Here is a 72,089-nt window from a genome sequence, read left to right as displayed (position 1 = left end):
CCTTGGATAGCCACTTCTCGGAAGTCTTGGTTTTCAAATCAAATTAAAATCATGTTTTAAATTGAAATCCATTTTACTTTCAATATTTTTATTTTGTTTTAAATAGGTTTATATTCTCTTAGGACCAATAATGTGTTGGTATTGTGTTGTCATTGATGTCAACCGATATAGGATGGCAACCGGTATGGGAGATTGATGAGCAATGTTGTCATTGATGCATACCTGAAATGGTGTCTTTGATGTCAACTAGCATAGCAGGTCACCGGTAAGGAAGAGAATGTCATCCCGCATTTTGTTCAGTGGAGTCACTGGTACACAAGCTAGTATTGGCTTGTGTTAAAGGCATAATGAATAGAGACCGATATGGTATAACCACTGGTGAAGTGAAATGTTGATGGTTGAACAAGGCATAGTGATGCAAACAGGTAATGTATGAATCCAGTATGAAAATATGGCATCAGAATTGATGAAGATGCAAAATAATGACATCTGTAAGAGAGCAAAATGTTGGGATGTTGATTGTGATGAAGAGACAAAATGTTACAAAAATCACATTAACGTCGGAGGTGAAGTATGTGCATGACACCAATATGTTGTTGGATGCCAATCTGCAGGACTCCCACCAGCAAGTGGAGCTTATCTCCTATTATGCATGGAATGCATCATAGTCCTCCGAGATAAGACAAAAGAGTAGACGGCAGGTGATTGAAGGCTCACACTAGATCAACTAGTGAAACACTAAGTTGCCTTAGGTGCATGAGATCAGGGATTTGTACCAGATCTGTAAGGGCAAACATGATGAGTTGCCGGTACAGAGAAGGAAGGATTTATTTGTCACTTTGACAAACTAGTTGATAGGTGAACCAGTCAAAAAATGAAGAAGGCAAGGTTGAGCAAGTTGCAGAGAGAATGCAACCGGATTGAAGTTGGAGGTTGTTGAAGATTGATGACATGGTGTCATCAAGGTGGCTACTAGTAAGTATGTCCACTGGTAATGCTGATAAGGTGCATAAGTGAAAGGCTCCCATCTATTGAAGGTGTGCATGAGGTAGGTTGGCAAGTGTGTTGACTGGTTTAGGTGTTCCATCAGAAGAGAAGCAAAGTGCAAGGGTGAAGACAGACCGGTTAGGGTATAACCGACAGGGTTTATGAATCGACAGATGAATCCGATTGTGTGCCTTTGGTCGGTGACCAAGTCAGATCGACATAGTGAGCCAAGGTGGATGTCGACAAAGGTGCCACGTGAAGGTGAAGTGGCATGCATGCACAGGTCGGTGTGGTGTGTCGGTGAGGTTGTTGGCGGTTGGTCCAACATTTAAAGAGGACTACAAAGCTCGAGGAATGATGGCAGAGGATTGCAGCTCGAGATCAAGGAAATGATAGAGATCCAATACAGATTGAGCTTGCAGATCAAAGTGGGTGAAGGAAACCGCATCACGCACGTGGTTGACCAGACACAAGGCCGAAAATCATGCTACAAACGACTAAAGATAGAAGACGTGCGTTGAAAGGTAAATAGTATGGCGATGTTGATTGATGAGTTGTATGTTATCAATCAAGGACATGAGATCTGATCGGATATGATGTGCCACGATGTTCAAAGATTAGATTGGATGCAGATTCAGTGCATGGCAGAAAACCTATCACACAAATGTTTGAACTCACGTTTAGGCGAGAAAGTCTGGCAATAAGAATGTGAATCAAAGATGTAAATGGTGTTGTTGCATGAGAGAGAAAAAATAGTAAGCTAACCAGTCAAGTGCTCAATGACCATCAGAGAAGAGACTGAGTGTGTGATAGAGAACCGGTTTGAAGAGTTCAACCAACGAGAGTGAGGGAATTGACAGTCTGTCATTAAGTCTGACAAATGAGTGCACCGATAGTGATTGAAACGACAGAGAAGATTGCAGAGAAGAGAAGAGTAGAGTCAGAATCTATGAAGAACCAGTAAGCTAAGAAGCAATAGTGATCAGATTGTAGACAACTGACAAAGTGAAGAAGATCAATGGTGGTTAGCAGCAGTGTGACATAAGAGAACCGACAAAGAGAAGTGTATCGACAAAGAAGAAGCAGAGGCTAGACCGATAAGGTTGCAATAGGAGATAAGGTTGCAACAGTGAGAAGGTGAGCAGAGAACTGATAGTGAATTGGATAAAGGAGAACCGGTGAAGAGAATTGCATGAGAGTTACAAAGTTCTTTTGTAACAAGGAGATTAATTTAGTATTTGATATATGATTTTGTAATCACTAAATTGGAGCTTAGTGCAAGGGTTGGTGCTTCTTGGGTTGGTGCCCTAAAATTAGGGGTTGGTGCTCCTTGGGTTGGTGCCCTAAAGCAAGAGTGGTACTCCTTGGGTTGGTGCCCTAAATGTTGTAACCGAAGTTTTTCATTGTGAGGTTGGATTGGAGCAGTAGTCTCCAGTAGCATTTCTCACCGAGGTTTCTCCCTTCTTGGGTTTTCCTCGTACATCTGGTGTTATGAGATGTCCCTTTTATGTGTTGTTGCATTTGTGTTATACTCCCATCTAACCGGTATGCCTACTTTATGTTAGATCTGTTAATTGGTATATATACATAGGATAGAAAAGAGAAAAGATTTGGAAACCACTGATTCACCCCCCTCTCAATGGCATCTTGTGTTTAACATAATGAATATATCCAAGGATTGAGCGACAATTCTTAAATGAATTGCAAAGTCTTGGTCTAAATGAATGAGATCATTTTTTGTAGCAATATCTTATTTATCAAAGTGAAGTATAGTTTTGAATATTATTTAGAATCACCCTCCTTAAGAATCCAATTTTATATTCTTTCATGTTCGTTGGTCATTACCGTGAGACCCTTAAACATAAGAAATTGGCAAAGCTTTAAAAAGGAATTCAAGTAAACAGTTGAAGGAACCAACATGCTCGACGACAACTTCCATTATAGAAACTCTACCATCATTACCTTTAACTTAATAACGAAGTGGGGTAATTATATCTGTCTATGCTGGAAAGAGCCGCCAAAAACCCACACAAACAAATTACAAAACAAACTAGACAATAACAAAACTAGATCAAGACAAAATCAACACTGGAAGATATATCAAACTTGCATCTAATTTATATGTATATATTCAAAGTTGCAAGTATAAACAAAATACACTCCACATCATTTCCTTATTTGTTATTATTTTAACATCTGGACCAGATTTTCTTATCCTTCATAACCAACGTTGGTTGTCCACTGAAACAACACTTTATTTAGAATAAGTAGGCTGTGAAGGCAGAATCCTAATTTTGTTATGTTTCAGCAGCGCACCACTCTTCCATCAGTGAGATGGAGAGAGCAGTTGCGAGCATGGGGCATGGCTACTTTAAGAAGACAGCAATTGCAGTATGGTTTCAGCTCTTTCTCTCCCCAACACTTGCAGCTCGTGTACGAGACATCTAGGCAGTACAATGGGCAGTACACTTTACCTGCATAAACAAAAACGAATCTCAATCTATTGCAAAGGCATAAATATAAATAATAACAAGCAAAGCTTAAATCTTACCTGTGTCTGCAGTTGCAGCCCATGGCAAATAAACCAATCCAAGCACAACCATCATTCCTGCCCACATAGATATGCCCTTTCTTAATTTCTCTTTTCTAATCTAAGCTGTCAAATGTTAGAACGACATTGAAAATTTCCTTCGTTTTATACCTGAAATACCTAAAATTGCCATGAAATTGTTTCCATTGCGTGCCATCTCTGCTCCTCTTAAAACAAAAGAAAAGCAATTATGTTATATGTAGAGACTGAGAATTGCAAGGACATTATATAGGGGAGGGATAGAGGTGTATGGTTATCCATGGTTATCCAACGCCACAAAAGTTAAAAACTCATTCATGATTTGTATTGACAATTTAAAAAACTGAGATCAGTGATTGTAGTCATGCATTCACACATAAGAAAATGTAAGTCAAACAATAGAGAAGTCTAAAGTCAGATTAGAAATACCGAAAGAGTATCAGTTGGGCTGAGTCAAAGTCAGATTAGAAATACTGAAATAGTATCAGTGGATTGAGTGAAGGTATGATGGAAGTAATCTTGTCCAAGGTATTATAAATCCAGTTCAGACTACATTAACGGATCTGGTCTAACACCTTGTAAAACAAAATGATTATCTATGTGCCTTATAAAACAAGAGATATGCATGCTGCATTCTCTCGAGAAAGATTAACATTAAAGAATTGTTTATGGAGAAGTCAAAAATTAAATAATTATCTATCTCCCTTTCAAAATAAGAGATCATGATTACAAAGATATCTCACGAAAGACAAAAGATATTTGTATCAATTTATGTATTTCAAAACAAGGGATCATGATTATAAAAATAAGAAAACAAAAGATATGTATATTGTACTTTTTTCTAATTATCTATATGTATTCAAAACAAGGGATCATGATTATAAAAACAAGAGATGCAAAGCGTCAAGTTCTTGCCATTAGTAGGTAAAGATATAGTGATAGTGAGAGTTGAAATAGAGAGGGAAAGGTAGAGGGAGAGATAGAGAGAGAGAGATAAAAAGATAGATAAGTATATAGGGAGATAGAAGAATAGATATGGAGGGATAGAGATGTAAAGAAAACTAGAGCAAGGAAAATAGAGGTAGAAAGGAAGATAGAGTGAGAGACGAAGAGGGAGACAACTATATGTTAAGGGAGAGATTAAGAGGAAAAAATAAAGATCAACGAAGAGGGAGAGCTTGAGAGAGCTATACAAAGAGAGGGAGAGGGAGAGGGAGGGATGGAGATAGAAAGAGACAAACAAAAAGAAGTGGAGGTAGAAAAACAAAGATGGAGAGAGGAAGATAAAATATGGGAGATATGGATAGAGAAATAGGGAGAGATAGAGATATATGGGATAAAAAAAGAGAGATGGATAGAGATATTTGGGAAGAGAAAGGAAGAGATACATAGAGATAGAGAGATAGATATGGGGATAAGGAGGAATCAAGAGGGTGAGAGATAAAGACAATAGAGATAGATAAGAGGAGAGAGAAGGAGAGAAATAGGTAGAGTGGAGAGAGAGGTGGGGGAGAAGTAGAGGGAGAAAGGGAGAGATAAAATAGATGGTGATATTAATATATAAAGAGATAAGAATAGAAACATAGAGATAAAGGTAAAAAGGGATATGGATAGAGGGAGATAGAGTGAGGAGAGGGATAAATATAGAGGAGGGGAGATAGAGAGAAATGGAGATAAAGATATAGAGTAGGAGAGATGAAGGGAGAGGAGTGAATGAGAGAGAGGTGGAGATATAAAGGGATAAAGAGGTATAGGAAGAGAGATAAAAAGAATAGGGATAAAAAGGATATGAAAAAAAAGAGATAGAGAGAGGAGTGAAAGGGAGATATATAGATAGATAGATAGATAGATATAGAGCATGAGAGATGGAACTAAAAGAAAGGTATAGATAATGAGATATAAATAGAGACGGGGAAGGAGAAAGAGAGATATTGGGATAAGGATAGAGGGGGCAAGAGTCAGAGAGAAAGGTGATAGAGAGAACTAATATAGAGAGAACTAATATAGAGAGGTAGGGAGAAACTAGGACAAATAGAGGGATAGATGGAGTGAATACGAGGGAGATATATAAAGATAATGAGATACCTGTAGAGTGGAAAAGGGAGGGACATGAAGATATAGATATAGAGAGAAAGAGCAAGAGATTGATAAAGACAAGTAATAGAGGGAGAGAGGGGGAGAGATAGAGATAGGAAGGTAGAAATAGGGAGTTTGTGTGAGAGAGAGATTTAGAGATAGATGTGGGGACATATAAGTAGGGAGAGCATGTGTGAGTGAGAGAGAGAGAGAGATCTAAGAATATAGAGAGAGATGAGAAGAGATTAAGAGAGGTCTTTATATGTTTGTCACGTCAATCTCTATGTTTTAAAATGGATGCAAATTGAGTGCAAGGAGTAGACTTTGAGAATAAATATTTGAATGCTCTTGATTTGTATTCTTTTATATATTTGTACTCCAAAAATAATCTCATTTTTATTTTTCATTTTCACTTATGTTTTAAAAAAAGATTTCACTATTTTTATTACTATTTTAAAATTGAATTGATTGAAGATTTCATAACCTTAAAACGATAATTCTCAAATTCCGTTTGATTAGTAAACTAAAATTTTTATTTTTTTTTTATTTATTTAAATAATTGTTAAAATTTCTTGTATTTATTTAAATAATATTATATATAATATCTATATTACAAAATTTAAATACATAAAATATATAATAAATCTAATAATATAATATATTATGTATATAAATAAAATTAAGTAACAAATATATTGAAATATATAATCTTGTTATCTTATATTAAAATGTATTTAATATTTACATTATATAGTAAAATAAAATAAAATATCTAATAATAGATATAAATATAATATAAAGTTTATGTAAATATAATTTCACTTAAAATTGTAAATTAAATTTAATATTTTTAAGTACATAAAATATTACAATGTATAACTTTAACATTTTGATTTCAGTAATTTGTAATACAAAATATAACAATTATTTATATTTATAGCTTTTTCACTTTAGTTTACTTATGTAAAATGTTTACATAATTTTAAGCTTTTCTTATAGATTTAAAAGCTTTTAAATCAATATTTCATTGATAGGTACGAAAGGGAATGAAGATAAAGTGTTTTTCATTGTCGAGTTTCAATAAAAGATTAAATGAGAGCGAAGAATATATGAATTTGAACTACGTTTTAATTACCGGACTTTGAAACAAGCATCTAGGTAATGCTCCTTGGTCGAATCTCACCAAATTCGGAAGAGCAAAATTGTTTTGTTCGTAAGTTGCAATTAAATGATGTATAGGTAAACACGTGGGCGGAAGTGTATGAGTTTTACTTGTTTTTGATAATGACGTAAGTTGCATTTACATATATTAAATGATGTACATATAGTATTAAATGATGTACTTGAACACGAAATGAAAAAAAAAAAAAAAAATTGTTTTGAAAAATTTAATTTTTTACCCACAAAAATTAATATTGACCAATCACATAACAAATAAATATTTTTTACATAACTTTTGTTAAAAAATTTGCATGTTGACCTTTGAAAAGATAAAAAATTATTTCAATTTGAATTTTTTTAAAACTTGATTGGGTGGTAAGTACAATAATTAATAACTATTTAACCTATTTAAGAACATAATGGATGCATAAGTATCCTGTCATGGCAAGGACTAATAAGAAAACAATAGATGTGCATATTCCCTCAAGAAAGTTAAAAGAAAATTTTGATTTGTGATAATAATTTTTTATTGAAAATTAATATGAATGAGAGATCATTGAACCCCTAGGAAATGTTGACATGTGCCTAAAATTGTGATTTTCATACCTTCTTGTTTGACATTTGATCTTAATTTTTTGAGACCAAAAAATAGATAGAAAGAAAAAAAAGAGGTTTTAGGAATATTAAGATACTCCTTACATCCATCTGTATCCCTACCTCCTTCTCTCTCTCTCTTATTCTCTCTCCCATCTCTATCGATTCTCTTGATCACTACCTCTCCCTACCACCCTCTCTTATCTCGTCTCTAGGTCTCTCCCTCCCTCCCTTTTTATAACTCTGTCTCTCCCTCCCTATCTCATTACTCACCTCTCCTCCCCCCTCTATCTCTCTCACATTTATCTCTTCCCTAGGTCTCTCATCCCTCTCCCCTGGCTCTAGGTCTCCAACCTCTTTATCTCTCCCCTCTATAGTTCTTTCCCTCGTCACCTCTCTCCTTGCCTCCTTCCCCTCTTCCCACTCCCCCTCACCTCTCTACCTCTCCTCTCTCTAGGTCTCTCTATCTCTCCCTATCTACATCTCCCTCCCTCCCTCCTTAGCACTTTCTTTCTCCATGTTCTTCTCTGTCTCCTCCTCTCTCTCCCTCCCCTCTTTAGGTCATCACCTCTACCTCCCTTGTAAAAGGTTTAGGTAATAGGGTGTAGTATATGGGGTTTAGGATACAAGATTGATGGTAAGGGGTTTAGGATACATAGGGTTGAGGGTATTGCCGATATTGATGTACTACTCTCTATCCCTCTATATCCCCCTCTCTCTCTTCTCTGTCTCACCTCTTTCTCCTCTCTATAGGCCTCTCCCTCCCTTTCCTCCTCTCTCCCTCTCTATCTCCCCTTCCCACCTTATCCCCATATCTATCTCCCTCCCCCACTCTCTCTTATTATCTCTCCTTAGCTCTTATTCTCTTTTTCTATTATGTAGGTCATCACCCATGTCATCACCTCTCTCTCTCTCTCTCTCTCTCTCTCTAGGTTTCTCCACTCCTTCGTCTCCACCTCTCTACCTCTCCATCCATGTCTCATTACCCATATCTCTCTATCACCCTCTATCTATCTCACTCCTCTCTTCCCATATAGGTCTCTCACCCGTCCCCCCTTACACCTCTCTCTGTATGAACTCTCTCTATTTATTCTCTCTACCCTCACTTCTCTATCTCCTCCTTCTCTAGGTCCCTCACATCCTCCATTTTTACATCTCCCTCCATCCCTTATTACTCATCTCTCTCTTGCTCTATTCTTTTGTCTCTCCTATTCTCCCTCCATCCCTTATTACTCATCTCTCTCTTGCTCTATTCTTTTGTCTCTCCTATTCTCCCTCCCTACTCTCTCTAGGTTGTTACGTCTATCTCAACTTTATATGGTATATGGTTTAGGGTATATAAAATATTTCGGGTATAGGTTTTAGGGAATAGGGTGGAGGGAGTGAGAGACATAGGGAAGGAGGAGATAGAGACGCGAGGGGAGAGATAGAAAAGAATGAGAGAATCCATAAAGAAAGAGTGGTAATGTGGGATGGAGAGAGATAGGTGGAGATGGAGGGAGAGAACTAGAGAGGGGAAAGATAAAGAGATGAGAGACCTAGAGGGGGACAAAGAGATGAGATATCTAGAGAGAGAGAGAGAGAGAGAGAGAGAGAGAGAGAGAGAGAGAGAGAGAGAGAGAGAGAGAGAGAGAGAGAGAGAGAGAGAGAGAGAGAGAGAGAGTGGGGGGGGAGACATATAGAGGTGAGGGACCTAGAGTGTGGGGAGAGAGAGGTGAGAGACCTAGAGGATGGGGGATAAATGTGAGAGAGATAGAGGTGGGTAATGAGATAGGGATGAAGAGGTAAACAATTAAATAGGGGGGCATGGAGAGACCTAGAGAGAGGGGAGATAGATAGGGTAGGGGGAGAAGTAGTGATCGAGAGAATGGAGATAGAGGGGTATAGGGATAGAGATTGGGGTAAGGAGTAAATGTAAGGTATAGAGGGAGAGACCTGGAGAGGGGAGAGAGAAGTGAGAGAGATAATAGAGGGAGAGATAAAGGGAAGTATCAATATAGAGGGAAGGAGGCAGGGAGGGAGTGAAAGGTAAAACCTTAACTATCCATCATGAATCATAAAATGTCAATTGTAAGCATTAATCAAAGTGGGAAAAAGACATAAAAAGAAAGAGAATTGATCCAATGCAAACAATTTAATGTGCTAGCATTATGTCAGTACATTTTCATAACTCTATACAAACCTAAACCCTAAACCTTATTATCTAAAACCTATACTCTAAATCTTGTATCCTACACACTATATCCTATACTTATATGGGGAGAGAGAGAGGGGTGAGATAGATAAAGGGGGATATAGAGAGGTGGGTGATGAGACATGGATGGAGAGGTGGAGATGGAGGGAAGAAGAATCCTAGATAGACTAGAGAGAGAGAGAGAGAGAGAGGTTATGACGTAGGGAAATGGAGAGAGAAAAAGAGTGAGTGAGGAAGGGAGAGAGATTGGGGTAAGGAGGAGGGGGAGATAGAGAGAAAGAGAGGAAGAAAGGGAGGGAGATAGAGAGAAAGAGGGGAAGAAAGGGAGGGGGAGAGGAGAGGAGAGACAAAAGAATAAAGAGATAGAGGAGTAATAAGGGATGTAGGGAGAGGTAGACATGGAGTGAGTGAGAGAGCTAGGCAAGGAGGAGATTGAGAGGTGAGGGGAGAGAGAGAGGAGAAGGAGAGAGTTCATAAATGGATAGGGTTAATGAGGGAGGGAGAGAGAGGTGGAGGGGAGGAAGGTAACTAGAGAGGGGACATATACACAAGTGATATACCTAGAGGTGGAAAGAGAGTTGAGAAACATAAATAAAGAGAGAGAGGGGTGAGATAGATAGAGGGGGATAAAGAGAGGTGGGTAAAGAGAGGTGGGTGGAGAGGTAGAGAGGTGGAGAGAGAGGGAAGGAGAAACTTAGAGAGGGGGAAGAGAGAGGGTGGGAGGGAAAGGTGATGATCTAAACAACGGAGAGAGAGAATAAGAGTGAGTGGGGAAGGGAGAGAGAGAGAGAGAGATTATGGTAAGGAGGGAGGGGGAGATAGAGAGGGAGAAGGGAAGAAAGGGATGGAGAATAAGAGAGACAAAAGAACAAAGAGAGAGAGAGGATTAAGAAGGTATGGAGGGAGATTTAGACATTGGGAGAGTGAGAGAACTAAGGAAGAAGGAGATATAGAGGTTAAGGGAGAGAGACAAGAGGAGATGTTTCATAAAGGGATAGGGATAAGGGGGAGGGAGAGAGAGGTGGAGAGGAAGGGAGAGAACTAGAGATGGGACAAATAGATAGGCGAGATGCCGAAAGGGGAAAAGTGAGGTGAGAGACCTAAATGGGGAGAGAGAGGGGTGAGATAGATAAAGGTGGGTAATGAAACATGCAAACGTACAGATGTGGAAAGGGGGGAGGGAAAACATAGAGTGGAGAGAGAGGGAGGGTGGGAAGGAGAGGTGACGACCCAGACAATGGAGAGAGAATAAGAGAGGGAGAGAAAAAAAGATAGCAGGGGAGGGAGATAGATGGGGGTAAGGAGGGAGGGGCAATAGAGAGGGAGAGAGGAATATAGGGAGGGAAAGACCTAGAGAGGGGAGAGAGAGGTGAGAGAGAGAGAAGAGAAGGAGAAGGAGAGGGAGATAGAGAGAAGTATTGATATAAGCAATACCCTCAAACCTATATACCCTAAACCCTATACCATCAATCTTGTACCCTAAACCTTATACAGATACCCTCAACCCTAAACCCAATACCCTCAACCATATACAATAAAACTGATGTCCCATACCATATTCCCTAAAACATATACCCTAGACCCTATACCATATAAAGAAGAGGGAGAGGTAACACCCTAGAGAGGAGAGGGAGGGAGAAGAGGAGATACAAAAGAACAAAGAGAGAGAGAGAGAGAGAGAGAGAGAGAGAGAGAGAGAGAGAGAGAGAGAGAGAGAGAGAGAGAGAGAGAGAGAGAGAGAGAGAGAGAGAGAGAGAGAGAGAGAGAGAGAGAGAGAGAGAGAGAGAGTAGTAAGAAGGGATGGAGGGAGAGGTAGACATGGAGGGAGTTACCTAGGGAAGGAGGAGATAGAGAGGCGAGGGGAGAGAGAATAAAAGAAGAGAGTTCATAAAGGGATAGGGGTAAGGGGGAGGAAGATAACTAGAGAGAGGACAAATATACATGTGATATAACTAGAGGGGGAAAGAGAGGCAGGACACCTAGATGGGGAGAGAGGGGTGAGATAGATAAAGAGGTATAAAGAGAGGTGGGTAATGAGACATGGGTGCAGAGATAGAGAGGGAGAGAGGGAGAAACCTAGAAAGGGGACATAGAGGGTGGGAGGGAGAGGTGAGGACCTAGAAAATGGAGAGAGAGAATAAGAGAGGGAGAGAGAATAAGAGAGAGTGGGGGGAGATAGATATGGGGTAAAGGAGGGAGGGGGAATTAGAGAGGGAGAGAGGAATAAATGGAGGGAGAGACCTGGAGAGGGGAGAGAGATAGAAGAGAGAGAGGGAGAGGGATCAATAGAGGGAAGTATTAATACATGCAACACCCTCAACCCTATGTTACCTAGACCCTATACCATTACTCTCAACCCTAAACCCTAGATACCCTCAACCTTATATACTACACCATGTTCCTCAAAGCATATACAGGGGAGGGAGGGAGAAAATGAGAGATATGAACATAGAAAAAGAGAGGGATAAAGAGGGAGGTAGGGGGAGGTAGAGAGAGTGATTGAGAGACTTGGAGAGGTAAGAGGTAGAGATGTGAGGGGGAGAGAGAGGTTCACAAAAATAAAAGATAGGGGTAAGCAGGTAGGGAGCAAGGAGAAGTGGGAGGGAAAGAACTAGAGAGGGGAGAGATATATAGGCGAGAGACCTAAAACCTGAGGATAGAGGGGTGAGAGACCTAGGAGAAATATAAAGGCGAGAGAGATAAGGGGGAGAGAGAGGTGGATAATGAGACAGGGAGGAAGAGGTAGAGAGGTAAAGAGGGAGAGAGGGAGTGACCTATAGATGGGGAGAGTGAGGATGTGAGGGAGAGGTAGTGATTGAGAGAATGGAGAGAGGGAGGGGAGAGACACAATAAGATAGGAAGAGAGAAGACGAGAGAGGAAGGGAGGCAAGGATAGAGATGGAGATAAGCATGTAAGGTGAGATAGAGAGGGATAGAGGGTTGGAGAGACCTAGAGAGGGGAGAGAGATGTGAGAGAGAGAAGAGAGGGAGAGAGATATGTCTATAATTTGGGGGAGATAAAGAGACTGAAATAGAGAGCGAGATAATGTTGATTACTAAATTTTGGCTATTTGAAAATTTATATGATTTTCTAAAACCTAGAATCTACATTATAACTCCTAGAGATTTAAAATGGCTCACAAACATCTTGCCAATATATACACGTAATATAACTTAAAGTATAAGAAAGCTAAAAGACACATTGAAACATTCTAATACTTAAATGTTATATTTGATGTATATATTCTTGATCAAAATTGAGTCTGACTTGAAGATAAAGATGGGGAGTTAGAAAATGCATTTTCATTTGGCAAGCGCCAAACCAAATTTGTTGCTCACCAAATGTTCTACATTGGAAAATTCCAATTTTTTGGGTTGGATTTACCTTGGGCATCCAACCCTAAGGGTTGGACAACTATTTCATGCCAAAGACATTTTTTTGAAAAGGTAAAAAAAAGTTCACACATTTTTTGTCATGCTCTCCATCAAGTTTGCACATGTTTTAATGCAAATTTTAAACAATACCACAATGAAGTTAAGCTCTCTCTTAGCTATCTAACCATATATTTTTTCATGTTTTTATTATATTAAGGTTTTCATTTTTAATATCTTTTGTTAGTGTGTTTATTTTTTGTCAAAAACCAACATGTGGTATTTTGGGTATAATATTTTACTCATTCATAAAAGTTTGAAACAAATTACATCTTTAGAAACTAGACTCCATTCTAGACACATTGAAAAAAAAGGATTTTCATTTAGTTTTCAAATTTTTTTGGGGGGAGCACACTCAATTTTTTAATTTTGTAGGATGTGTCCACTTCAAAAATGAGTAAAAATCATTTATTCATTAAACAATTAGTTGAAAAATACGGCAAAAACTACATGGTGTTAGCTATTTTCTCACCAGAGAAATTTTTGAAATTCTGAAAAAGGTTATTTTAGGGCTCCCAAAATAGACACTATGTTATGTTTTTATAATAGAAACAAGACCACTTTGTGTGGCCCCCCTTTTTGAAACCTTTAATCTCCATCATTCAAAAATAAATAGTAGTTTAAAAAGTAGATTTGGAGCACTACAACTCTTGTTCTTGTTGCATCTTCAACTACTAAGCACAACTATCTTTAATTTCTTGTCAAAGTTTAGATTTTGTTGATTTTAGAAAACAAGTGCTATCTTAAAACCCCCTTTTGGTACCACACCTTGATGCACTTACCCAAAATATGGTACAATATTTATGCTATGAAGAAAAATGTTGTACCTTATAAGGGTAAATTTTGAGGTAGACACTATTCACTAGGATTACAAGGTTCTCTCTTAAAATTTGGGATTTTTTTTTACTTGTTGTTTATGATGGCACATGGCCTATTCCACATATAATTAGAATCTGAGTGTCTACCTAGAGGGCCTTCCATGAGTTTGCAAGGGAAACCTTCTTTTCAAACTATCTTTCACTAATTTTTGGTGTTCATTGATGTTTTATTTCACCCTTTCTCTCTCTCTTTTTGAGCCTTAGAAGTTTATCCACCATGTTTATGAAAGCATCATAATTTTCTAACTCTTTTTTTGAGAAGTTTTTGTTGGAGTAAATAATTTATATATTAATTATTCACTTAATTGCATTAATTCACTAAATAATCAATGCCTTAGCTAGTTAGTAATTAATTATTGGCATTTATTAATTTGTTAATTAATTAATATTTATCTCCATGCATAATGCAAACTAGGAAAATCAAACTATGTTTAGATTTTTGAGAGTTTCATGCATTAATTAGTCTATTATGCTTTTTGTGCATGCATGACTGATTCATGCATTCTTTTTTAACTCTCAGTCTATCTTGTAGACTCCACCATTTAGGGTTTCTATCTTTAGAATTAGATTTCTTTATAAGGATATCATATCCTTCATTATAATCAAGCAATTTCAAAGCAATACATTCAATTATTGTTAATTGTCTTCAATACTCTTTGTTGGTCAATTCTCTCTTTATGTGTGATAGGTATTCTTGCAGAAGACAACTAGGCTTGTGGGATTTGCATTTCACGAATACTAACATGGTATCAGAGCTCCAGATCTGAAGATTCATGTTCGCATTTTTGGAGATTATTTGCATTTACACAACAAATGTTCACCTCGGGTTAATTTGGAGCTCACCATCAGTTCCAGAAGGCTCGAGAAAGTTAGGATCGCCTTTTGTTTCGCTAAAATCCGGTATACAGAGTCCTTTTTGCAACGGTTTGAAGTTCGAGAGTTTTCTCTGTTCCAGAGAGTACCTGAAAATTTAGAGCTTTTTGGGCCCAAAAGGACTTCACGGTTGGATTCAAAAGGCCGATTCCATGATTTTTGATATATAATTCGACCTATTTGGGCATCAGGGGCATTTAGGGCATGATTTTTTATTGGCACACTTTTCGAGACACAAAAATCCGTACGGCCGTACTTGCACCTGCATCAGAAATATTTTCCAAAAAAAATCAATGTTTGGTGAATTTTTTTTTTCATTACTCGGTTTTTAATTTAAAAAAATAAAAAATAAAAAAATCAAATCAAGTGGGTGCATGCTATTTCAAAAAGATTAATTTTTTAATCAATTAAAATAAAGGAAGTCAAAGTGCCTTTAGTAGCTTTTCCAACCGTTGATGTAAGCACGACACCATGCTGACATCAGCGGTACAAACCCACTAAATTTGGAGCTCTTCTAAATTTAGTTGATTTTCTCTATTTTTAGCCCTTCAAAGTTCAAAAAAGCAGCAGTTGGTTTTTTGCTCAGAACTTGAGCATACGGAGGCTTTTTTTGGCAAACCATATACTATTGGAAAGATATTTCCGAGCCCGGTCCAGATATGGAGGTATATTTTTTTTTTTATCTTTTGATTTCACAAGTTTTTTTGCCAGTTGAAGTCAAAAGTTGTACTATGCACTCCCGCAAGCATATCTTGTGCATCCAGACTCCATTTTTCGCAAACAAGATATTGCCGGAAAGGTGATTTAGAGATCTATCTAGATCTCAGGTCCATTTTTGCAGATAGATTTACAACCCACAGTCTCTTCCTTCTGAAGTCATCAATGACTTTCTGGCCCTATTCTGCCCTCCTGTGATCCGAGCTCCATCTTTCTTGTCACATATCTCTATTTTTTTAGCATCATGGAGAATAACATTCAGATTCTCAGTACCTGTCATACCTCTCCCTTGTCAGCATTATGGGGGTTGGGGGGGGGTGGTTTACTATTGGTGTTAATGCTTGCTTGGTTTCGTGTTGGAGTTAGCTATGTATTCAGTACTTGTTCCTATGTACTAGGAGATGCAACACGACCATTTACCCATGCATTTCGTGAGATGGAACACTTACCATATCGACACTCTTGCATTCCTATTTCTGTAGGTTAGATTTTTAGCATCATAACAGTCTTACTACGACAACGTTTGCAACTTCTTCATGCTTCATGTTTCTTCATGCTTGTCTTTTGTTTCTCTTTTGGAGAGGAGCTTTGTTCCCATTCAAGGTTTTCTCCTTTGCTCCATTTTTGAGAAACTTCCATGTTTGTTCATGGGTACCTCATCATGCTTTAGGCCGAGATCCATCGTGCATTCATCTTTGCATGCTTTTTCCCACATCTTTGCCTATCTCCCAGTTGTGCAATCAGGGGGGGTGTTGGAGTAAATAATTTATATATTAATTATTCACTTAATTGCATTAATTCACTAAATAATCGATACCTTAGTTAGTGTAAAGCGGAAAAATTGAACCCTAGTTGTTCCCCCACTCCATGGAGAGAGAAGGGAGGTCACTAGGGTTGACGGTTTTCACTTAGGAGAGACTTTACATTCAAAAGAGGGGTTGAAACCCACAAGATCCAATCTCACACAATGCAAGACTAGATTCTAAATGAGTTTCAAGGGTTAAGACATCAAGGATACCCTCTTTTGTAAAGAATGTAGATAGAATGATTGAACTAGGAATGCATGTAAAGTAGGAAAGATTCGCTTATAAACGGAGATAGAGACACAGGATGAAGCTACGGACCTGAAATTAGCAGTAAAATGTCGAGACGATGCTATTCTGCAAATTTGAGCGAAAGTTGACGGGACGATGGTGCCCGGGGTGCACACGGTCCTCTGAAAAATCCGCGAAACAAAGGGGGATCTGTTCGTCTCTGCACAAGGATTCCAGATCTTCAATTACAGCCGCGTACCTGCAACCTACACATAGAAAAGAGAGGACGATTGGGGGGTTAGGGATTAGGGGTTTGCCTTTAGGTCAAACCCCGGTTTTGGAATTAACCAAGAAATGAGAATGCTATAAATGTAAATGTTTGTAATGTAAACAAGTACTGATACCTTGTTGTAAGAATGTTTGTATTCTTACATGCGAAGGTGTAATGATGTTTGTATGTTATATGTTGTAAGTGATCTCCTCTTCAATGGTTGAATCCTTGTCTTGAATGCAACACCTAGCCTTGAATGGAGACTTAGAATACTCAATTGCTTGAAGGAATGCTTGAATGCTTGAATGTTTGAATGTTTGAATATCGCTTCTGCGTCTTGCCCTTGCTTACTTTTTTCCTTCCTCCCTTTCTAGGAGAGGAAAAGTAGTTTATATACTTGTCAATTAGGCTTGAGAGACTGATTTTTCCGACCTTAGGCCGACCTCAGAACATCATTTTCCAAATTGCAAACTTAAAGACCCGATGCCCAACAAGAGACCGGGCCCAAAATAGGGCCAGGGACCAGGGCGCTGGTCACCATGGTCCCACCTCCCGAGACAGCAGGGTGCAAGGAGGATCAGGCCAAGGTGTAGAAAAATGCAGTTTTTGATGTCGTAAATAGGTTTCGGGGTCTCCATTCAGGTTCAACGTTGCGCCGCCATCGTGAAGACCCAAATGCAGTCGAAATTGCAAGTGTCGCAATTTTAGGACGCTACAGTTAGTAATTAATTATTGGCATTTATTAGTTAGTTAATTAATTAATTAATATTTATCTCCATTCATAATGCAAACTAGGAAAAACAAACTATGTTTATATTTTTGAGAGTTTCATGCATTAATTAGTCTATTATATTTTTTGTGCATACATGACTGATTCATGCATTCTTTTTTAACTCTCAGTCTATCTTGTAGACTCCACCATTTAGGGTTTCTATCTTTAGAGTTATATTTCTTTATAAGGATTTCATATCCTTCATTGCAATCAAGCAATTTCAAAACAATACATTCAATTATTGTTAATTGTCTTCAATACTCTTTGCTGTTCAATTCTCTCTTTATGTGTGACGTATTCTTGCAGAAGACAACCGGGCTTGTGGGATTCGCATTTCACGAATTCTAACAGTTTTGAGATATGGAAGTTGCCCTTCTTTCCATACACTATGATATATGAGGAGACTCCAAGTGCCATATTAAATATAATTCTTCTTGCCCAAAGGGATTTCTCTTAGATGAATGCATCATTCTCTTTGATAGTCTAACTTAATATTTTTGATAATTATTATTAGATTTATATTACTCAAATTAGTGAATGAAGTATCTTGTGGGTAATAGTTTGATGATGCTTTTAGGTAGAGACCATGCCCATGGGTGGAATTTGTGATCTTTTTTTCAATAAATTGCTTCATATTATTTATAATGATAGTGTTGGGAACTCCAAATTTATGAATTTCTTCTAAGAAATCAACGTTCACTTTTTTTATTACTTTCTTGAGTACTATAGTTTTTGTTCATCTAGTGAAATAGTCCATGGGAGTTAATCTACATCTTTATCTTACATTAGAAGGGGGGTTATTCATCAACCACCCATGTCCTACACAAGGAGAATTAATTCTCCAAATGAAATCTAACCCTTGCCATAAGAGAAAGTTCATCAATGGTGATTGATTTAGAGAGAGAGGAACATTCATCTTCATGCTAACGTAGAAATGACATTCCCTACAATTGATGTGCATAGATTCTAGTAATAGCTTGAGGAAATAATCCCACACAACTATTACTAGAAGCTATACACATCAACATTATGGATTGTGAAAATCATATGTCTAAAATTCCCTATAATTCTTTACCCACCTTAATACATATGTAAACATAGTTGGCCAATACTTTTGCTCTCACAAATCTTGGTAGCTATTATTTAAGCTAAATAATGCCCTTTAATAATCTTTGATGAAATTCTCTTAGCAATCTTTCAACTTTTCAATAGTCCTTGTTAGTACACCATCATAATTTTCCCTAAAAAGAAAATGACATAACAAAACTGTTATATATTCATTATTTCGTATGGAACTTATTACATCCTAATTCACCCCATTTTGACTTTTTCACTCTTCAGTTATGTCATTTTATATTCTAGTTTAGATTGAAAATACCGAAATGTTGTAAAATGTGATGAACATCAAAACACAAAAACATGAATAAATTGGGAGAAACATGAAATAATTTAAGTAATTGGTGAACTACAAGGTTAGAAAGTCATTGTGTGTGAAAAACCAACCATTTTCATTGAGGGCAAATTATCAAAAATGCTCTTGAGGTGTGCTTTTGATTATACCTCAAAATTTTAGAAAAAAAGGTAAACAAGAAAATTACAAGTCAAAAAGCACGAAAAAAGTCAAATGCACAAATTGTTAGAGAAACACATTTGATACTTTAACACATCAAAATGTTTGACTAGAAAATATGAAATTTAATGTGTGTGCCAATGTCCTTTTTGTCACATTTAAGGTTGGAAAAGAGAAAAACAAAATAAGAGCGTTTTCTTGGATCAATCTCTCTCTAAAAGTTTTATAACACACATCAATGACTTTTTCTCTTTACATGTGATAGATGTTCTGATCGCAAGTGATTTCTAGAGTTGTGGGGTTCACTGTCAACTCCAACATATTTATATCACATTTTATGATCCATCATTAAGAATGAGAAAGCCATTATACTAAAGATTGTAGACATCTTTGAAAAATAAAAATAAATGAGAACTAGTAATTACGCTGAAGGCGTCTCCTTCTATGAAATGGACGAGCTAAAATTTATGCATCGACGGTGGAAACGGTTGGAAATGGGATGCAAGACGATCAAAAGCATCACAATCGTTACATCTTCGTTGTTTTTCATTTGCCGAGGTTGATGGATGGGACCCTTTGCAATGATAATCAAACACGTGACTATATTCCCATGGTGCGTTCTTCGCGGCATTAATTCATGTGGTCCGTCCACTATTAATGATAGTTGTGTACATAGATAACAATGGAGAAGCGTTTTCATCGGTTCCGTAATGGACAACCAGATAATCATTATGTCCAACTTGCCTGCACACGGTACTATTTGACAACTGACATTATTTCGTCATTTCCACTTGACATTTTCCCACAGAACCATCCATTTCTCGTCCAACTTTCCGTCGATTCATGCTTTTCGCATACCGTCCATTTTCCTGTCCATCTTTCCGTCGATTCATGCTTTTCGCATACCGTCCATTTTCCTGTCCATCTTTCCGTCGATTCATGCTTTTCGCATACCGTCCATTTTCCTGTCCATCTTTCCGTCGATTCATGCTTCCCATGTATATCGGCCTTCCCGCGTATGTCGGATGTTCGCATTGTTTTGTTTCCGCTACACCTGCGCTTAGTTTCATGTGCAAAATGACATAAATTTGAGGTGTCTATTTTTTTTATGACTGCCGCAAGGTGGGCATTAACTCTAAGTTCCCCTATACCATCTATATAAAGTACAACTAGTAGAGATAGTTCTTCATTATATATTCTTTTAACTTAAACTTTAAGGGACTTTAAGGTGGGCATTAACTTTTTAAACTTTTGAATTTTTGCCTATAGCATGTATGTTTTTCCCTTAATTAGATGTTCGATTTTTTTTTTTAATTGTTAAATTTTTGTCCTTTTTACTTTATTATAATTATTATATTATAATATATTTATATAAATAAATGAATTTTAATATATATTAAATGAATTTAATTAATATTTTAATTCATATTTAGATAATATGTTTTAAAATATATATATTTATAATTATTTATTAATTTTATACTTTTAGTATTAATTATTAATTTTAAAAATTGTTATTTTATTAATATCTAGGTTTAAATATAATTTAACTTTAAATTTAGTTTTTTTATTTTAATTTTGGTTTAAATTTAAATTTAAATTTAAAATTTGTTTTAATTGTTTATGTTTTTTTATGACAAATAATAATTAAAATTTAATAGAATTCATTTAATCTTTAATTATTTAAATTTTTACTTTAATTTAAATGATATTATTAATATTTATTCTTTTTGTTAGTATTTGAAATTTAATGTATTTTGATTTTGTATTTAATTTATAATTAAGTTTGATTTTTTTTAATGACATATTTTTATGAAATTACAAATAATAATTACAACTTATCATAATTATTTGTCTTATTAAAATATTAATCATTGTATAAATCTCTCTCTCTCTCTCTCTCTCTCTATATATATATATATATATATATATATATATATATATATATATATATATATATATATATTCCTCTCTCTCTCTCTCTCTCTCTATATATATATATATATATATATATATATATATATATATATATATATATATATATATATATATATTCCTCTCTCTATCTCTCCCTCTATTTATCACTTCCTGCATCTTTACCTTTCTACCTCCTCATCTTCCCCTCTCATTGTCCCCCTCTTTTTATCTCCATTCAACTCCCTCTTCATCTTCATCTCTCCTTCCATCTCTTGCTCTTTATATATTTCTCTCTCACACCCCTGTATCTTTCCCAAGTTACATCTCTTTCTATCTCTCCTTTTTATCCCCATCCCCCCCTCTCTCTCTCTCTCTCTCTCTCTCTCTCTCTCTCTCTCTCTCTCTCTCTCTCTCTCTCTCTCTCTCTCTCTCTCTCTCTTCCTATCACTCCTTTTTATATCTATCTACTTATTTTTCCTCCCTCTCTATCTATTCTTATATATTTGTCTTCCTCTCTATCCCTCTCTCCATATCTCTTTAACTTTCCCCTCTCTATCTCTCCCTATATACCTCCCTTCATTACTTATCCTTGTAACGTTGATTCTCTTTGACTCCTGTCGAGCCTCTATCTTTATCTCCCTATATCTCCCTCCCTCTCTTTATCTATATCTAATGATATCTACCTTTCTTATTTTAACTCTCTATTTCTCTCTATCTTCACTCTCTTTCTATCTACATCTCTCTACTTCTATATCACTATCTCCATATCTCTCTTTGTGTTCCTCTATCTATTTGTATCCATATCTCTCTACTTCTATCTCCCTATCTCTCTTTGTGTTCCTCTCTATCTATTTCTATATCGCCCCCTCTCTCTTTTACCTCCAACTCCATCTATATATTCCTCTTTATCTCTACCTCCTTACCACTCTCTCTTCTATCCTATCTCTTACAAACACACACACACTCCATGTTTTTCCCTCCCTAAGTCTATTTCTATATCTCTCTCACTCTCTCTCTCACACACACTTCCTATTTCTCCCTTTCTATTTCTGACTATCTTTCCCCTCTCTATCTCTCTCTTTTCTCTATATATGTCTATGTTTCCCCCTCTCTATCTAACTAATCTATCACACACACACACACACACTTTGTGTTTATCCTTCTCTAATTCTACTTTTATAACTCTTTCTCATTCACACCTGTATTTATTTATTTTCGTATATATGCATCCCACTCTCTTCTCTTTCTCTCTCATCTCTCCCTCTCCTCTCCATGTACCTCTCCTCTCCATGTACCTCTCCATCTTCATCTTTATCTCCATCTCTATTCCTATCCCTATCTATGTCTCTATCTCTATCTCCTTACCCATTTATCTCACACTCTGCCCCCCTATCTCTATGTATTTTCATCCATATATTTCCCCCTTCCATGTTGAAAACATAATATGAAACTCTTTGTAATGGAGCCTTATTATCTTCCCAATTTAGAGGTTTTTTAAAGTCATGTTTGGATCCTTATAAGTGGATTCATAGTTGATTTGAAGCTATCACTTATTCATTGAGACCTATTTTACACAAATGATTTCATTTGGTAAATGGTCTACCATTTCACCTAATGCACTACAAAAATGTATGCAAACAATACGCTATAATCGTCCCTTTCTCTATCAATCCGCATCTCTCATTCTCTCACACCCTTTCCATCTTTATCTATATCTCTTCACCTCTCTATCTCCATATGTCCATACTTCTTTCATCTCTCTCTTTATGTCTATCTTGTTATCTCTCTACCTATCTAAACACCAATATCTATCCCTCTCCCTTCATCTCTCTATATATCAATTTCCATCTCTATCTTTATCTTTCTATCTCCCCCCCTCTATATATGTATCTTTGTCTCCATCTCCATTCCTATCCTCCTCTCAATCTCTATCTCCTTACTCTCACTCACTCACTCTTTCCCCCTCCATCTCCCCCTCTTTCTATTCTCTCTCCCTCTCTCTCACTCCCTCTTGCAAATGTAACATGAGTTTGCTGGCAATGAAGCCTGATTATCTTCCTAATTTAGATGTTTAATTTAAATCATGTTTTGATCCCTCTAAGTGGATACATAGCCGATTTGAAGCTATCACTCTCAATTTAGACCATTGTTACACAAAAATATTTATTTTCCAAAGGACCTACCAATGGATCTCATATATTAGACAAATGTATGCAAAAAATAGACAAAAAAAATTCAAATTGACATTCCACACCTTTTTCAGCGTACCCATTGCACACCAAGGGTCAATTATGAAATATTTTGTTCTATTTTTTGCATGTATTTGTGCAATATGTGAGGTCAATTGGCAGGTCATTTAGAAAATCTTCTATGCACCCACTTGGTGGGATCTAAACACAACTATAATGAAACCTCTAAATGGAGAAGATAATCAAGCTCCATTACCAAAATGCTCATATTATGTTTGTAATAGGGATAGATAAAGGTTATGAGATACAAATAGAGAGGAAGGCAGAGAGAACATTTAAAAAATCTCCTTATATTATAAGTAAATAGCATGGAGAGCACAAAAACATGTAAATTAGGGAGACAAATGACAACAATGTTCAATCTAACATATTGCAAATAGTAATTGTTAATAAGTTTCACAAATAAAATAACTATCCATATAAAGATCATTGATTTATCAATTTGAAATCATTCACATCAAAAAAATAAGATCAAGCCTACCATGTTAACAATTAGTAGGCCCCATATGACCTGTTTATACAACAACAAAAGGCATATGATTTGGTTATTTCACATCTACATGACAATACTTTAAACCCACCATTGAAGATTATTGTTCAAGGAACTCCAGGCACAGGAAAGTCTCACCTGATAACGAGCATAAAGTCTACAATGATGAGATTGGCACCAAATGGACAGCCACCACTACTACTCCTCACACCAACAGGTGTTGCAACATTCAACATACAAGCATCAACAATTCATTTTACCCTTCGAATTCCAATCAAAGAAATGGTCCCCCTCCAAGGACAAACACTTGCAAACTTCCAAGAAAGCATGCAATTCATTCATTATATTCTAATAGATGAAATGAGCTTCATTGGTCGAAGGTTAATACAATGCATTGATACGAGGTTGCGTGAGGCATTCCCTACGCATAACCATATCCCATTTGGAGGACGCTCAATCATCCTATTTGGTGACTTGGGCCAACTACCACCTGTCAAGGACATTCCAATGTATGCTTCAACTTCTTATGGAGGGACACTATGGCGTAGCTTCACAACAATTATAACATTGGATAAAATATTTCCTCAAATTGGAGAGCAACCTGCACAAATTGCTTTTCATGAACTCCTCTCAAATTTATGAAATGTAACACCTACAATTATAGACTGACAACTTCTAATGTCCCGGTCAAGTTCATCACTCACCTCTATAGAACAATCTATTTTCTTACCATCCAAACATCTTTTTGGAACAAATGAAATGGTGTCATTGCATAATAAACACATGTTGTTGTCTTTAGAAAATCCTATTGCCCTAACCACTGCAGAACAAATGAAGGGATTTACATGCTCAAATCCAGATGATGAACAACTACAATCTAAGATCTTCCTATGTATTGGCCAAGAGGTTATGTTGTCTACAAATATATGGGTGGAAACAAGACTTGTCAATGGTGCACTCGGACAAGTCAAAGAAATTGTATACAATGATGGTGAAAACCCACCTCAACTGCCCTTATTTGTTGTTGTTCAATTCCAAAATTACACAGGCCCAACTTGGGATCACAATAACCCAACAAATATACCTATACCACCAATAAGTCATGGTCTTCGACGACAGATACCACTAAAAATGGCATGGGCCTTAACAATACACAAATCACAACGACTCACACTTCAAAGAGCAACAATTGACATTGGCAACATTGACCGCCAAGGGTTGACATTCACAACTATTTCAAGAGTTCGTGATCTACAAGTCTTCGCATTCACCCTGCCTTCACATTTGAAAGGTATGCACGAATGCAACAAAGTCCACATGTCACTCGACGCAAAGAAGAGGAGGCACGATTGAAGACATTATCAGATGCACAATCTACTAACCATCCAAGCATATGAGGTTTGTTCCTTCTATTCTTAGTTCAAAACTAATATTATGCATACCATTCTATCTTACCACATTGCTCAAATTAAACTACTCTATTTGACAAATTTTAGGTGTTTTGTAAATGTCCAAGACATGTTCAGAACAATGCTTCTAATCTTGATCTCTGAAAGGTAAATTATTAAACTCACTCAAGTTATACAAATTCAATTTGACAATTTTTCTTTTGCACATATACTATGATTCAATTACACTACTCTATTTGACAAATTTCAGGTGTTTTCTAAAACTGTGAAACGTGTTCAAAACAATGGTTATGCTTTTCATCTATATATGGTAAATTATTAAACTCATTCAGCTTATACAAATTCAAATTCACAAATCTTGTTTTGCCCACTATTCTTCTATAGAGTATGATATCAACTGTGGAACTATGTATCCTATTACATGGATTGTAATAAAATTCGAGCTAAACCTATAAATGAAGAAGTTATGCAAATGTTTTTTGAAAATCCTCTTTCAACGTTTAAAGTGCATTTTCTTTACAGGTTCCAACTAATTTTCAAATGTAGACCAAATGTTCAATTCCACAATGTTTCTAATTAAATTCTCCACTTTGTAAATATTTGTTCAAAACAAAATTAGTAAATAATGAGATTTTGAGCATACAAAATCTAACATTTCATTATTTTGTTCCTTCACTCCAATTACTTGATTTCAATCTACCTATTTCATAAAGCAACTATTCTCCTAATTACCCTTTCAGATTTTTTCCTATATTTTCCTATTTGGTGTATACATTGCACACCAAGGTGCAATTGCTAGTATAAGCTTTCTCATAATACTTTCCTCACCTTGATTGTGGATCATGATATATTGTACTAAATGTTGATGCAAATGCTGTAACTCCCTCCTATAAAATGTGAAAATATCATAATATTTTTAAAGGAGGTCCAAAGCACTTTTGACACTCCGGAAAGAAGAATAAAAGAGACGGGAGACATTCCACTAAATGGTGGATATAAAACTGTGTGTCCTGTCATTGTAATCACAACAATGAATGAAATTAGGCCTAAAAGACAAACCTTAACAGCGCAGTCTTTGAGGCCCGATTTCATCACTTTTGAGTCTTGGAAGTGCTACAGATCTCAGAGATGAGTTTAACACAAGATACCAAGTAGGCTCTTTTCTCTTTCAGTTATTCTCATTTATAGTTTTAAAAAGGCTAAAATCTAGCAAGTGTTAAACAGGGAGGGTTTGTTCTGTTCAGTTCTGGGATTTCTGGGGTAGGTGTTGATGTAAACCTATGTCAAAAAAGGCCTGTGTTCCCTAAACTTATACGACTGAAATTCCTTTAGTTTTAGTTTCAAGAATGTAAAATCTGTGTTTCTACATTCTTCCAATTTTAACAAGTATATGCGACCCTTGACAAGTGATGAGGGAGCACGCAAGACAGCCAATGAGGAAGATGCAGATGGAGCTTGGTAAAATCAATTGTATTCCGTGGGACAATGTAAATGTCTAAGGTTTTCTAAACACTCCTTGGCCTCTATGGGTTTTTTTGCTGCTTTGGCTCTTTTCAACTTATTTTTAGGCTGGCAACTCGGAAAGTTTTTCATCTTCCCAATGTTATTATGATTTGAGTTCATTGTGGAGTCTTTGTATTCCGTCAAAATGTGCAATACATTAAACCTGAGATTTTCCAATATGTTTTACTTCATATACCTGGTCTATTATTTTTTACTACGTGTTGTTGCTTTGGGCGGAAATTTACTATCAGACACGTATCATGTCAACAAACGGTCTTAGACCTACATCCATGACAATCAATGTTGTAATTTATCTGTTTTGGATATACATAAGTCTGTGGTCTATTAATTTCTATGATTTATCTCTTCATTGGGGTGATGGATCTCCCAAAAAAATGGTGAAAAATAAAATGCACATGGTTTTTCCAGGCTTGCTACTATTTTTTGAAAAAAATTCAGCTTCATTTACTGTTTAGGGCAGTTCTAGGATGTTAGTAACAAAGAACGTTTACTTATTATATAATAGGCCATGTATTTCCGTCCTGCGGGTTAATTTAAAGCAACTTGCCATTTAGCATTTTTGGAGTGTTTCTTAGTATCAATTTCCAGAGCTGGAATGTTTTACCTACTTCATTTACAAACCAAATTATTGGAAAATGAGCCATATTTGAAGTCAAGATGGACTGGTTACAAAGGGGCTTATAATTCAGCAATAGGGCAACCCAATACTAAATGGAAGGTCCTAGGTTTGGTTTCTAGTTGGTCCATAAAAAAATTGACATGGTATCAGAGCAAAGGTCAGAGAGGCCAGGCCAAGCTAGGATGTAAGAGCATCTGCAGTGTGGCTCAACAGGGGTTGTTAAAAAGTGAGCCACACCCAAACTAAATATTGACTGGTCACAAAGCAGACCGGTTGCTAAATGGTAGAGCACCCCAGCAGCAAATGGAAGGATTTAAGTTCAAAGCCTTACTGATCTATAAAAGATTCAACACAAATGTATTGGTATTTGATACAAATGATAGTGCACATCATTTTGGCCTCATCCCGTTGAAAGGAAACTAGATCATATATCTTGATATTTCCGAGTTGTATAATCAGCAAAAGCGCTCCATCAATATTTGGGTCCAAGTTTCATGGTTATCAAGTGGGCATTACTTTTGTTTGGAATTTTTTATCATATATTGATAACTATTCACTACTCTCGAATGACAGCGATTTATGTTGTTTTGTGCCAAGCTATGGATATTATTCATATGACAAATTATTATTGTTCTAATTTCAGAGTGATGGTAAAGCAAAATAAGCATTTAGTTCAGAATTAATCATGGAACATATATTATTTTGTTCAGAATTAATCATGGAACATATATGTCAAACAAAGGGGGTAATGCCTCAATATCCAGGTTGCAGGTTTAGAAAATATTATCGTTCATATCTGAACTTTTATTGTGTTATACTTGCTTTCACATATTTCAGTGATCTTGTTATTAAAGTACCTTGCTGTTAGTTCTGTCTTTTTCTTATTTTGATTTGGGTCCAGGCCTCAGAGTACTGGTCTCTTCCTTCCTATGCTGCTTTGAACATCTTTTCACATCTTAATATCTAGACAAGGTTGAAGTTTCCTGTGGAGAAGACATGTAGTCGCCAAAATGCTGTGTTCAGTCTCATGGGCTTCATGCACATTCGCTCGAGGAAAATATGGTCTTTGTAATTCTAGTCTTAGTGCAGCCTTTTGAAGGTAATGAATGTCTCAGTCAGTAAAAGGATCTGTGTGGTATATCCCCTTAAGACTGTTAAACTTTTCATGGAGCAGCTAGAGTCAAACCCAAGACCTCCCATTCACTGGTGTGGTTCTCTACCACTGAGCTACTGGCACTCTTTGTGACAGGTCCATTTTTCAACATCCCTCTTGAGCCACACTGCAGGTACATGGGGATCCTAGTTTGGCCTGGATCTCCTGACCTGGGTTTTAATACCATGTTAAACAATTAAACTTTACATGGACCAGCTAGGATTTGAACCTAGGACCTCTCATTTGCTGCTGGGGTGCTCTACTAGTGAGCTACTGTCTCTCTTGGTGATCGATCCAGCTTTGGTTTGAGTGTGACTCATTTTCCAACAGACATAGGAGTTCCTGATGAAACTTGGCATGCCAAAGTTGAGTGTTCTTTAGATGCAGAGTTTGAGTCATTCTAGAGAGGAAAAAGGCAGAGGGAACATGCATTAATAATAAACAGTTTATCTACACTCCAAATAGATTACCGAAGTGGCTTAAAATCCTGCCAAAAGTTGCATGTGAGCGGAGGTAGAAGAGCGATGTTTGCAAAATTTTCAGGTTCAGCAGCCAGAAAATTTCCAAGATACATTTGATTCAAGTGTAATAATCGCTACACATCATTTAAATCTAAAATTGAATGTATTTAAATCTGAAGGACATAAAACCAGTGACTATACCCAAAAATAGGGAAGTGGTTTCAGTTTCCCTACAGAATTGACAGGAAGAAGCTGCTAATCATAGCCAGTGCTGCAGAGTTCGATGCCAGATCCTATATCAAGATTGATTGAGAAGATAAGCTTTGATGAAGAATCTGAGCATACAAGATTGCATACTGCCTTAGAAGAAAATAGAGACAACAGTTCCCGTGAATCCACCCTGGTGGAAAAGCTAGATCCTCAGAACAGCAAGGAAGGTAGTGGAGATTAGCAGGTGGAACATTATCTTCTACAATGCCGTTGTGCCTGCCTTCTATAAATATTCTATAGTGTACCACTTCTGATGTAAAACATTGGTTCATATTGACTTATATGAGAACCTGTGCCACAAGACTCTCTGTTAAAGACGGTGTGTCTACATGAAAATATTGTACCAGTATTTAATAAAGAAAAGATGCATCAATATCTTAGTAGGGCTACTCGAATGATGTGTAGAGCAGAACAAACTCCTAATGTCAAAGATTTCACCAGGAACCCAAAAATCAATCAAAATGGCTTTCAAAAAAGGAGTGAAATTCAAATGATTCAACAGAGTTTTTGGAGAGAACTCCAAAAGAATCAAATCCTGATGCATGGTTGGGGCAGTAACACTAAATAGAAAACTAGTAACCAAAAGAAATGGCAAAATTAAAATGCAAATATGCCAGGGAGAAATAGAGAATACTTGCCAGATTAAAAACAAGGACCCTAGGAACTTTGGACAACTAAGGAAAGAAACGTGATCCACTAATTTTCTGAGCCTTAAATTAAGGTGAGACTCTATGTACACATTCCAATATATAACCATAGATCACAGATTTGCACTGCTAGCCACAAAGTTCCCCCATTTCCTGTGCATGTGAGACAAACTCTGGTGCAAAATTTGAAAGCCCAAGGAAATGGTTTAGATAGGCTGAGAATTCAAAGCAAATTTGCCTTGCATTTGATCTTAAAGATTTTGCATGAATTCACAAGTTACCGGTCAGGGTATGATCACCATGGTATTTTAAGTATTCCAATCATAAAAAACATTTGACACCAAGTCAGTAGATGATAGCAATTGTGATGCACACCCTTCCAAATGCTTACAATACCTTGGAAACTGTGGCCAGATACATCAATGCACTTATTTACAATTTCGACAGTGGAAAATAGTTCAAGTAATATTGAATCAACAACTTGAGAAGTGGATTGAAGTTTGGAGTCTGGACAATTGGCTATAATCTAATCACAAAAATTAATACATGCTGCCTTAGAAATCGTATCAAATAATTATACATGATTGTCAGAAAAAAATTATACCATCCAAAAATTGCAAAAGGTGACACTTCACATATTTTAAGTTTTATCCTTCATTTGTATTAGACATGCACATATGCAGGAATCTTGACCAAGCTGGTCAATAGGTTAGTGTTACAAGTGTGGTTGCCGTTGCACCAAAAGATCGACCTATTAATGCCCGATACAAGCACTAGACTTATAAAATCCACAGGAGGCGGTTAAACCATGTCACAAACCCGAGCGTTGTGTTGCACAACACAAGGAGACCAAACGCGCACACTTTTCAACAATCCCCCCAGCGCAAGCGAGGGGTTTGAACCTGTGACCAAGCTCTGATGCCACTTGTTACAAGTGTGGTTGCCGTTGCACCGAAAGATTGACCTATTAATGCCCGATACAACCACTAGACTTATAGAATCCACAGGAGGCGGTTAAACCATGTCACAAACCCGAGCGTTGTGCTGCACAACACAAGGAGACCAAGGGCAAACACCTTGCAACAGTTACACCACATATCCTTTTGGAAAACCAAAAAATAACAAAAAAGTATGTCTAGAAGTATCCCTGGAATCCTAGAAAGGATATAGATCAGAATAGGAATGGGGAACAGGTAAGGACAAGTAATTGATTTTTTCTTGTCAATCAATATATGGTTTGCAATGTCAATCAAACGCTGATTAATTATTTGGCAAGTTAGGAAACTTAGATATGAGAAAGTAGAGAATGCACAAATGCAATAGAGAATAATTTTTGAATAACTAGAATTAGGATTGGCTTATCTCTCCGGAAACTATTCCAAGCTGAATAGGATTCTTGGAACTCGATAAATTAAAGCAGAGTAAAGCTTCTAAAACCAGCCTTAGAACTGCACCTGTTAAGCTACACAACTCTTATCACGTTGCTTCTCTTTCTAAATTCTTGTGATGCTGAGGCATCTGTAGCTTTTTCTGGTTTGCTGGAATATTCCAAAGGATTTTACTGGAGAACCCAGATCATGCAGTGCATTAATTTTTTATGGTTTGATATCCAATAACTGTTTATGTGCTTAATAGTTTAGTTGCTGAGTGTCTCAAATGCTTGATGGAGGTTTAGGGCATATGTATAGCATTTAATTCTCTTTAAAATTGATTTTTCACACAGTTTTTTCATTAGATTAAATTTGATGCAGAAAAGAACTGATACCCAAATTTAGTTATTACTTTTACATCTCCTGAGCCCTGCATGGCTGAACTGTTAAATTCTTCTCCCATGCCCTGGTTTACGCAGAACATGGGTACAATGGTGGTAATATAAAGACTTATTAAGAGCAATACTGGTTTAAAAATCAGAGTTGAAGTCCTTGATTTCTCAATGCTACGATTTTAGTTGAACTAGGCAATGCTACCTTTGGATGTAAGTTCTTCTGTTATTCTATCTAAGTTCTTCTGTTATTCTATCACAATATCCAGTCAAAATAAGGTCCATTGGCACATATAAATTATCATTTAATTTATTAGTTGTGACAAAGAAGAAAGGATTGCACCACTCACGAGTTGAGTGGTTTAAACATCGGGAATAGAATACATTGACTTAGTTGATGTTATTGTAGCTATGGTCGGATTCCTTCAAGCTGACATAGAGAAGATAAATGTCTAAGTGGATGAGCCGACCTTGAAGGAACAATTCATATTAAATATAAAATGAAATTAATGTTTATTCATTAATGCTTGAGTCATGTTCTTAAGGGCCGACCCTTTGTGAAAGGGTACCACTCATGTATATATATATGAGGTGCGACCTCATTCACTCGACCATTCATTTTTCATTTATTGAATTCAAGAGCAGTCCAAATAAATAGCAGAGCAGATCTAATAATAGAAGAGCAGTTTGCATACCAAGACAAGTAGGTCTATACATAGGAAAAGTGCTCGGGGGAGACGATAGCAGGATATTGTCTATGGTTGGGAAGGCAACAGATCTGAGTAGTCGTTGCCTGTGGTTAAACGAGCACCCAATTAACATTTCTGATTGCTTACATCTCTGATCTGAAAAATCAACATGGTATCAGAGTCAGGTTCCGAAATTTGATCAGATTTGTAAGTTTCCTTCACAGTAACGGTGGAGAGCAAATGGAAGAGAAGCCATGGGAGTGCAGGGTTTATGGGAGCTATTATCTCCTGTTGGCAGGCGTGTATCCGTCGAAACCCTGGCCGGAAGAAAACTGGCAGTAGATGCAAGCATTTAGATGGTGCAATTTGTGAAGGCAATGCAAGTATTGCAAGGTGATTGAAGTGGTAAACTGCTCACGTGCCTGTGTGTCGTGAAGAAAGCTAAGTGCAATGATGTTCTCATGCCAATATTCTATTATGGTGATTATGCTGCTTTCAAATGATTTGATTGATCCTTGTGCGAAATGAATACCTGGCGCATGATTTATCATTGATGACAATTAATTTGAGACATACTTCTGCCATATCTAAAGTCGTGGCTATGCATATGTCTGATTTGTGACCTGGGAAGAATCGTGGTTGTTAAGCAGAAAGATTGGCATATTCCTGGCCACCACAAACATTATTGGGTCACTGTCATTCTTACACAGAGATCTCCCAGCATTGGCTTCACCCTGTAGCGCATATAATCTTCATCTACCATATTACCGAGTGTGCTAGTTTAATGATGGGTATGATATTTGATAGGAGGGGTTGATTTTCCATTTGTTGAAGGTTTCTGACCTTGGCGACCGGTGAATGGGAAACTTATTTCCTAAAGGAGGCTGATATTGGTTAATTTTGTGAGTCGTGTCTATGATTATAGGCTGCTATTGGGAAATCGTGGGATGATTTGTATTAATAGGTACTGTTAAAGGACATTGACCTATATTATATTTCGTAGATAAAGGAGTTGATTGGAGCCATCAAAGAGGTATCCAACACTGGTGTTATCTTCTGTTCGAAGGACATTGTGAGTGGAGTATTATGTAAGTGAAATTGCTTCTTTAGCGACTCACCGTTGTGTATAATGAGATTTGGTTTTCGTGCTTGAGTATGAACGCTCAGCCAGAGTGGTTATCTATTAATTTCAGCGAATTCCAAATGCTGAAAATTAATACCTTATATCGTGGAATACCAATTTGGGAGAAAGGTCTTCAGCAGTTCGTGATATCTCCCCCATATGAAGTTGGAAATGAATACACGTGCCACCATTTTGTTGTTGAGCCTGTTGTGAAGAAAGCTTAAGTCACCCGCTTCAAGGAGATGTTCTATGTATATAAACTGCTTTTCTTAATTAATCAATCTCCTGTGTGTGTCTCAGTGAGATTCTAATAGCATGTGAAGGTGGTTCCAGTGCCTGTTGGTGAAGAAATGAATAGCCATTGAGACCGCCAAGATATTGAAGGAGTGAGTGAAATTTGGCATTTATGATCTATGCAGAGTTGGCGACAACTAAGATGATCGATTCATCATGTGAGAAGATGATTCTGTAGAAGAAGATACTCTGCAAGGAGTCTTGCAAGGATGTAGCTCTACCCAAGATTCTTTCCAATACCGTGACATGAGTCACATAGTCTGAAGGAAGGAAACACTTGATGCTTGCAGCCATGAGACTGAGTTGGTGGCACATAACGGAAGACATCTCTCGAAGAGGAAGAACCTATTCAGTTTGTCATTGTGATCAATTTCTTCATAGAGGAGGAATTAACATTCAAAGGGAGTATGACAAACTATTAGAGGCAACCTTGGACAAGGAGGTCAGGAGGTTGGAGCTTTAGAGGGAGTCACATCACTATGAAGGTTTGTGTTGATGCATTCTTCTCTGTGAGAGAGAAGTTTGAGGTGCAAGCCCTTGTTAATGCATTTTTCTTTGTGAGGGAGAAGTTTGAGGTGCAAGTTCTTGTTAATGAATTCTTCTTTGTGAGAGAGAAGTTTGAGTTACGAGCCCTTGTTAATGCATTCTTCTCTGTGAGGGAGAAGTTTGAGGTGAAAGTCCTTGTTCCACCCTCTGGTAGTAGCCATGGTGGATCTACCCTCTGGGAGTAGCCATGGTGGATGTCATGTGAGAGACTCCATGACTTAGCACTTGTGTTTATTCACCCTCTGGGAGTAGCCATGCTGAACGTCATGGTGACATGACGACATCACGTTGAGTGATTCGTGATGATCGCTTGTGTTCATTTGCATTTCCATTCATGGGAGCAGCCATGATGGACCCACCCTCTAGGAGTAGCCATGGTGGATGTCATTTCATGACTATATCGAGAAGGATTCCTCCCTAGCTAAGAGGGAGTGTTGATGTTATTGTAGCTATGGTCAGATTCCTTCAAGCCAACATAGAGAAGATAAATGTCTAAGTGGATGAGCCGACCTTGAAGGAACAATTCATATTAAATATGAAATGAAATTAATGTTTATTCATTAATGCATGAGTCATGTTCTTAAGGGCCGACCCTTTGTGAAAGGGTACCACTCATATATATATATATATATGAGGTGCGACCTCATTCACCCGACCATTCATTTTTCATTTATTGAATTCAAGAGCAGTCCAAATAAATAGCAGAGCAGATCGAATAATAGAAGAGCAGTTTGCATACCAAGACAAGAAGGTCTATACATAGGAAAAGTGCTTGGGGGAGACGATAGCAGGATATTGTCTATGGTTGGGAAGGCAACAGATCTGAGTCGTTGCCTGTGGTTAAACGAGCACCCAATTAACATTTCTGATTGCTTACATCTCTGATCTTAAAAATCAACAGACTTACAAAGGGAACTTTTGGCCAGTGCAGGCCTGGTGCAAATAAAGCTTTTCCACAAGATTTGCAAGGAAGTTAAGAAGAAATGAACCTTAAACAACATATAATTGATCCATTCATTTTTTTCATTCAATTTATTCAAGTTCAATGCATCAAAATTTCATGTTTTATATCTTCTGAACAATGAAATCGGTTTTGGGCACTTGTCACAAAAGCCATAAGGATTCTCAGAAAATATTTCCTATACAGTTTTGCAATGCTTGATTGAACTGCAGGTATGCGGCGAAGATAATTAAATGCCAAGGGGGGAAATTGAAACAGAGTATGCGTATATAAACATTTATATCTGTTTGTCCATGTGTTATACTGTATAACTGAAGGGCATGATACATTTAAAAGAAGGACTAGGAAACAAGTTTGATTCGGAAAGAGAGTCGTATATGGTGATCTGAATGTCTAAAATTGCTCAAGCTTATCACAATGAGGAGTCTGGAAAGCAAGACCCCATTCACATCTCTGCGTCTCAATATGGCAGTAATGTCTAAGAAGCTTCTTGTAAGCCGTCTCAACCTGAATCTCAAGACCTACTCTGACGGAACTCTCTGGAGGAAACTCCTTATCAAAGTAGTCTATTTTGACAAAAAAGGGCACCCCGTGTGCCTTAGTAAGCTTACTAAATTGATAAGGTCCATTTCGTTGCAATGCATAATTGGGTTCCAAAAAGGGAAAATAACTAACAAAAAACAGTAAAAACATGGGTAGAATCTGTAACAAGAGCACCAGTAATTTGAAGCCACCTAAAGATCTGAAAATGATGTGCCGATTGTACTGGAACTGGAACTGGAACTCGTCATCTGATGAATTGCCATCCTCTTCCTCCTCTTGGTATTTTAATTTTGATCTGTGTTGGGCATTGCTTAGAGAATTGAATGCATTAGAAAGTGCCTTGAAAGCTTCCTCTGCACCAGGGGCTTTGTTCTTGTCGGGATGAACCTTTAGCGATAACTTTCTGTACGCCTTTCGTATTTCATGGACGGAAGAATTCTTATCAACACCCAATATGATGTAATAATCTTGTGTGCCACTGATTTTTCGCACTGCTTCAACTTGGTCCTCTGTGTAATTCATATCAGGATCGTCCATTGAATTCTTTTTACAGACCGAATTTACAGAAGTGAAGTACTCAGCAGGAAAAATACAAAAAGATTTAATTCGTCGCCCAAAGAGAGACATTTGCTTACTTGTAAACTAATTAAGCATCTTCTTCTGTCCAACAAACGGGATGCCAAACTATCCCCTTTTTCGGGTTTGTCGATTTAAAAATTATTCTGCTGCTGAGTCATTGCTGGTGAGAGTCGATTCGTGTCCCAACTTGGGCTTTATTTTGGTTTTGACGGCTTACCTTTGAGACGAGTAGATTATTCCATATTTTCTTAATTGTGTGATGGGAAAACTGCATACTCATGCCATTTTCGCGAAGGTTTTGAGCCCGTCGACTCTTTTTTTTTGGTTTTTAACTTAAAAAAAAATTGAAGACTCTGATATGTTACAGATTCAGGTCGAGTTGTTTACGGAGGTTATATATACTTGTAGACTCTCATTGGTATTGGTTTAATAATTTTTTTTAATTATTGCTTGTTCATTTTTTAAGTGGATGTGATTGGAGACGTGGTCATAGTCATGATGCATGTTTTTAGATGTGGCTCTTATGGGTCCCTTCGGCATAGACATCATGGTTGATCTCCTCTATTATATGGATAGTTTTTATGTCCTTGTGTGATCGTGGTTTTCTTGAATTTCATGATGGTGGGAAGTGTTGTGACCATTTCACACATCGCCCCATCAAAATGGGGACCCTTTTCTTTTTTTTAGGTTTTGGTTTTCTCTTTGTTTAGCTTCTCTCTGTTTGTTTGGTGTTTTGAGCGAGTTAGTGATGACCTAGGTTAGGTAGGTTAAGGTTTTCCCCATAGAGCTTGCCTAGGGTTCCTTCTAGAGCCAAGTCTGGCCTAAGCTTAGGGAAGTCATTATTCTCTGCCTGGAATCCTGATGTGAATTTTAACAAGATCTTGCCTTAGAAAGTTGGAGAATGTATATTTTGTAGAGGAAGTCTTGAGGAGTTTGAGTCTAGATGAGTCAAGGTTGTGAGTTGTTAGGCCAGAGTTTTGTCTTTTGTGGAGTCTGAGTTGATATGATGAAGCAAGTAATCAAAGTGTAGGCACAAAAGACGAAGGCTAGCATGGGCAAGCTTGGAGGGATGTAATTATGAGGAATTGACTTGAGAATTTGAGAGAGAGTTAAGGATGTGAGCTTAAAGAAGAATTGCGCTCCTGACCCTTCCAAAGGGTCTAGAGCGAATTATCCTAAGAGCCTCCCTTGGTCCTAACTTGGGCTATAATATTTTGCTCCCAGGCTTCAATTGAATGAAGAAGGATTGATCTATGCCATTGGAATGAGTTGCAACCATATTGGATAAGGAATTTGTGCAAAAATAGAAATTTCACTCTTGACCCTTCCAAAGGGTCCAGAGCGAAATTCCTAGAGAGGTATGTCCTTCCAAAGGTACCTAGGCGAAATGGTTAAGATGTACTTGTAATCCAATATTTTGAGCTAGGTACTTCCTTAAAGTGGTCTGTTAGCATGTCTTGAGGTGAGAACAACATGAATGAGGGAGAGGTTTGAGTGTTTGGATGATACCTGAGACTAATTGAGCGAATTTCCTTATATCTCCTTTCTTGGTCTTAATTTGCATCACAAACCTTGCTCCCATGGCATCTTTGAAGAGGATAAATACACTTGGAACATGAGGAAATAAAAAATTTGGCCAAAAACACCAAATTTGCTCCTAACCCTTCCGAAGGGACAGGAGCGAATTTTCTTAAAACACCTATTTGCTGCTTGTTTGGATTGAACCCTTAATTCCTATGGTGTGATTAAGGCTAGATTAATGATTTAAAGTGATTTGGGACCTAGAAGAGTGCCCTTGGACCTTGAGTGAGTTAGGAAGTTGACCAAGAGTGCAAATTTCGCTCCCGACCCTTTCAAAGGGTCCAAAGTGAAATTTATCCAAGCTCCTGACCCTTCCAAAGGGTCCAGAGCGAAATTCCCTAAAGGACCTAATTCTTCACCAAAGTCATTGAATGGTTGTCATTCCGAGTAAAAGTAAGGGCAAATTTGCAAGATTATGGAGGGAAAGGATCAAAGATCAAGTTTAAGACAAAGCCAAGTGAAAAAGGATGTGAATTGAGCCAAAAGGAGCAAATTCGCTCTTGACCCTTCCAAAGGGTCCAGAGCGAATTTCTTCACAAAGCATTATACCTTGCTCAAACCTATGAACTAATCCATTCCCAAGCAAAACACTTGCTTTTGATGAGGAAAGGTTGGAAATGAAGTCAATGATGGAAAATTTGAGCCTAAAACATCAATTTCGCTCCTGACCCTTCCAAAGGGTCTAGAGCGAAATCCTTGGAAAGCCTTAATTCCTCACCAAATTCTTTGAGTAGACATCACTTTAAGAGCAAGTTGGCTTGAGTATGATAAGATAAGGGTGGAAAGGACAAATCTTAGGCAAATTAAGTGTGGATAGAGTCTAGAAATGCAAATTTCGCTCCTGACCCTTCTAGAAAGACTCTCTATTTTGCCTAATGCACTAAAAGAACCTCGTTTTATGCTAAATTGATGGCAAATTGACTTGATCATGATAGGAGAAGGTTTGATAAGTCAAGTTCAAGGCATAATGATGATGAATGGAAGATGAATGGTGTCAAAAGGCAAATTTTGCTCCTGACCCTTCCAAAGGGTCCAGAGCGAAATTTCCTAAACCTCTATTTTGCTCCTTGTTTGAGACCAAGATCTTAGTTCCTATGGCGTAGTTGAAGAAAGATTGATGTATACTTGCCTTAAGAAGTGAATTGAAGTGAAGGCAAGGTTAAAAGACAAAAATCGCTCCTGACCCTTCCAAAGGGTCCAGAGCGAATTTTCATAGAATCCTCCCTTTTGCTTCAAATTTGGACCAATTTTGTGCCTTGGAGCCTTAGCTAAGATGTTATCATGCCTTGGAAGCAATTGAGGGGTGAAAAGGTGAAGGATTTGGGTCTAAAAGAGCAAAATCGCTCCTGACCCTTCCAAAGGATCTAGAGTGAAATCCTTAGGATAGCCTAATTTCTTGCCAAAAACGTTGAAATGGACATCACTTTGAGGGTAGATGGGCTTGATAGTATGGAGGGAGGACCCAAAAGCCAAACCTAGGAGCAAAGTTCAAGGAAATGATGAAAGGTTGAGTGCAAATAACTATTTTGCTCTTGCCCTTCCAAAGGGTCTAGAGCGAATTTCTTCAAAACACTTTATTCCTCATTCAAACCACTAATCAAACTTTATTTCGAGAAATTAAGGAAGCAAATTCACCTAAATTAAACACTTGCTAAATTCAAAATTTCAAATATTCACCCTTTGGCGCCAAAGCATTTTTTTCAAATGTTAATGAAAAGTCGGCCAGCTTGGAAAGGGTATTATAATTTTTTTTTATATATAGCAAGGTCGGCCTTTTTAGAAGAAGGGTGAAGGTGCTTATAAAGGAGAGTGGATCCTAAAAGCATTAATCATTTAATCAAGCGATTTCTTCCTTAGAGTGAATTTGAGGAATAGGTTTGAAGAAGCGAATTCCAGCAAATAGAAGGCAAATTTCAGGTTTGAGAAGGCAAAAGACATATCATATAAAGGCAGGCCAAGGCAGATTCAACATTTTTTATCTCAGGCCTGACCCTCTCAAGGACAAACTAGAAGATCAACAATCCTTCAAAGGTGAATTTGATTTACTTAAAGTGCAGACCTGAAGCTTTTAAGCAAAAAGAACTCCTTTGAACAACATTTAGGAAGGAGGTAAATTCAATAGCAAGACATTATTTACTCCTCTTTTCAGGTTCATTCCTTTCAAGGATCAAAGATCAAGTTTGAGGTATGTTCAATGTCTAAATTTAAATGGAGATCTGATTTTGTTCAATAAAGATTATTTTTGTAAAGATAGTTCTTCTTATTTAGATTGATTCATTTGTAATTTCAATTTGTAAATTTTAATGCTTATTCATTTAAGTTCAAATTGAAGTTCAATTGTTCTTTTTAAGGTCTTGAATCACCTATCTTTGTGACTATACCTAAAACCTAACTTAAACCCTTTCATAGGTGACAAATGGCGCCCCCCAAGGCGAGTGGATCCTCTACCCGACAAGTCCTCATTAAGGAAGGTCAAAGGAGTGACGACTTGGAGACGAGAATCACATCCAAGTGGAGCAGTATTGGAGACACCAACTTAGGAAACTTCAATGTGAGGAAGTTTCAAGAAGCACCCTACATCGGCAAGCCATCACCCATAGCCAAGTAGATAATCGAGAGTGGAATCACAAGGCGGCAGGTTTCCCTCCCGCAGTCAGATGTCATGAGTTAATGATTGAATGTGCCAAGCACTATGATTCACATTCAAGGACAATTGTGGCCAAGGATGGAGCTATACTCGCCTATCTCTCAGAGGGAGCTATAAGTGAAGCTTTTCATCTTCCAGAGCAGAGCGATATGATCTACACGAGCCTAGAAGGAGCCAAGTCTATCTACGAAGACGATCTTGATACTTGTCTGAATTTCGTCAATAAGAATTGGTTGCTCAAGAGTAGGCCTCGCTTAAATAAGATACCCAATACACCTCACAAAATTGATTTCCAAGAAGAATTCAGAGACTTGATAACCATGCTTAATTGAATTGTAGGTGCCTCTCAAGCCTTCTTTTTCGACAGGTGGATGTTCTTCTTTATACAAGTGATCGTTCAAGGGAAAGGGATGTTCAATTGGGCCAGGATTATCAGTAACAACCTAGATGTGCAGTTGAGAAGGTTAGTCCCTACTAAATCATTCCACATGAGCTCATATGTTATATAATCTCTAGCCATATGTTTTGAGTATGCGGGACTACCACACAGAGGAGTTGTTGGGAGAGGGCCTAGAGAGATAAGAATATGTGATTCTTATGCCCAATTGAATCATCCACCTAAGGATTACTACAAGCTAGTCAACGATACTTTCACAATGCATATCACCAGGACACTACAAGGAGGGATTCACCATCGACTGTCTCCAGAAGCAAAAGAGCTCGTGAAGAAACATGGTGCGTGGTTCATTCAATTTCTTAAATTCACCTACATCAGAATTTATGGATGTCCTTCATCTCCTTATATGTTGCCAAGGTATCCAACGGATATGATAGTACTACTTGAGGTGACTAGACAATTGGCAGCTTGTGCTAAGGCATCAAGACATAAGCATGGGAATGGTATCCCTATACCTATTTCACTTGGAAATTCAATTGAAGTTTGTCCTAATTCTCAAGCAGTCGAAGATGCAGAAAAGGAGCTATCTCTCTACTCATTCACATCTTTCGCTTCGAGAGATAATTTTGATCCTAGTGGTCACATGGAAGAAACAGTCGGGAAGAAGTACAAGCATGTGTCCCAATTAGAGGATTTTTGGATAAACGCTCAAGATGATTTGGAAATAAAGAAGAGGATGCACTCTCGATTGCCCTTGGATCTTATCAGGAGATGCAAAGTTTAGAGAGTAGCGGATCAAGCACAAGATGGTGGCAGATATCTTCAATCTTCCTATGAGAAAGAAGACAAAGAAGTGAAGATCAATTGGGATGAGCAAGAGGTCGCGAACTTGAGAGCATTGATGGATCCAGTCTTGAGTTGTACTCACAGATGGGTAGATGTCCAACATCAAAGATTGAAGGAACAAAACATAGCTATGACATTCAACTTAGAAACAAGACCGGAAGAAGGAGAGGCGAGTGCAAGTGAGAACACTTCTCATTCTAAGGGGTCGAAGAGAAAGGAGGGACCTGAAAAGAGAGAATCGTCCAAGAAGAAACAAAAGGTGAATCCTGATCATCCTTCTAGTACTTCTTCTAGACATGAAAAGGAGATAAGTCAAGGAGAGGATCAAAGAGAGAAGGTGTATGAGATAGATGAGTCCACGAAGTCCACAGTACAAAATGATAAACAAGACAAAGGAAGGACACCTCAACTCTCATCAAGTCAGTCTCTTCCTCTCCAAGTTTGTGATAATGATCAACAAGGAGAAAGAAATGATGATGAAGCGACATCTCCTTTTAGAGGCGAGCGACCATTGCCTGAGGAAGTGCAAGTACGAGAGAGAAAGTCTTCCATTCCAGATTGGCTTAGAGAAAGACTTACAAGGGTAGTTGTGGTTGAAGAAGAGGAGCAAGTATTTGATTTGGAAATTCTTCTAGGCAAGTCTCAAGAAGGGATTGAAAAGAAGAAAGCTACAAAGATATCTAAGGTGATCAAAGATGATACAAGCTCCAGAAAGATACAGATAGCTACACCAACGGTGGACAAGTATGATGATGAGATCATGGCAAAAGAATACAATTTGGAGACATTTGATCTTGGTCCACTTATCTCTGAGCAGGCCATGGAAGATGCGATTGATTCAGTGAAGGCAATCAATGATAAGCTAAAAGAAGAGATAGAAAAAGAATAAAATGTTGGAAAAGGAGATTAATGCTTGGAGGAATTATTTTAGCCAGCTTAATGAGCCATTAGGGCGAGAGGATCTAGTAGTCTCACCCTTGCAAGCACTTCCTCTTGAGTCAACAAATCAGGCAGAAAAGATGAAGAACTCAACCCGACTCATAGATACATGGATTGATAGATCTTACATGTTAGCCAAGGAATTTGGCGAAAGAATGATGAAAACAGTCCATAGGGCCATCCAAATCCTTGAGATCATTCATAATCTAGTGGTAACTGTCGATGCATTCACTCACACTAGAGACATTACCATCCTAGTATTGCAAGTGGTAAGGAAGACATCAAGACAGGTTTTAGCACAAGAAAAGATAGTTGATGGTGGAACCCGTAATCTCCTACAATGGTCAACTTTGCTCCAAATGAAGGAGGTTCTATTCAAGGACATCAATAGTAGGTGCTGCCGAGTTGAGGACACTATCCATCCTATTCTGGATAAGGTGTTTGATGTATTATGTGCAATCCTTGATAGAAGGATAGAGATTGAAACCGATGTGGATATCCAAGAATTGGAGGATAGGATCAAGATCATCTTTTGTAGAGAGGAAGACATGATCACAGAAGAGCAACGAGATCAAATCTATACTACTATGTTCCTGATTGAGAAAACAAAAGAGCTAGAGCACAGATGGGAGATGACTCTTCTTGCGGCCTTTGATGAGGTCCTTCACTTAGAAGAGCGAATGAAGAACCTGCTTGAGATTCCCATTGCAGAGATTAAGGGGATTACGTCCAGATTCATTGAATATGCTAGAAAGGAACAAGGAAAACAGAACAAAATTCTAGATGAAAAGTTGTTATGAAATGATGTGGCGATTCAATCCCAATTGGAGGATGTTTCCTCGTTATTCGTGCCAATTTCTATTGGCTATGTTATGATAATGCTTATTTAAATAGGGTTATTTTTGTAACAAACCTTAATTAAGGTTTAGGTGTCAAAATCTCAGCCCTTGATCTTCTTTAAATCTGGGCCATTCATTGTATTTGAGAATGCCATATAAGCTCTCACTCAATTCATTTGTAGGGGTTAAGAAGAATAACTTTATTAGCAATAGAGAAGAAGAGTAGTTATTCATAGAGAATAGAAATTTGGTGAAGAGAGAAAGTTGAACAATTGTTGTTATATTTTGCTACGAGATCAATGAAATATTGAAGTTATGGTGTTTTATTGCAATCTTTGTGGATTCATACATGGTTGTTTATCTTCTTGAATCACTCTTATTGAAGATAATATTTAGATGTTATAGTTAGATTGAGTGATAAATGCTGTGCCTGATCTTTTAGTGAAGCTCATAGTCCAAACCACTAGCCTCTTACTGATTGTAAGTGTGCCCTGTGTGGTCAACTAGAGATATTGAAATTGTTTAGGGTTCAATCATTACTTGAATACTGATATGTATCCTATTGATAGTATCTATGTTCATTAATGATTCAAAAATCTTTGAATTCCCTTAGAAGATCGCACTGATTCCAGTAGAGTTGTTGTTCTATGGCAATATTGAGATTGGTAGAGTTTCACTAAGATTGCCCTCCATTTAGTCATTCATAGGCTTAGTTTAGCATAGCCCTCTCTAATCCCTTATCTTTTGTCCTTTTTGAAACATCGGTTAGTAGTAGGAAAACCCAGTTCTTCATTGGTTAAGTAGTTGCAAGAACCAACTTTCATAGAAAGTACGTAAGGCCCCTTGATGAAACATGAAACACAACGAACACTGGTGCTTATCCACACGTAGAGAACCTACATATTAGAACCTTGGAGTTGTCTCGATTGATCCTTAGGCAAAATCTTCAGCATTCGGGGAAGCTTTGTTCAAGAGAGGATAAGGTACCTTTGGGTATTTTATTCTGTGTTTGATCGTGTATAAAAGACACATCAACATGAAGTTCCTTCAATTAGATCTTGCTGTTTTTCTTGTTTGCACAATTTATACAAATGAAGAAGAAGAACAAGACAAAGAAGGAACCATCATGAGTTGGAAGTGCATTCTTGATGGCTAGGACCTCATAGATGGTTGGGGCAACCCCTTGATTGTGATCCTCCTCCTCCTCTTTTCGGTTTTACTTAAGTGCATAATAATGTGATTGCTTTTGTTTTGTTTCTAGACTTTAAAATCAACTTTTGGGGGTGTGATTCCATTCCATTCATCATTTATGTAAACTATTGTATAAATATATAAAGCTAGGAAATAGAATAAAATTATAGCCCCAAAATAAAAAACACAAAACAAACACAACAACAAGAACATGATTCCACAAGGGAAATGATTATCGATTAGGAGTTCACAAAAAATATAAACAAATAGATAAAACTATTAAGTAGCATGAATAATTTTAGTGTTGGGTGGGGAGTCGTGTCCATCAGGACTATCCCATCCTCTACGTGGAAAATCCTTGTTGTCATTTACAAGCTTCCAAATAGTGAGTGGTTCTCTTTGTCATTATGATCATCCCGTGGTTGGTTCTACACAATCCTTAATGGAGATATAGTAGGGTAAATGAGGGAATCTTCCTTGATTCAAGGGGCCCACACATGTTGAGAGGACATAGGGGAGTGAAAATGAGGTGATGACCCTCCATAGTGACAGTTGGGTCTAGATAGATGGCTACCTAGTTAGTGGTGGTGGAGGTGGAGTACATCCTCTTTGGTGATTGTGAGTAGTATAAAGAGAACTCAAAAGTGTTGTGGCATCTAGTCATGGTAGATGTATTTGGCATGAGTTGATGAAGAAGGTTGAACTCTACCCAAAATGCAATGGGCAATCCTCTAGTGATCAAGTAGGGTTTGGAGATGTTGCATGTCTAGTGCCACTTTGTGAGATTGAACTTGAATTTTCATGAGTACACTAAAAATTATGAATAATATGGAGTGAATAACAAAATTAGTATCCACCATAAAATGAACAAAAATAACAATTTTTTTCTTTTCACCTGTGAAATCTCGTGCCAAGTTAAGGGTCTAGGCCTAAAAGCTAGAAGAAATCATAGATCCATTTGTGCTTGAACATAGAGTTAAAAGAGATATAGAAGGGTGTCTAGTTACCCATAGAAAAAATATCTTGGGCTAGGGATGCTTGGATTTGTCAAACAAACAACGAAAGGAAGGCCTTGGTAAAACAAACAATAGGAAAAATGGGAACTTTGGGTTCCACGACTACTTTCCATGGTTTGAAAATGCTTAGCCCAAATAAAATTGAGAGACTCAAGAACTTTTAAATCACAAGAAGATATGACAAAAGTCGTTTGTATTCTTTCTTAGGGGTGTAATTGTGAAATGAAGTATCAACATACCATTTCCAATCCTTGTACCAAGGCTTAATGGAACATTTATTTTGTGCAAATGTTGAGAAGGTATGATGTCAATTATTATTTGGATTTTTTTTGGTTTGCATGGCACAAATTAAACTTAGGTTGGCTCGAGACTAGGAAATTGAGTGGGATTAACCTTGGAGTTAAGATTATTTAGAAGCCTAATTCCATTTTGAAGAGCTCAAGGGGGTGCATCTAGAGAATAGCTACTAATGGCTTATTTGGAAACACAATGGTGGGAGGCAACCATATGGAATGTTGGTTGATGGATAATCCTCTTGCAGGCACTTCCTCTTGAGTCAATAAATCAGGTAGAAAAGATGAAGAACTCAGCCCGACTCATGGATACATGGATTGATAGATCTTACATGGTAGCCAAGGAATTTGGTGGAAGAATGATGAAAACAGTCCACAGGGCCATCGAAGTATTGCAATTTATTAACTAGTTGAGCTTCAAAGATATCGTCACATCAGACTTGTAACATATCCTTGCTAGCCAATGACCAAACAATTAAATATGGAAGTATAGGTTAAGGTGTTAATTCATCATTCAATCCACTCTCTATGTTCTTTCAAATGTGGTACCGAGTACAAACATGTTGGTTATGTGCCAATATGGATTCATGATGGAGCAAGGATGTGTTTAAATAGAAGAAGATCCCATGTAATTTGAAAGTGGATTAGCAAGTGATCAAAAGAACACACTCCCATAAATGCTCCATTAGAAGTGAGTAATCACTAACAAAAGAGAAGTACAAATGCACTAAAATCATAGCACCATCAAGTTGCTTAATTTTTCTTTCAATATCACTACACAAGATGGACCATGTGTAAAATGGTAAATGGTTTTGGTGGCCAAGATTGGTGTCATAATGCCTAATTTATTGCACATGTAAAAATTTCTACAACACATGTTTAAATTAACGAATTGCCATTGACTCTTAGTTCCATTGCCGACTTGTCAATTGGCTCATCAATCACTTTTTCTAACTAGTCAATCAGTCCACCATTTTTGAAATTACTTTCCACTAAGTAAGTTAGTCAACTAAGTTAACTTATCAATCAATCCAATTACATGAGTATTCTGCTCCCAATTACCTTGTCTCTTCAATTCTCCACCATCAATCTTTGTGCTATCAAATCAATCTTGATCATCAATTCAAATTCAAAAAATTTATAAAATTGACATCATTCTCAATCATGATCAATCACATTCTTTGAATTCTTGTGCCAATACTCTGTAGGTACCATGTGACTCTGAGAGTCGCTACCATCATATGCAACAAGGAGAAGGGCAATGGAAGTCATATGCTTGGATTCAACATGGAGTTTGTTTCGTTATTGATTTGATCGTTTCATTTTATTGTTGAATTTGTTAGCATGCTTTTATTGTTTACGATTGGATTTTAGCAATAGATTTTGGTTTGTGGCTGCTAAATTTGGTCTATTGAAGATTTTCCCTCCGATTTTTAGTTGTTACAATATGATGAAACAATTGTTAATGATGAGTGGGAACCATTCAAGAAATGGGTGGAATAAACTTGGTATACAAGAACAACTCCTAATAATGACGTTGTTCGTGTAACTTAATAAAAATTTATTTAATAATATGATAATTTGACTTTGTCCCCTTTCTTTTGACCCGACATAATACTTTATTATCAATTGCTATAACTTAAGAAACACAATTTTATGCTGCCCACTTTTAAAAAAACTTCACTAGGGGAAGAGCACCAGTTACCGTTCATGTTCCAATAACCGTTCACTCCTTGCACACCCAACCCCACAATTACTAACTTAAAAAAAATCAAAAAACAAATAACTAAAAGCTCATTAATAAATTACACATGTACCAATAGCCGCTCATTTTTTAGCTTTTTTGGACCATAATTGGCCCATTTGTGCACTTTTATTGGTACCCATAGCACATGACTACTGAGCCATTTGCACATAAGTATTGGCGATTTTAAGTGCACGGTTATTGGGGCATCTTTAAACAAGTTTCAGGCGACACTTTGAAAAGTGTACTTTTTGACCCTTGTGTGCATAATGGATCCCACAACGTGCATGGTTACTACCCAGAAGCCAAAACAATAGCTATAAGCAATTAAGTCGCATGCAGAGACAACAAGAAAAAATCGTCAAAGTTAGAATCTGTAGATGCACTAAATTAGCTATAATGACTATTGATACACTTCCCCTATATACTTTAACACATTTATATTTGAATATAATTTTTTTATTAAAAAAACAATCGATGTCAAACTTTGGTGGAATCACATGAAAATAAAGCATAGAAGCCAACCATTCCTAGGTTGAACTTATCCAAGCGACAAATATACATAAATATGCCTCTGATAAGGAACCATCATGTGTGACTGTTTACATATGGATTGCCCTGGACCGTATCTAAACTATGTACTTTCCGCTCTACTATCACCAACAGGGCCAGACACATTCCCTAATTTCATTGGAGTCGACTAGTAAGAGTGTATTTAAATATACACAATTTGATCCAGATGCAGAAACAAGAAGCAAATCAAGACAGTCCTCAGAAAAGTACTTGTGCTTTCTAACAAAGTTAGATTTTATTTAAAACAAGAGAGAGGGTCTCTGTTGTTATTAGGGTTCGTTTCAACAAGATCTGTGTGAGCCATCAGTGAGATGGAGGGTGCAGTTGTGACCGTTCGGCACAAGACAACAATTGCAGTAGGATCGCAGATGTTGGTCTCCACTTGATGTGCAGGTGGTATAGGCCACATCTAAGCAGTATTGTGGGCATGCCATACCTTAAAAACTCTCACACAATCGAAGTCAGAAAATGCCATACTTTTTTTAAACACAAACACCCAAAATATGGCAGAACTGCATAACCACAACAAATATCATATTAAACAAGCTTTACCTTCCCGAATGGAGCATGCCATCAAACTTACTGCAACCACAAATATCATCCCTGTCCATATAACAATTATTCTTAAATTCTATTTACTTTTGAATGGAAACTGAACGGTTGAATGGTAAATTTAGTTTTTAAGATTCAAGAATGACATAATAGCAGACCTGAAAGACCTAAAATTTGCTGGAAACTTCTAGTGTGCGCCATTTGTGTCCTGATTTCGAAAAAGAAAAGTCTTCCTAAATCTTCCAATTTCCAAAGAGGCGCCAAGATTTGTGGTGATATTGCATAGCCCAAGTATTATTATATAGGCATACTGGTAGTTCATGTTTATCCTTGCTTTGAACGGCAACTGGGAATTTGTATAGTGCTTTGACAAATGCCTAAAGATGCCCTACTCATTAGACTTAAGTGCCCATTCCATACCTTCTAGATGACTATGACATAATCAAGGAGTCAAGTCACAAGTGGGAAGAAATGTATTATTTGCATGACTAAGTTTTGGTAATAATTTTGTAAGAGATATTCAATAGGGTGATGGGTCCTAATTGCATATCAATTGAGGATCCTTAATTTTTGGTATTGATATTTTTTTTATTCGTATAATAAGTTTTCCGTAGATTTTATATAAATAATAGTTATATTATTATAATTTTTTTTGAAGGATACACAAGAAAAGTTATTATGATTAGGTGTTTAATTGTTAGTTATGCAAAATGCAATTGAGTAGAAATCCTCTTGTGATAAGAGTTTGTTGCAAGCAACAATCTAAGTTTGGGTAAGACAACAAGTGACACCACTTAGGTAGATTGTAAGCATCACTCCCCATTTTGGTGAACCATTTTGAACTTGGAAGACCTTGGTGCAACTTTGGACAAAGGCATGCAAGAAATCATAGAGCTTGAAAAAAACATTGTCCAACATCTTTGAAGCACTTGATTTTTGGTTAGAAAGCTTGAAAACAATAATTGGGAACTTGATTGACAACTTTTAACCAATGAAGTTTGGCTTTGACTTGAGCTCCCTAAGTGATGTAGGCATAGCCACTTTCAAGTAGTGGCATTGCTTAGCCACTTGAAGTTGCAAGGGCCTGTGAATACAAGCTAAATTGTTAACTAGTTGAGTTTCAAGGACACAACCACATGGGACTTGTGACTTGGCCAACTTTCAATTGCTGAAGTTTGGCTTTGACTTGAGCTCCCCAAGTGTTGTAGGCATAGCCACTTGCAACTAGTGGCATAATTTGGCCACTTGAATTTGTGAGGACTTGTGAAAAGGCATTGCTTCATGCTAAATTGTTAACTAATGGAGTTTCAAGGACATGGCCACATAAGTCTTGTGGCATCCCTCCCAGCCAATTACCAATCATTAAAAAATGGTAGTACAAGTGAGGGTGTTATTTTACCATTCGATCCACCTAATATCTCCTTTCAAATGTGGCACCATGTTACAAACACGTTGGTTAAGGGCCAATGTGGACTTATGGTGGAGCAAGAAAGTGTTTAAATAGAATTGCCTTTTTAACCATCGACTTTTGAATGTTTTATACAATTTGAATGTAGAATGGGAAGTGTTTCAAAAGAGCACAATTCCACAAATGTTCCAATCAAAATTGAGTAATATTTCGCAAAAGAAAATTACACTTGCACCTGTATATGGTGAAAATGGATAACAACAATGTTGAAAGACTAAATGAATTCAACCACAAAACTCTAGCCTAACAACAACAAAGATCCACCATAACATATGAAGATTACCTAAAACAATGCAAATCAAATGAAATCACAAAGATTATACCATCACATGGCCAATAGGGTTTGAATCTCCATTCTTCCTATCTCCATTGATCTTGCTTGATATATTTGTTCTCAGATTTTATATGTGCACAAGAGCTCAACAAAGAACGGAAATGTGGTTGCAAGTAGGATCTCATATGAAAGCGTAGTGTAGTCAAGTGCATAAATTGATTAGCCAGTTAGGGTTTGATAATGAAGGAAACATCTCCTTATATAGAAGACACTATATGAAATGGAGGGATAAGATTGAGAGGTGTAAAAGAGGTCGGCTATGATTAGAGGGTAAGTAAAGGAAATAATAAAATAATGAGAGGGGTAGGTAGTGCAGGAATTAAGAGATGAATGACATGTGTCATAGGTGGAAAAGGTTAATGAATCAATTAAATAAATAAAGATTTATTTAATTAATAGAAGAAGTGGGATCAATTAAATAAATAAAATATTTATTTAATTTAGGAAAAAGATAATTTAAATAAATAAATGTATTTATTTAAATGAGAAATAAGGCTAGAAGAGGATAAATGAATTAATTAAATAAATAAAGATTTATTTAATTAATAGAAGAATTAGGCTTAGATAATTAAATAAATAAAATATTTATTTAATTAGACATGACAATTTTAGGTGTCTACATTTTGTCCCTCTTTGAGACAATGCGGTTTGTCGCGTTGTTTCAAAGAAGATAAGATAAACTGATACAAAGTTGCCCCAAGATGGGAATGATATGCCCCCTCGAGAGATTGGATGAAAATGTCTGGAAAGATCACAGACAATCTATCGATAAGAAAGAATGGCTAGAATGGATTGACCGGATAGGATAGAGTGACAAAGTCACAGGATAACGAAGACTGACTCGGGAGATGAGGGCTGGGGCTAGGGTAGTCTATAAAATAGACCATGAGAGGAAAACATCCTCATTGTCATCCACACATCTAAGAAATCAGAGTGTAGAGCGAGATAGAGTAGTAGCAGTCAGCAGCGATGACATTGGTTCACAGATTCGATCGCGTTCGCCGATATCAGAGGCCAGCAAATGCAGGAGAGCTTGTAAGTATCGTAAAACCTCCTTGTATTTTGTTGCAATAAATGTTGTCATTAATGTATCATAGGTAGCGCAATAAATGCATGTTTAAGAAATGTCAAAAATGTCCAAAAACGTCGAGGCGCGTCTGTGCTGGTGCCAGGCGCGTCTATGCTGGCTAGGCGCGTCTGTGTTTGTGCCAGGCGCGTCTATGCTAGAAAAAAAGTTTGTGCCAGATGCGAGCGTGTCTGCGTTGTTCAGGCGCGTTTGTGAAATATGGGCACGTTTGTGCAGGACAGGCGCATCTGTGCAGAGCATAGGCACGTTTGTGTATTTCAAGCGCGTTTGTGAAGAGCAGGCACGTTTATTCAGTCTTTAAGCGTGTTTATGTCATGAAGGCACGTTTATGTCTTCAAGGTCAAATCGACAGTTCTATGATGAACATACGCTATCGATTGGATAAGTTGCTGAGAGGATACACTCAAGCAGGCCCTCTAGGGAAGACGAGGGTAGCAAATAGGGCTAGGATTGACAATTCTGTGATAGAACATACGTTGCCAATTAGGAAACTACTCAAGAGGATACACTCAAGCAGAGGCCCTAGGATAGGATAGATCAAGGCACTTTGTGATGAACAGTGAGTACCAAGACATAGTACTTTGTGATGAACAGTCAGTACTAAGATATAGTACTTTGTGATGAACATGGAGTACTAAAATATGAGCAGCACTTTGTGATGAACAGGGAGTGCAAAACACGTAGTACTTTGTGATGAACAGGGAGTACCACTAGGATAATCAACAACACTTTGTGATGAACAATGAGTGTCATTATAATAGAAGCAACACTTTGTGATGAACAGTGAGTTTTACTCGGATAGAGTACCATATGCACCTAGATAAAAAAGTAGCATTTTGTGATGAACAGTGAATGCCACTATGACTGACATGATTGATTTGCTTGACTGCAGGAGTATTTGCCTATGTTGGAGTCACGAGAGAGATTCCCATCGACTTAGAGGTTGCGACCAGAGTTGACGTTCGAGGACAGAGCTGCCATTGAGGGTATGGGCCTGCGATATATTATGTATGTGCCTGAGTTTCGGGCGAACATGGGGTTGCTGACTGCGTTGGCTGAGAGATGACACTCAGAGACATGTACGTTCCATTTGCCGATGGGTGAGATGATAGTCACTTTGGAGGATGTATACAGGATTTTGAGGATACTGATCGACGGGGAGTTGATTCTTTATGATCGAGAGGGAGATAGGGAGGCCTTGAGACGAGTGTTTCAGGATCCTGGACTAGAGATGAGAGCTGGACATGTGGCATGGGATACCATGACATAGACAGGACTGACACTACCAGCAGTGCTAGGAGGAGTGATTAGTGGGTTTCTGTGTCCAGACAGGGCGACACTAGGATTGGCTGTGACCTGGGGGAGCACCTTGGAGACATTAGTTACACAACACACCAAATATGCCTGGGGACCATGTGTGCTGGCACACTTGTATTACAAGCTGCATTAGTTTGTTTATCATGGATCCGTGGGATTAGGCTGCGGAGTTACATTGCTGCAGGTATGGGCCTATGAGCATCTGTCGGTGACACGACCGATACATTTCAGAAGCAGGGGTCATGGACGCAGTTTTGTACATTTGTATGATATGATCACCTCACAACCATAGATTGGCAGGTTGGAGTACTGGCGTCGAGTCTTGGATGAGATTGACACTGTGATATGGAGGTCGTACCTTGGTTGCGAGCAGTGGAAGGAGGATGCAGTAGAGTTACCATACACCTTCCAGAGCCGATATCTGATTGGGCGGACGCCCTATGTATTGGAGAGGCAGCTGGTAGACAAAGTGGGTAGACAGTTTGGCAAGATTCAGCGGATGCCACGGGGTTCCGGGATGTATGCTCGGACAGTCAGGGATTAGGCACACTTTGGGCCATTGTTGTAATATGATCAGGTCGTGATGCAGCTAGTGGAGATGGTTCCCTTGCCGTGAGATATGTGGCCGGATATTGAGGATGCAGGCATGGATGCAGAGTATACGGCGTATTGGGCTGAGCATCCCTTTCCACGACTGACAGACCCAGGGGAGGCAATAGATGGAGATGGTTGGGGGAGAAGCCGACGGAGGAGGCAGGGTGCTATTGGAGAGAGGAGGGTGGTTCCATGGAGAGAGGGTGGGGAGGAGAGACAGGCTCGGGTGGTGAGAGGTCGCGGTGGATTGCCACTATAGGTGCCAACAGTATAGGGTCCTAGATAGGTGTAGGGACAGGGGCAGAGGCAGGTACAGGTACAGGCACAGGCACCAGTACAGGGGGAGCCACAGGCAGAGGCACAGGGGGCCAAGGAGGAGGAGGATGAGTTGCTTGAGCTGCGGAAGATCTGCCAGGGACAGACATATGAGATTCAGGACCTGGAGATGGAGACAGCTAGGCTCAGGAGGCGACTGAGGGAGACAGAGCATGAGCGGGATCAAGCTATCCAGTGCTATACTGAGGCTGAGACAACGTTGAGGGCTGGGAGGTAGGCGACAGAGGATACAGGGGCTGGATATGCCTATGTTCTATGGGCAGGGGAGGAGATAGGTTACTGGCGAGACCTATATTACGGGGCAGTTCCACCAGAGCAGCGGGCGAGGAGCTTCCGTAGACCATCGCGGATAGCAACAGCTATGGGAGGGAGCCAGAGGAGACAAGCGTCCAGCGGTGGGGTTATGGGTCCTCCGCCACCACCAGATAGAGGGGACAAGAGGGATGATCTTAGGGCGGGTCCTTCTAGGGTTTAGACTCCGTCGAGGCCAGGCGGCTCCGAGGGAGGGAGTTCATCATAGTCGTAGAGGGCTCCCTATGTATCAGTGTGTTGTACCATTTTGTATTATGATGTAGACACCTTCGGGTGAGTTTGTAGCCATATGATTTTGACATCATTGTATCATGACACTATATATATATATGAGATGATTCATCTTTGCGGCAGCTATATGCATGTGTACCTATGTGATGAGATGTTTCATGATGTATGTTTCTATGTGATGGATTATGATATGGATGCAAATATGTACATAATGAACTGCAATATTTTTGTTCTTTTATGTTTTATATGTTTATGCAAATGCAATTGTGAATGTATGGAATGTAGATGAATATGATAATGCAAATGATTATTTACATGATGAAAATGTAAAATGTGCTAACATGTGTTGTGTGCAAGATGTGATGCAATTGTGATATCTATATGTATGTGTGAAATGCTAATATGTGGTAATGCAGGTGAAAACTACATGAAATGCAAATGTTTTTGGTGTGTCATTATACTCAGTCATGTGATAGCAAGCTACACGGACTCAGAAGGATGATGGAAGTCAATCAAGAAAGGGGGATGAAAGATAGAAGATATGAAAATGAAAGAGCTTCTTGTGCGTTATCATCATTGAGTTTATTATGGCAAGTAGGTTATGACAATCGAGGCATATGTTCGACCCAGAAAGTCATTATACCTGTTTGCATGGAGATAAGACAGTCACAAACAAGGAATGCCCCAGTTCATACTAGACTCTCAGTGTCCTCATATCCTTGGACAAGTTATAACATTACTAAGAGACAATCCACAGACAGCAAAAAAAAAAAGGTGACGATACCCCATCCTCACTTTTCTAGTCAAAGACATCCTGGAGATAGAGTCTCTAGTCAGAGACATCTTGGAAAAGCTAAAAGACATGTCACCAAAAGATAAAATCAAAATAACACCAAGAATCGACACCAACATTCACTGTAGTCCTTAAGTTTAGTGTCTCTTGTCACTTGTATAAGTCTTATTTGATTGTGGTCACAATGGTTACTTTCACAAAAAAGATAGATATCACTGAACCATAATGTTGTCGGAGTTTGCTGAAAGATTTGATTTGTTGAAGCCCATTGTTGCTGCTATGTCTCATCTGAAACTGACTGAATCCATGAAACTAATACTTTATTGCGGAGAAGATGGAACTTTATTGTGGATTTGCGATGCAAATGCTGCTTTATTGCGGATTGTGCGAGGATAGACTGAAGAAAAGTAGAAGAAACTGTACTCCTCGAAACATGTGATGTTCTTAGTTCCACACCCATCACTAGACATAGGATTAGCCTTAGCCACAGATAGGAGCTGATTTATTATGAATGGAAAGAGGTGAAAAAAAGGGGGGTATTATGAATGGCTAACCAATCTTGGGTAGATTAATAACAAGCCATGATGGGAATATGTATGTTTATTATGGATGGATAGGTTGTGAATGTGTGCAAAGTGAAGGGATGAAATGAAATCCTGAAGGAGGGAGGAGAAATGTCTCTACACACGGCACCGGTGATCCGGTTTTCAACATGGTACTTGCCCAGGGCGCCACCGAAGTGGTTTTCACCGTTGGACGAAATGTTTTTTCTGTTTTTAATTTTTATTTTTTTGTGTCACAAGGCGCCTGTTTGCCAGGTTTTCACCAAGTAACGATTTTTTATGTTTTATGATTTTTTTGTATTTTTGAATTAAGATACTCCGAAGAGCTATGTGTAAAACCTGCGAAGGTGCATGCCGTTGATAAGATCCTCTAAATGTTCACCCTCTGTGGTTGAGAGTTGATATGCCCCAGATCCATATGCTGCTGTAATGATGTAAGGACCAAGCCAGTTTGGTTCGAACTTGCCCTTCTTCTCTCTGTCTTGCTGATTTTTGGGGTTTTCTCTGAGAACCAAATCACCTACCTCAAATGTGCAAGGCTTGACTTTGTGATTGTAGCTGCAACTCATTCGTTGTTGATAAGCCTTGAGATGATTAAAAGCAGTTTGTCTTCGTTCATTCAATAGTTCAAGTTCTTGTAAGTGAGAGACCCTATAGTTTTCATCACCGATAATGTTTTGCAAAGAGACTCGTAAAGAGGGTAGTTCGACCTCAATAGGCAAGATAGCTTCAGCGTTGTAGACAAGTGAATAGGGTGTAGCGCCTGTAGGTGTGCGGACACTTGTGCGGTAAGCCCAAAGTGCGGGATTAAGTTGGATATGCCAATTACGGTCAGCGTCGTCGACTATCTTTTTTAAGATTTTAAGGATTGTTTTATTAGACGCCTTAGCTTGACCGTTACCTTGGGGGTAATATGGTGTGGAGAAATGATGGGAAATATGAAAGCGATCACAGAGTTCACGAACATCCTGATTTTTGAAGGGACGCCCGTTATCCGTGATAATGGAAACATGAATACCGTATCGACAAATGATATAGTTGAGAATGAATGTAGCAATTTGTTTTCCAGTAACTTGCATGAGAGGCACGACTTCGATCCATTTTGTGAAATACTCTATGGCAGTAATAATGAATTTATGACCGTTGGAGGATGGAGGGTGAATCTTGCCTATGAGATCGAGTCCCCATTGACAGAAGGGCCAAGGAGTCGCAATTGGTTGAAGTTCTTGCGTTGGCGCATGAATGAGGTCCCCATGAAGTTGACACTGCTTACATTTCTTGACAAACTGATATGAGTCTTTTTCCATATTGGGCCAGTAATATCCAGTCCTGATGAGTTTCTTGGCTAAGGTAGGACCACTTGAATGTGGACCACATATCCCTTCATGTACTTCACGTAATGCAATCTGAGCTTCGTCTCTTTCTAAACATCTAAGAAGAGTGGCATCTAGATCTCGACGGTATAGGATATCGGCTAAAATGACATATCGAGAAGATTGGCGAATGAAAGTGCAACGTTCGTTATTGGATAGGTCAGGAGGAAGGATATTATCATGAAGGTATGTGAAAATGGAACCATATAGCTGCGACTCAGGACCGACAACACATATTATCTCAGTAGGAGTGATTTCATATGAAGGAACCAAAAGGTTATCCACCAAGAACTCATAGCGGGTCTCATTCGGAGGTAGATCGATCAGTGAAACAATTGTAGCCATGGTATCTGCGGCTTGATTCTGCTCTCTTGGTATCTGCTCAAAGTCTATCTTTGTGAAATGTTGTTTCAAGTCATCCACCATTCTTTTGTAAGGCATTAATTTCTCATCCTTTGTTTGGTAATTATCAGTTGCTTGACGAATTACAAGTTGAGAGTCCCCAAAAACACGAAGTTCCTGGATCTTCCATTGAACTGCAATCCGTAATCCAGTTGTTAATGCCTCATATTCTGCTATGTTATTAGTGTCGGGAAATGATAATCTATATGATTTTGGTATAGAATCCCCTCGAGGAGTTATGAAGAGGATGCCAACTCCTGCCCCATGCTGTGTGTATGAGCCGTCAAAGTATAGTTGCCATGGCTTTGCCTGTGACACTGTTAAGATGGCTTCGTCTGGAAATTCTGAAATTAGAGGAACGTCATCTATCATGGGGGCATCTTCTAACTGATCTGTGATAGCTTGTCCTTTTATTGCTTTTCTGTCCATATACTCGATGTCGAATTCACTCAGGATCATTACCCATTTGGCTAGTCGCCCAGTAAGTGTTGCTTTATTGAGAAGGTATTTCAATGGATCGATCCTTGCGACTAACTTAGTTTTATGAGTTAGCATGTAATGTCGTAATTTCTGCGAAGCAAAGACCACAGCGAGACATGCACACTCAGTTGGTGTGTAGTTTAGCTCATATCCCACCAATGTGCAACTGATATAATATATTGCCTTTTCTTTGCCTTCAGCGACTTGTTGTGCTAAGAGTGCCCCCAGTGCTGTTGAAGTAGTTGATATGTATAGTAATAAAGGCTGATTTGGAACTGGTGGCATCAAAACTGGCGGATTCAGAAGATAATCTTTGAGTATCTGGAAAGTCTGTTGACAGTTATCATCCCATTTGAATTTGACGTTTTTATGTAGCAAGTGCTGAAAGGGATTACATTTATCTGCAAGTTGTGCTATGAATCTTCGTATGGACTGGAGTCTCCCTTGCAAAGATCTAAGCTGACTGATGTTTCGTGGTGGTTGCATCTCTAGGATGGCCTTGACTTTTGCTGGATCGACTTCAATTCCTCTTTTTGACACAATGAATCCCAGGAGCTTCCCGGAGGTTACTCCAAAGACACATTTCTTGGGGTTTAATCTTACTTTATATTTTTCCAACCGATCAAAGACGACCGAAAGTATGTCCAAATGTGTATCTCTGTCTATTGATTTACCCAAGAGGTCGTCAACATAATCTTCCACAGTTACGTGCATGAGATCATGAAAGATAGTAGTCATGGCTCTTTGATATGTAGCGCATGCATTTTTTAGCCCAAAGGGCATGACTTTTCAACAGAAGGTTCCCCAAGGACAAGTAAATGTCGTTTTGTGCTGATCCTCGGATGCAATTTTTATTTGATTGTAACCAGAGAATCCATCCATCAAAGATAACATCGCATGACCTGCTGTGAGATCGACAATCAAGTCAATATTTGGTAATGGAAAATCATCCTTAGGACAAGATTTGTTGATGTCTCTGAAATCTGTACATATTCTGATGCTATGATTTGGTTTACTGACAGGCACTAAGTTGGAGATCCATTCAGGATAATCAATTGGACGTATGAATCCGACATCCAATAATTTCTCAAGTTCTGCTTTGACTAGTAATGTCACTTGTGGATGCATCTTTCTTAATTTCTGTTTCACTGGTTTTGTCCCCGGTTTAACTGTCAAATGGTGCATTACCAAATCCGGATCCAATCCAGGCATATCAGCGTATGACCATGCAAAGTTGATTTGTCGTTCCATGAAGAAACTTATGAATTTTGACCTTTCTGAGTCTGTCAAAGATTGAGCCAGGAATATGTTGTGTGGAACTTCTTCGGTGCCAATGTTTGTTTTGATAGTCTCCTCTACCAACATGGATGACTTTTCCTCATATGATGCTGGGAGAATGTCGAGCCTTCCATCTTCGGGTGCCTCAGAGAGGTTTTCGCCCTCAGATACGTCCTTTCTTTTTACTTTTTTTGGGTTAGACAGCGCCACGACGTGGTTTTCGCCATAAGACCCTTGATTTGTTTTTATTTTTACATTTTTGCGACTAGAAGGCCCGACACCCTCACCGAAATATGCCACACTATTGAGTTCTATAGTGTATCCCGCTTTATGGTCCCCAGGGGGAAGATCATCTCGTATGCCAAGATAGTCAATAAAAGCTTCATCATTTTGGAATGTGTCAAACTGTGCAGGTCCTTCATGGTCCCAGTCAATGAGTTGGTGGTGAACAAGGGGAAGGCCTTTGATGTCCTCAAAGTTAGCGGGTTAAGAGTGAGGATGCAGTTATATTCAGGTATGTCGAGGTAGTTATCGAGGTCATCGTTGACACTCTCTTCATCAGTCTCGATCGTGAACGAATCCAGATTATCATCACTAGTAGCGCATTCCGGGATAGGTGTTCTCATTCTATGTGATTTGAACCCAAGACCTAGAGGCGAAGACTGTATGGGTTCCTCTGGGGTTGTTTCTTGACCAACTTTGAATTTCCTATTAAATTCCTCTTCTTCTGTTGGTTCACTTGGTTCTCTGAATGTCTCGGTGAGCTCATAGTCACTAGAGGATTTGTCTGAACCCCATTCCCATTCATTGGAGTCTGTGGAATAGCGATTTTCTTGTTGAATTTCGACAGCTTTGATTTGTAATGCTTCTTTTGTCTTTTGAGTGTGGACCTTGGAAGTCACGAAACCAAGTCCCTTCGAGTGTTCCTTTTTGAATGTCAATTCAGGTTGTAAAGGTTCAATGATGCCTTCCTTTCTTAACCCAAGAGGGCTTTTGCCATCATACCCAAATTTTTGTAGACTCTTGAACCCTTTACCATACTTCTCACATGGTATACTAATGTGATCTTGTGTATCATTTTCAAGGTCTTTGTAGAGAATTTTGTATAAGTCTTCCTCTTCCAGTTCACCCCATCTTTGAAAGATAGTAGGGTCCCACTTGAGTATAATGATAGATACCTGCTTATTAGGCTGTAGTCTTCCATATTCTTTTGGTGAATTCATGACTTGTTGTAAGTACATGGTCTGATTCAAAGTGTATTAACCCATGCCCTTGTCCTGGAATTTGCCCTTAAGTTCACCTTGTTTTGATGTCGAAGGTTTAATGACTCAGGATCAATGTATGCAGGAGAAGGAACAACTTCGTGATTACTGGGAATGATGGTCTCAGTTTTTGGTCTCAAGTTATTGCAATATATGAATGGATTAGGATCTCCATTATCTGTTATTTCAACTCCATTGTGAGGAAACTTGATGCATTGGTGATGTGTAGATGGGACCGCCCTCATTTCATGAATCCAAGGACGTCCTAGCAATATGTTGTATGTGAGATCAAGATCTAGTACTTGACAAACCGCATCCTTTGTAACTGGCCCAACTCTGAGAGGTAAGGTGACTGTGCCTTTGGATGAACGCTCTTCATCATCATATGCTTTGATGGTAATTTTATTTGTAGAATTCACAGCTTTATCAGAATATCCCAATTGTTTAATAGTGCTCAATGTACAAATGTTCAAACCTGCTCCTCCATCTATCAGGACTCGTTTTATTCTATGTTTGTGTATGAAGGCTTCAATGTGTAATGGTGCATTGTGTGGTTGACTTACGGAGGCGTCATCGGCTTCTGTGAATGTAAGAGAGTGTGGAATGGAAAGGTATCCCAACATGGCTTGAAACTGGTCCACGTTCAAATCAGTAGGAACGACAGTGTCTCTCAAGATTTTGTCAAGAATGGCTTTATGTGCGGGGGATATGCGTAAGAGCTCAAGGATGGAGATAAGCGCAGGTGTCTTCCCTAACTGTTCTACAAGGTCGTATTCAGGCTTGGTTGATGAGGAAGCAGTGTTTTTAGCTGGAGCACCTTGCAAAGTGAATTTACCTTGACAGGTTGTAACATGACATTCAGAGGTAGGTTCAGAAGAAGATCCAATGCCTTTTAGAACGATCTCGGGTCTCTGGGTAGAATTCTCAGGGGTTTTGTCCTTGATGATAATGGTAGAGACATAATTGTCCATCGAGATGTGATTGATAGTTGAATCATAGTTATAAGATGCTCTGGTATAATTGGTTTGATCTGTGGCTGCAACTTTTCCCTTGTCATGTTTTGGGAATGGTTCCTTAAACATTTCATGTTCTTGATTGGATGAGTGCCCTTCAATCTCAATGTCACCTCTATCAATAAGATCTTGTATGATGTTCTTCAATCGATGACAATTTCCTATTTTATGACCCTTGCTTTTATGGAATTCACAATATTTATCATCATTCCACCAATTTGGTTTGACCTTTGGCTCATATGGCGGAAAATCTGAAATTGTGATTATTTTGTTTGCCACTAGCTTCTTGAAAACTGACTCAAGTGGTTCTCCCAATGGAGTGTACTTCCTTCGTGACTTTGAAGTTGTTTGAATATTCACTTGATTGTTTATAGAACTTGATCTAGAAAAAACGATTTTGGGTCGTACTGTATTGGCATCAACAACACCATCATTGATTGTGTTCTTGTTTTTATTCCAAAATCTTGGGTTATCTTTTCCTTTAAAGTCATCTTTGTTTTCTTTGAATATCTTAATGACTCCTTGTTCAATTAGGACCTTTTCTATCGTTAATCCTTTTTCAATGACGTCCTTGAAGGTGGACAAACAAGCTTTCCTTAGATCATAGCCAATGTCTTTGTTAACATTTTGGGTGAACATCTCTACCATTTGTTTTTGTGGAATTTCACAAGAGCATTTGCTGGCTAGATTTCTCTATCTTTGTAAAAATGATGCAAAAGACTCTCCCTCTTTTTGCTTGGTGTTGCACAAGGTAGTGACTGATATGTCTGTCTCTATGTTGTATGAGAAATGTTGGATAAATGCCTCTGCTAAGTCACCCCATAACTTAATTCCAGGTGGGAGTTGAGAGAACCATTCCATAGCTTGATCACCTAGGCTTTGTGGGAATAATCTCATCAAATATGTCTCTTTTGAAGCTACCTCAATACACACTGTGAAAAACTGTCTTATGTGTGCCTTAGGATCCCCTTTTCCTCTATACTTATCAAACTTAGGTGTCACAAAGTGTGTAGGAAAAGGAGGCATTGGAATGCTCTTGTCAAATGGATAAGGACATATGTCTCTCATTGTGTATGTTGGCTTTGGTGTATTTATGTCCTCCATTTTCTTTTGCAAGTCCCTGATTTGTTGCTCCAAATAAATTGTTCTTAGGTGGAGATCGACTTCTTGGACCATACCCCATGCTTGAGGCACCAATTGGAGGAGGAGCATGTTGCATATATGGATGATATTTATCATACACATGTTCATATGGAGGAGGTCTATAGTGATGCTGCACATATGGACCACTTGGTATAGAGTCATGATGAGGAATGGAATATCTGCTTTGTCCATGTATACCATACTCTACAGGCATGTCATGAGTTTGTTCTAGTGTGTTGCCCCCAAATTTGACGTGGGGTTTCCTTGTGTCCAAATTTTGAGCGTGCCTTTGAATATCCACTTGCTTTGGTGGTTGATCCTTAGCATTGGTATGTGGTTGAGCATATTGTTCTGCATAAGACTTCCATAATGGTCTGCGAAGGTGAGTATCATATGCTTGACCATGTGTATGTGGGACCTCTGGTTTTTGAAACAAAGATGATGGTGATTTAGGCACCATATGTGGTCCTCTATTGCCTCCACTATTAGGCCTCCTTTGATCCATGGTGGAGTGAGTTTGTTGCAAAGGTCGATGTTCCATTATTTGAGACATGTCAAAATCATGAGGGATCTTGGCTCCACTTTGTGCCATCACTTGTAGGAAGTATTGTCTATCTGTCCTCATTATTTCCTCAACCAATCGATTAAAACGAGGATTCATAATGGTGTCTTCCACTTCTGCTGAATGTACAGAAAAGTTGTCCATATTGTCATTGTGTGTATCATTGTTGTTTGTAGTGTCCATGTTTTCAACATTTGGAATATTTCTATAAGCATCCATGTCAGTAATGTAGTATGATTAGAATTGAAAAAGATATCATTGTCGTACTCATAGGAACTCATGTTTGCGGACTCTTGAGCCTCTTTAGCTTCTCTCCTAGATTTTTGGGAACGAGTTTCAACCATGAACTAGGTATTGACCAAGATGTGTGAGACTAGATGAAAATGGCAAAGAGTATGGAAGACCATGAGTTGGATGAAATGTAAATGAATTTGAAGTGTACTTGCAATGTCCAAAGTGTAAGACCAAGTATGTATGTAGTAGAGTAGGTGTGGCTTCCAAAGAGAGGATAGTTTCTCTTGATGAGGTAAGTTGACCTTGACTCTAAGTAAGACCAAATGAGACCCAAAGGTGATAGACCTTGGTGAGGGACCATTTAGCAAAATGTTGTTGTATGTAGTGTGTTGGCAAAGTATGATGAGGACAAGCAAGTGACCTTTTGACTCAAGTTTAGACAAATGGGAATGTAATGTAAGGTGTAAAACAATGATGAACTTTGTGAGACCCAAAGACAGGTTGAATGCTAGATGAAAACCTGAAGAGATAACCTAGGAAGCTCAATAAGTACGAAACTGACTATGTTTGTTTACTGGATTGTAAAAGTTTTTTTTTTTTTTTTTTCAATTCTGAACACAGATGTGTCTGTATACTGCACATATGCGATTTTTTGATACAGACGTGGTTTTGTTTAATACAGACGTGAGTCTGAGATTTTGTAAATGCAATATTGATTCTGAGAACACAAACGCGTTTTTGCCCTTCACAGACGCGGTTATATGACACATACGCTATTATGTCAGACATAGACGCGCTTCTGCAAACTTTGTGCAATTTTTCCTATCTGTGAAGTTTTTGTTGTGACCAAATCTGAATGTTTGACTGTTTTTTTTTTTTTCGTGACAAGATGACACAGTGTTGATGAGGACTCAATGTTTGCAAGTGTCTAGACAAAAACGACTCAAAGAAAAGTGTGTTGTTTGATGTAAAATTGTTTTGCATACACTTGAAGACACAAAAGACACAATGTTTTGCTGTTTGGTCTTGAATGTTTGAATGTTCAAAATAAGACAAGCACAATTCTTATGGCTGTCCAAGACAATAGTTGTTGATCCCACATGGGGTTTTACCCCCGAGGCTACGCTATTCAAAGCGGATACTTAGATGCTTGACCCCACTGGCTCCACCCTCGGCACTCGCTTCTCGGGGCAACCAAGCATCAGTCCCCACAAAAACTCCTTGTGGCGAACTTTGTATCTCTACTAATAACCGTATGTGTGTGGGCCGCTACCAGAGGTCCGACCTCTTGCCCCAACAACTAGAAGGATTTGGGCTTCTAAAACAAAAAGGTACTAGTAAGGGCATCCGCTTGCGTGGCCATACATGCAGCACTTTCAGCTCTGTAAATACAGAAGGCTCCTAGCCAGTAGGGGTTATGCCCTACAAATGATCAAATAAATTTGATCCAAATGGTTTATGGGGAGACATAGTGTCGGTATGAACTAATCAGCACACATTATTCATAGTTTTCACCATGAATACAGTTATTTAGAGTGGTTTGGAAGAAGATGGCTTTTCTTTTGCTACCACTTGGGTCGTTCTCTCCTCACTAATAGTCCTAATGACCACATGGGGAGACAGGCCCTCTAAAGATTAAACAAAAAGAGCCTATTGCTCAAAACACAAAAGACAATGGTTCAATTTTAGTGCACCAATTGAAGTGTTTGTTAGTCTATGAAAACAAGGCACACAATAAAAATCCAAAAAACCCTTGCCAAGGTCCTACAACAAAGATTTGTTAGTAGTTTGGATTGTTTGAAATAATCACCCCTTCCTGCAAGCACACAAGTTAGGTAAATTTTAAACCCAAAAGACTTTGTGAAAATAGGGGCCTTCGACAAAACAATTTTTGCTTTCAAGACAAACTGCACCAATTTTGTTAGCCAGATCTGAAAATGTTAGCTCAAAATAAACCAGATCTGAAACTTAAATGACCAAAAATCGAATCAAAGAAACTAAAAAATGCCACAACAGAACACAGATGTGGTTACCCCAGACACAGACGCTGTAAGAACACACAGACGTGCCTAGATCCGACACGAACGCGACTCCCGAACGCAAACGAGACTCCCTAACGTAGACGCGACTGAAGACCTCACATACGCGCCTAGGGAACACATACGCAATTCCCTAAATTTGCAAAATAAAATATTGTCGTGGGCGCAGACGCGGTTCCAGATGTCACAGATGCGACAGAAAATAAAAAACATGATCTGAAAGTGCGCAGACACGAAAATATCAAAATGTTGTCAGAAATATCAGATCTGCAACTTCAAAACACAAAATCTGCAACAAGGATGTTAAATGCAAAAGGGACAAGCGTCCCACCGGGCGTGCCAAAATGTATATGGTGAAAATGGATAACAACAATGTTGAAAGACTAAATGAATTCAACCACAAAACCCTAGGCTAACAACAACAAAGATCCACCATAACATATGAAGATTACCTAAAACAATGCAAATCAAATGAAATCACAAAGATTATACCATCACATGTCCAATAGGGTTTGAATCTCCATTGAACTTGCTTGATATATTTGCTCTCAGATTTTATATGTGCACAAGAGCTCAACAAAGAACAGAAATGTGGTTGCAAGTAGGATCTCATATGAAAAGCGTAGTGTAGTCAAGTGCATAAATTGATTAGCCAGTTAGGGTTTGATAATGAAGGAAGCATCTCCTTATATAGAAGACACTATATGAAATGGAGGGATAAGATTGAGAGGTGTAAAAGAGGTCGGCTATGATTAGAGGGTAGGTAAAGGAAATAATAAAATAATGAGAGGGGTAGGTAGTGTAGGAATTAAAAGATGGATGACATGTGTCATAGGTGGAAAAGGTTAATGAATTAATTAAATAAATAAAGATTTATTTAATTAATAGAAGAAGTGGGATCAATTAAATAAATAAAATATTTATTTAATTTAGGAAAATGATAATTTAAATAAATAAATGTATTTATTTAAATGAGAAATAAGGCCAGAAGAGGATAAATGAATTAATTGATTTATTTAATTAACAGAAGAATTAGGCTTAGATAATTAAATAAATAAAATATTTATTTAATTAGACATGACAATTTTAGGTGTCTACAACACCAACACCGTAGAATGATCAATCCACTTCATTACTCTTCAGAATCACTACATATAAACCACATAATTATTTTTGTAACCAAGATTGAGGTCATTAGGCCCAATTTATTGCACATGGAAAATTACCATCTCATGAGTTAGTTGCTTTCTTTATTGTAGTCCACCTCAACCATATTAAAATTGCCATTGTAGACCTAGTGGGTTGATAATAGTTCAACTACAAGCCATCACCATAATAACATCTTTTTCATTGCGTCATTTGATGCATAAATATTGACAGAGCCAAGGCTTTATTACCTATGTTGAAAAGTAAGACTTTGTTAGATAGGTAATAGCCATGGCTAACATAGTGGAATTGTCATTTGGCATCAACAAGAGTTACCATGCTACCTTGAAATTGCTCATGATTACTACAAAAATAATTTTCTTTTGTCTACATGACACAACATAGTTGATGATAGAAACCCAATAACTTTTCTCTCTTGAAGACAAAGAATGTCTATGAGGTAAATCTCAATTGAAAATCCAACAAAATGAATTTGTGGTTTAGGTTCATTAAATCCCTAAGATTTCATGAGATGTAGTTCATGAAGAAAGAGGGTCTAAGGACACCTTGGAGTCCAACCTTTTGTGATGCAAATAACTTTTTTATTGTTCAATACAAATCGGTTTCAGTTTCGATGAGAAAAAGCTCCAAACTATATTTATTTTTGATTAAAAAAGCAGCGTTAACTAGGGCGCGAACGACAAACAAACCAAGAAAGGGTACAAACCCCAAACAAATAAAGGTAGACATGCTAAACAAATTGTCAAACTTGCAACAACCCAACACATCTCAAGAGTGGGGAGAAACACCCAAAACTTGACGAAGGGGGGTTGGGAAAGGGGGACATATTTTCCCTTCCGCCTACGACAAACAACCATCTAGGCAACACTGTCATTAGGAACATTCAAAGAAAAATCAGGTGGGGAGGACCCTGCAGAGTTACTAGGTGATCGTACGGATTTGTGTTGCACTTCAGGCTAACAATGCCTATTCCGACCGAAAACACTTCCGGTCGAACCGATTTGGCAGCCACGTAATGCTCGCGTGGCAAGGTGTTTCTAGCCGGAAGGGTTCCGGCCGGAAATTCTGGCTGGAAGGGTTCCGACTGGAACACCCTTGCCCTATATAAGAGCCGAAATCTGCCCAAGCCCCTCATTTTGCATTGAGCGGCTTGGAGTTGCGAAAGAGGGCGCAAAAATTCCCAGAGATCTGACCGAAAGGGTTTCAGTGGTAAGTACCTTTTTAAATTTTTTTTTTAAATGTATTTATTTTATCATATTAATTTATATTGTTTTTTTTTTAAATAGTTTTTAATAGAAAATTATTTTTTTGATAGCAAATTAGTTTTTTTTAAGTTTTTAAAAATAGTTTTAAAACAATATATTTATATTTTTTGTATTTATTCTATCATATTAGTTTAGAATATTAGAAAATAAATACATACATGTACATAAATACACACATACATACAAATACATACACAAACATACACATACATACATACCTACACACATACATACACATACATACAAACCTACATACGTACATACACATACATACCTACATACATACATACACATACATACAAACCTACATACAAACATACACACACATACATACCTACCTACCTACCTACCTACATACATATACATACATATAAAATAATTATATGTACACCTTAGGACATACACATACATACATAAACACACATACATAGGTCTACATACATACATACACACATACATGTACATACACATACATACATAAATACACATAAAAAAATTATACACGTCTTAGGACATACATACACCTCAGGACATGCTATCAGGGGTCGTGTGTGGTCTTGAGGGGTCACACATGTGTGAACATGTGTGTGACCCCTTAGGACCACACACGACCCCTAATAGCATGTCCTGAGGTGTATGTATGTATTTGTATGTATACATCCTAAGGTATATATAATTATTTTATATGACCCCTTAGGACCACACAAGGTCCCTTATGACACATATGCACCCCTTAGGACCTATTAGGACCACATAAGACCAAATGGTGTCGAAAGGGGTCTTATGTGGTCCTAAGGGGTCACACATGTGTTTTAACACATGGGTGACCCTTAGGATCACACAAGGCCCCTTACGACACATGTGCACCCCTTAGGACCTATTAGGACCGCATAAGACCAAATGGTATCGCAAGGGGTCTTATGTGGTCCTAAGGGGTCATGCATGTGTTCTAACACATGGGTGACCCCTTAGGACCACACAAGGCCCCTTACAACACATGCACACCCCTTAAGACCTATTAGGACCACATAAGACCAAATGGTGTCGAAAGGGGTCTTATGTGATCCTAAGGGGCCACGCATGTGTTCTAACACATGGGTGACCCCTTAGGACCACACAGGCCCTTTATGACACATGTGCACCCCTTAGGACCTATTAGGACCACATAAGACCAAATGGTGTCACAAGGGGTCTTATGTGGTCCTAAGGGGTCACGCATGTGTTCTAACACATGGGTGACCCCAAGGACCACACAAGGCCCCTTACGACACGTGCACCTTAGGACCACATAAGACCAAACAGTGTCGCAAGGGGTCTTATGTGGTCCTAAGGGGTCACACATGTGTTCTAACACATGGGTGACCCCTTAGGACCACACAAGGCCCCTTATGACACATGTGCACCCCTTAGGACCTATTAGGACCACATAAGACCAAATGGTGTCGCAAGGGGTCTTATGTGGTCCTAAGGGGTCACACATGTGTTCTAACACATGGGTGACCCTTTAGGACCACACAAGGCCCCTTACAACACATCTGCATCCCTTAGGACCTATTAGGACCACATAAGACCAAATGGTGTCGAAAGGGTCTTATGTGATCCTAAGGGGTCACACATGTGTTCTAACACATGGGTGACCCCTTAGGACCACACAAGACCCCTTACGACACATGTGCACCCCTTAGGACCTATTAGGACCACATAAGACCAAATGGTGTCGAAAGGGGTCTTATGTTGTCCTAACACATGTGTGACCCCTTAGGACCACACAAGGCCCCTTACGACACATGTGCACCCCTTAAGACCTATTAGGACCACATAAGACCAAATGGTGTCGAAAGGGGTCTTATGTGGTCCTAAGGGGTCACACGTGTTTTAACACATGGGTGACCCTTAGGACCACACAAGGCCCCTTACGACACATGTGCACCCCTTAGGACCTATTAGGACCACATAAGACCAAATGGTGTCGAAAGGGGTCTTATGTGATCCTAAGGGGCCACGCATGTGTTCTAACACATGGGTGACCCCTTAGGACCACACAAGGCCACTTACGACACATCTGCATCCCTTAGGATCTATCAGGACCACAACAAACATATGTTGAAATTAATTAAATTGTATATGAAATTGTAAATTAATTTGACTTAATTTGACTTAATTTGACTAATTGTAAATTAATTTGACTTAATTTGTCTTAATTTGACTAATTTTCAAATTAATTATTGTATATGCAAATATATGTAATTGTAAATTAGACATATATTAAAATTTATAATTAAATTTATAGTTGTTTAAATTTCTATAGTTGTTTGAATTTCTTTTGTGCATAGATCTAGAAATTTATCTTTTTATCTAGAAAATTTTAACTTGTATACATTTATGACGTTTAAATCTCTTTTTTGTATATCTATTTTTTTTAATTTACATGTTTAAATATGTTTAAAATGATTTAAATGTATGTATACTTTTTTAATTATTGTTTAATGTGTACTACATACATGCACATGTGTGTGTGTGTCTATATATATATATATATATATATATATATATATATATACACACACACACACACACATATCCACATTACCCACTCACATCATGTCTAATGAGCCTGGATCACATAACACTAGTAGTTCTGAGCCTAGTGTTCATCCTCGTGGGAGTGAGTAGAAGTCACATAGGTCTGCCACAACTCCACAAGAGAGACAACAACTCTACAATCAGGCAACATAGGCACTCCAATGTGCATTAAATCATTTAAATATCACATTGGGAAACATGCGTGATCAAACAAATAAACAAGGGGGTGAGATTATTAGACAGGAGCTACTTCATATGATTGACCTTGTTGAAAATTATAATCCATATGATGAGGTCAATGTAGAGGAATTCTATAGATCCCTTTCACGCAGTGTACATGGTACAGTGAAATGGGACACATTGAATGATAGGGTTTCCACAGCTGATGTGAAAACCATGTTTCCTAATTATCAGGCCTTTGGTAGGGTGAAGGGTTATATGCCTACCAGGTGCATGGATGCACTAGTAGCACCTTTTATCTATCCTAGATGGTTAGCCACACCTCATAGGTGGCCCCAAAAGGATGAGTTGCCCCTTTATTTCTGCAAACAATTGTTTGCAGAGTTTCATTTGTTGGATGATGTTGATTACACCGATTTTCCGAAACATGTTGGGAAAGGGAAGGACATATTTTCAGATAAGTTTAGACGACCAAGTGCACCCGCGCCCGTTAATAAACGGGCATTGATTGGTCCAAACCTTGTGGTTCTTCCCAAGAGTGCGGACCTAGCACATGCTGTAGATAGTGTACCAGATGACACTCAACAATCCATCTTTTTTATTATTGCTACTATAGCCACCCAAGTGGATGAGATAACATCAGATTGGGTGGGTAGATATTTATTGCGCTCTCATACTAGCATTCATGATGCATCAACGAGTGATGATCCATATGTTCGAGTAGACATACCATTGCCAATGGATGCTGCATGCATGCATGACATAGATCCTTTACAACAGATGAGTGTATGCTTATCCAGTGATCTCTTGGATTCATATCATGTCATTGCTATGGAGCATGGGATCCCACTAGAGGATGCCCCATCATTTGTTAGGCATGTACTTGGTATACCGGGTGCTTCTAACCGTGGTTGTGAGCATACAGATTCTCAGCCTACTGCTGCTGCACATCCTACTGCCCCGCCCTAACATAAAACAATTGGTCAAGATACACCTCCTCCTCCTGTTTATACATTAGTTGATCAAGCCACAGTACCTGGTACTAGATTTTTGGGGATGTTCACTACTTTGCTTAGGGAGCCAGATAGTGA

The 72,089-nt window shown here is 38.2% G+C and overlaps 2 protein-coding genes and 1 long non-coding RNA gene across 3 annotated transcripts; 1 reads left to right on the top strand and 2 right to left on the bottom strand.

The window, feature by feature from the left end:
- The first annotated feature begins 26,131 nt into the window (after positions 1–26,131).
- Positions 26,132–27,978, top strand: LOC131873921 (uncharacterized). The gene is made up of 2 exons (XR_009371812.1): positions 26,132–26,344; positions 26,601–27,978. It is a non-coding gene; the product is annotated as an uncharacterized LOC131873921 (long non-coding RNA).
- Positions 27,979–35,491: 7,513 nt separating this feature from the next.
- LOC131048717 (chaperone protein dnaJ 49) lies at positions 35,492–36,638 on the bottom strand. Its single transcript, XM_057982784.2, has one exon. The coding sequence runs from the start codon at positions 36,410–36,412 to the stop codon at positions 35,636–35,638; it is 777 nt and encodes a 258-aa protein (XP_057838767.1). The 5' UTR covers positions 36,413–36,638; the 3' UTR covers positions 35,492–35,635.
- Positions 36,639–48,335: 11,697 nt separating this feature from the next.
- Positions 48,336–49,253, bottom strand: LOC131048718 (uncharacterized). The gene is made up of 3 exons (XM_057982785.2): positions 49,141–49,253; positions 48,983–49,033; positions 48,336–48,866 (listed from the first exon to the last, which is right to left on the bottom strand). Exons 1-3 carry the CDS (start codon positions 49,181–49,183, stop codon positions 48,712–48,714), a joined length of 249 nt encoding a protein of 82 aa, XP_057838768.1. The 5' UTR covers positions 49,184–49,253; the 3' UTR covers positions 48,336–48,711.
- Positions 49,254–72,089: the final 22,836 nt, after the last annotated feature.

The sequence above is a fragment of the Cryptomeria japonica genome, chromosome 3 (genome assembly GCF_030272615.1).
Source record: "Cryptomeria japonica chromosome 3, Sugi_1.0, whole genome shotgun sequence".
In the NCBI taxonomy this organism is placed as follows: domain Eukaryota; kingdom Viridiplantae; phylum Streptophyta; class Pinopsida; order Cupressales; family Cupressaceae; genus Cryptomeria; species Cryptomeria japonica.
Note: the sequence above shows the minus strand (reverse complement) of the source record. Positions and strands in the feature narration are given on the sequence as shown.

Coding starts and splice junctions, on each gene's coding strand:
- LOC131048718 (XM_057982785.2), bottom strand. CDS start 49,183: ATGGCGCACACTAGAAGTTTCCAGCAAATTTTAGGTCTTTCAG. Junction 49,034..49,140: donor GCAAATTTTAGGTCTTTCAG/GTCTGCTATTAT, acceptor TTATATGGACAG/GGATGATATTTGTGGTTGCA. Junction 48,867..48,982: donor GGCATGCTCCATTCGGGAAG/GTAAAGCTTGTT, acceptor AGAGTTTTTAAG/GTATGGCATGCCCACAATAC.
- LOC131048717 (XM_057982784.2), bottom strand. CDS start 36,412: ATGTCTCTCTTTGGGCGACGAATTAAATCTTTTTGTATTTTTCCTGCT.